The 72,089-nt window shown below is 36.6% G+C and overlaps 1 protein-coding gene across 1 annotated transcript; it reads left to right on the forward strand.

Moving 5' to 3' along the window:
- The first annotated feature begins 2,805 nt into the window (after positions 1 to 2,805).
- ODF2L (outer dense fiber of sperm tails 2 like) lies at positions 2,806 to 32,450 on the forward strand. The gene is made up of 15 exons (XM_052637232.1): positions 2,806 to 2,918; positions 4,816 to 4,948; positions 7,639 to 7,698; positions 7,826 to 7,897; positions 8,433 to 8,549; positions 12,151 to 12,336; positions 14,730 to 14,839; positions 15,581 to 15,716; positions 22,411 to 22,521; positions 23,774 to 23,878; positions 26,047 to 26,205; positions 27,509 to 27,594; positions 27,677 to 27,839; positions 30,040 to 30,165; positions 32,322 to 32,450. The coding sequence occupies exons 1-15, from the start codon at positions 2,806 to 2,808 to the stop codon at positions 32,448 to 32,450; spliced, it is 1,806 nt and encodes a 601-aa protein (XP_052493192.1).
- Positions 32,451 to 72,089: the final 39,639 nt, after the last annotated feature.

Genomic DNA, 72,089 nt, shown 5'->3' on the forward strand with positions numbered 1-72,089 from the left:
TTCTTTAACCATTAAAAATATTTAAATATTGCTATTCTTTAGGGATTTGATCATTAAAAGTGTGTGTGCAGAATATATGTCTTTGTTTCACCACGAGCAAATTGGACAAAAGTTTAATACATTTGTAAATTGGCAGTTTATTCTACATAATTGATAACATTTCCTTGTGAAATATCTGCTCTTTTTCCATGCAAGAATACCTTTGGTGCACCAAAATGATAGCTTTTTCTTTTTTTTTTTATAAAGGCAAGACTTTTTATGTTAAAGAAAATTATTACATTTTTCAGCATACATATGTTTCTGCTTATAGTATCATCACAACACAAAAATAGTGGAGTACCTTGGAACCTCTCAATATTTTGAGAAGTTCCTGTATTCCTATATATTATAAGTGAATAATCCTATATTCGTTTCCCACAAAGCCAAGCAAGAACTCATTTAAAGTACTAATACCAAGCTGAATTTTTTTTTAAAAATATTTCTTTTTCTTTATTTTTTTGCCTGCATTGAGTCTTAATTGCCACATGTAGGGTCTTCGTCACTTTACACAGGATCTTTAATTGAGGCACCTGGGATCTGGTTCCCTGGTGGCTCAGACGGTAAAGCGTCTGCCCGCAATGCGGGAGACCTGGGTTCGATTCCTGGGTTGGGAAGATCCCCTGGAGAAGGAAATGGCAATCCACTCCAGCACTCTTACCTGGAAAATCCCATGGACGGAGGAGCCTGATAGGCTACAGTCCATGGGGTCGCAAAGAGTTGGACATGACTGAGCAACTTCACTTTCTTTCACTTCACTTTCCCTGACCAGAGATTGAACCCAGGCCCCCTGCATTGAAAGTGTGGAATCTCAGCCACTGGACACACGGAAGTTCTCAAACTGAATCTTGCCTCATAAAATGTTTTCAATAAATTGAGGATCCTTATCCTCTTATACTGGTTTGTAAACTTTTGTTTTAGATATATGAACTATTGTTCTTTTAGTGATCCCCTAAAAGATGACTCAGGGGTGAATAGTTATAAAAAGCATCAGTTTTAATTCATCATATTTCTAAATTACGCCAAGCCTTGAGCCCTCTCCTTCAGTTATTGCTTAGCTTTTACAAGGCTTATAGGTGCTGAGGATTCTAGTAAAGAAGAAATTTTTCTTGAGATTCTGTTGTACAGAGAGACAGATATTTAAACAAGTTAATGGACAAATAATAAGTACCAAAACTGAGCAAATGAGTAGGTGATAATTTCCTTGATTGCAGTGACTTATCCAAGCATATTCGTTTTCATCTTTAGGTTTGGTTTTTCATTGATTTTGTATATTCATGAAAGAAAGTGAAAGTGAAGTCTCTAAGTCATGTCTGACTCTTTGCGACTCTGTGGACTGAGGCCCACGAGGCTCCTCTGTCCATGGGATTCTCCAGGCAAGAATACTGGAGTGGGTTGCCATTTTCTTCTTCGGGGGATCTTCCCAACCCAGGGATCGAACTCTGGTCTCCCACATTGTGGGCAGACTCTTTACCCTCTGAGCCACCAGGGAATGCCTGTATATTAATATTAAAAAAATTTTTCCTGGACTGCCAATAGCTCAAAATATTGTTATGCCCTAATAACAGATGTTACATATTTGTAGCAGTCACATAGATCATCTTAGACTATATGTATCTTATTCTGCATTTCCATTTTGACATGAGTTGCTAGTGTTTAAAAAATATGAGCATGCTTTCATTGGCCTATAGCCTAAATATCTCTCTGATACAAAGAACCTTCAGACAAAAAAGAGATACATTTTTTACAGACATTTTAAATGATTTCTGAACTGCTAATTAAATATTGTGAATACTTTTCAACCTTTAATCTCACATCTATCTAAAGATCTGAAAATTCTTGAACATATGTATTTTATGATACAGAAAATTAAAAATAAATTACAAGGAGGTAAAGTATCTCTGCAAAAATGCAGAAGACCTTAAGTAGGATGTTTGATTTTGTATAAACAGAATTAGGGAGACACATGTCCATATATTAGAATTGTGAAAATACAGTCCTAATGATTGCCAGAGCACTAATTCATTACTTAAAATGGAGTAGCTTTGAAGAAATTCATAAATGTCATAAATTTAAAATTCACATTTTAAAATGACATCTCCAAATTTGAGAGAAAACAATTAGAGTATTTAGTAAGACTTAGATGGAATATCATCTGCCCATTCAGTATCACCAAAGAATAACCTAGATTGAACTTTTTTTAAAAACTAGGATTTATTTGTAGAAATAAGTGAATTTAATGTTGAAAAGTCTACTTTTAAAAAAACCTTTATCTTTGCAGCTACTGTTGCCAAATACTTTCAAAAGTATCTTAAATGTTTACTGTTATAGGCATGAATAACATTCATTTCTTATTGACTAGATCTAACAAAATTGAAATTGATAGTTATGCCATGACTTTTATGTCCAGTTTCTAGTCTGTTTGGATCAAGATATTATTTTAATAGTTCAAGAAATAGACTAATAGTAATTTATACATTCTTGTGAGTATGTAGAAAATAGTCTTTTTGGAAACTGACAGTTGGCAATTGTTGAATGATTGTGCTGTGCAATTTTGATACAATTTTAAATTAGTATCACAACAAGTAGCAGCTACAATTTGAGTTTTGTCTGTGAAATATTTTTCTTTTATGCATCTTTAGGATTTTTATCTTATAGGGTAATAACAAAAAAAGAATCTACTGAAATGTTTAATAATGAAAATATTTCCTAGGTTTCAGCTTATGTGGAGAACTTTCTGTGGAAGCCACCTATAAATCCATTTAATTTATGGAGGAGACTGCAAGTGATGGAAATGATTCAGAAGAACTCTTTTCCCGTTTTAAAAGTAGATCAGAGAAAGAACATTTACCAGAGGATGCCAGTGAAAGTCATCTCAGCTGGTATTCTCAACAATAGCAGGGGATAACTTAATTTTCTTGATTTCAGGGTTTCATATTTTGTCCATATTGTAAACTATTTGAATCAAATATAGCATTCTTTCAAGGATATCACCTAACAGTCTAGTAATTAATATTTATTTAATTTGATTACAAAGTACTCATGTAGCAGAATGTGGCTGTTTTGAAATTTTAATGACAGCAATTAAAATTGAAAAAATTACCTATAAAAATTTATAAAGTATATACCTTTTTACCTAAGGTAAATGAAAATATAAATACCATGTAATATTGGAAATATAGTTAATGAATACTAATTCACTGTCATTTGGTATATTGCTATCTAAAAGATACCTGTCATACTTTGCTTCTTTGGTATGGGGATGCACTTGTATTTTGTATGACTCATTGCTCCTCAAAGTGACAGTCTTAAAATACCGTGGTTGTTGCTATGGATGGTATAGTGCAGCTTCTAGTTATAAGTGAAAATAATGTTTGATCATATATAATTATTTTTGACTTTCTGTACATGATTTTTAATGATAATTGTCTTTTGTAGGCAGCATCTTCCTTAGGCCCATCATTTTAAGCCAGTGGTACTTAAGAATACAATGTATTTCTTAGAGACATAGCCTCTAAGATGCTATGTCTAAGCATGCCTCTAAAATGCCTCATTGTTGTTGAGCCATTATATTATGTACCATAGAAGAAAAGTGGTGTCAGTTAAAGACACAGTGCTTTCTTGGAATGCTTGGAATTTTATTTATAAATAGTGTAAAAGCCCCTTCAAAGTTATACTTAGATTTTTGTCCAAATGACTCTGCTCATATAAAGATTAAATGAAATAAATCAGTGAAGGTATTCTCAAAGCTTCTTTATACTCAAAATCCAACTTCTTTGAGTCACTTTTTAACTCAGAGTTCTCTCTGCTATTAGGAGTATTAGTGAAATGGTATTTCTTAAGCATATCTATATCTGAAGTGAAAATTATTGGTGATGGGCTCTTACTTACAGTATACAGAAAGCCTACCTTGGAATCTTGCTTCCAGAATGTTGCTAAACATTCTTACTTCAACAACTCCTTCAAGCCACTCTTTCAAGCCCTCTATGTGACCCTTCTTTGCTAGAGGTTAAAAAAGTGCTGTATCCCATCTCTGGGATATTCTTCATACTATTTGATGCTCATTCTATAAGTTTTGGACATGTACAGGAGAGACAGCACAAGACGGCTTCCAGACTGACAAAGATTATTAAGAAGTGTCCCTATTTCAGGATGTAAAAGTATGAACTCTTGTCTACTCCCAAAAATGTATTTTACAGTGATACACAGTAGTGTAGATAAAACATAACCAAGAAAGCAAATATTACCAGTTTCACTTTAAGTGATAATGTTTTATAAAACCAAATGTGAAGAATTTTTAGGTGTCTGGAGAAGTTTAGTTTTTTGTGTTTGATTTGTTTCGCTTACACATTCTTCTGGAGGAATTTTTTTGTGAAGAACAATAGATTTCAAGAAAGGATTGGGAATAAGGGCCAGAAAGTCAGATCTTTTGTTTTTGGACTAGGGAGAAGGGAGGGAAGAAAAAAAGACACACATTCACATAAATCATTTTACAAACTGGAGAACAGATGTTGAATAATTATCAAATAGTAGAGTGCTATATTGCTGTTGGTAGTCTTCATATCTTAACATTTTAGAAACTGTCTTACCATTTATAGTTAAGTGTAGAAAAAATATGGAAATACAGAAATAATTCATACGTTTTCAGTGACAGTTTAGTGTTAAATTTTGCAGAGCAATTTATGGAACTGTAATACTTTATCAGGCTATGCTTAGTTTGCACAAAAAAGGATAACAAATTTATGTAACAGTTTTAACTTAAATTTTCTTTGTGCATAGCCCAAAGCAGGACATCCAAAATGAGAAGACCGAATTGGAAGCATTGTTTAAGGAAGCCGAGTTAGCAACTTGTTCTGCAGAATTACTTCTGCCATTATTTAAGGACACCATTGAAGAGATTAGTTTTGAAAATGTGAGTACTTGACTAGTGAACATCTAATAAAATGAGGAGCTAGGATAATACTCAGAATGCATTTACTGAGGTCTCATATCTTAGAGTAATTATGTTCACACACTGGTATTTGATATAAAAAATGCAAGTTTATCAGTATTCTTTTTTCCTATGTCATTAATTGCAATTCTTTTCATCAAAGATAATCTCAGGAATGCACTTGATGAGAGGCCAAGCTAGAAACTGTGTACCTTGGTGCTTGACTTACCTGGAGTTGAACTAGAGCCAACTTCTCTCAAGAGTGAATTTAAAATATTCTGAGAGATGAAATATATTTTCTATAGTACTATGTGGAATAAAAACCTCTATTCTAAAATTACAGTGTACTAAAGTTTGAGTTAAGGACAGAAAATAGATTGTATAATATTAGTTTTATTATAATAAATTCCTGAAATACTTTAGGGTTTAAGCCCTTATTTTGATTTCATTTTACTTTAGTGTACCACGTAACAAATACTATTCACTGCTATAAACTTGGCAAATTTTACTACTACTATGTGCAAAAGAGGGCCTCCCTGGAGGCTCAGTGGTAAAGAACCCACCTGCCAATACAGGAGACCTGTGTTTGATCCCTGGGTCAGGAAAATCCCCTGGAGTAGGAAATAGCAACTCACTCCAGTATTCTTGGCTGGAAAATCCCATGGACAGAGGAGCCTGGCGGGCTACAGTCCATGAGGTCGCAAAGAGTTGGATATGACTTAGTGACTAAACAACAGCAACATGTGCAAAAGAATGATTTTTTTTATTGGGAAAAAGTATTCTTTGCTAATAGTAGCATTACATTTTAGAGTGTCTTAATGCAATGTCTTAAAATGTGTTTGTGGCTCTTATATTTTGTCAGGCTAATCTTTTCTGCATCCAATTTGAAAATTTCTAAACAGATGGAAATATTAACAATAGAATTAGATACTTAAGCATGTAAAACAAACTTTAGAACATCTTAGAAAGACAGAATATCAACAAGTAAGAAATTCTAAGCACTATTTCAATAGTGATATTTCTCACTCGAAGGGTATATTGGTTCTTGAACTGTAGAAATTAAAATATTGGTATATTTGAAATGGAAATGATTCTTGAATTTTTGTTTGAAATGACAATCATTAACCCCCACTTTCAGTGTTTCATGAGTAGTTTTACATGAAAGCAGCATATTTTATAGAAAATACATTTTTTTCTTTTCAATTTCAAGAACTTTCATTATTTGTTTTACTTGATTTCAGTTGATTACTATAAAAAACTCTTGGAATTTAAGCTCTTGTATTCATTTTTATTTATGCATTCATATATTCCTTTCTTAATGGTTTTATTTTGATCTAATTCACATACCATACAGTTCACTGGTTCAAAGTGTGCAATTCAGTGATTTTTGGTATATTCACAGAATTGTGTAGTCATCACCATCAGCCTTGGAGCATTTTCGTAACTACAAATAGAAACCCTTAGCCCTTTAGAATTTTGCTTCTCATCCCCATCTACCCTTTCTTTGTCCCTTATCTGCTTTTTCTGTATCTATGGATTTGCTCATTTCACATATTTTTTTTATCAAGTGAGTGAAAGTCGCTCAGTTGTGTCCCACTCTTTGCGACCTCATGGACTATATAGTCCATGGAATTCTCCAGGCCAGAATACTGAAGTTGGTAGCTTTTCCCTTCTCCAGGGGTCTTCCCAACCCAGGGATCAAACCCAGGTCTCCCACATTGCAGGCAGATTCTTTACCAGCTGAGCCACAACGGAAGCCCAAGAATACTGGAGTGGGTAGCCTATCCCTTCTCCAGTGGATCTTCCTGACCCAGGAATAGAACCAGTGTCTCCTGCATTGCAGGCGGATTCTTTACCAACTGAGCTATCAGGGAAGCCCTGATGTTTTATATAAATAGAATAATATGGTATGTGTGACCCTCAAAGTGAATAAACATTCTCTGCATTCTCATTTAAAATATCTACATGGAATTCTTTTATTGATTTGCTATAATTCTTTAAAACATTTCTTTTTGCTGGACTTTAGGCTGCTTAAAATTTTTACCTGTTTACAAACAGCATTGTGAGCCTCCTTTGTATAGAAGGTTCTTGTGATTTTTATGTCATTGGCTTGTACTTTATGAGGCATTATTTAGAAATTAATTTTATAAATTGTGGACAAAAATTGATTTGGAACATTTAAGCAAAAATCTTTCTGGTTTTTAACTTTAAAAAGCTGAACTACGCATAGTAGTTGTCCATATTAATTTCCTTGGAAGGCAGCTGTGGTCACCACTATATGCTGCGCCACATTAGTTTCTTCAGTTCAGTTCAGTTCAGTCGCTCAGTCGTGTCTGACTCTTTGCGACCCCATGAATTGCAGCACGCCAGGCCTCCCTGTCCATCACCAACTCCCGGAGTTCACTCAGACTCACGTCCATGGAGTCAGTGATGCCATCCAGCCATCTTATCCTCTGTCATCCCTTTCTCCTCCTGCCCCCAGTCCCTCCCAGCATCAGAGTCTTCTAGTAAGTCAACTCTTCGCATGAGGTGGCCAAAGTACTGGAGTTTCAGCTTCAGCATCATTCCCTCCAAAGAAATCCTGGGGCTTAAGTGATGCTTAATCCACTTTCTGCTATTGTATAGAGAAATATAGCTTGTGAACACTGATTTATAACTTCTTTTTTCCACAGAGAGGGGAAAGTTTATTTAACTTGTTAGAGAAACTAACTGATAATGAAAGTGAAAACATTGTAAGTCTTTTATGCTTGGAAGTCTAGTTTTCTGAATTTTTTTGTTTATATGCTGGTCAGTTTTATAAAATTAGCCAACATTACCCAAGTTGTGATATTTCTAACTTTTACATTTTATTTATTGAAGAATCTTAAGAACAAGGTACTTGAAAAGGAGACCTATATCCAAGAACTTTCTTCTTTGTTTCAGAATGAAAAGGTAAGCAAATTTTGACCTTAATTCATCATATTTTCTTAATATTGACTCCTTCTTTACCTTCTTTCCATGTTGGCCTCCTATTTATCCTCATAAATAGATACAACGTTTTTTAGGTTATTTGGACACTTCCCCCAGTTTTATATCAAATATAATATCCTAATTTTCTAAAGTTGTTTTTTCTTTTAGATTTTTATGATGCTTCATTCAGGGTACTTGGCGTAAGTCAGGAACCTATGTATAAATATATATTTCAGATTTAGCATAAATTAAGGTATTTCTGTGTTTGTAGGATCATTTTAGACATATCCATGATTTTACTTAGGAGGATAGATAGGAACTTGTAACAAGAGATAATTAGGAGTTATTAAATTAAAAAGGGGAGTAGAAAACATCCCCTTGATTTTATATAAAATCCATTCGTAATGGGAGTGTTGTACTTTGCTCTTTAGCAAATTTTTAGATAATATCCAAGTACTGTAAATTTTAATATTGTAGAGAAATACATCAAATAACACATTTTTGTTTTGTTTTCTAGGCAAATGCTTTGAAAGCAAGACGTTTTTCACAATCAGTGAAAGTAGTACATGAACGACTACAGTCCCAAATTCATAAAAAGGAAGCAGAGAATGATAAATTAAAAGAACACATAAAGGTTATAAATACTCATCCATTTTTATAGTTTTAAGTGCTAAAAGTAATGAATGACAGTATAGTCTTAATTCTGGAATTTCGTGGTTTTGAAAGAATTCAGTTTAAGTGTCGCCATGGGAAATCCATATTTGAGGCAAATCTTAACATTTCTGGTCTTTCTAAAGATTTGGCTCCAGATCCTAATATGAAAATGCTATCTCTCTTTAGTACCGATCTAGGAAGAATTTGTAAAGATTGAATTACTTAAAAAAATCTCTCCTATTATTAGTTAAATTATATTTATTTGGAAAAGCTATTAAATATAAGAGAAAATTAAAAAAACTTAAAAATACTGAAGCTATTAATATTTGGTATACAGTCATCCCTTTTATGTGCCTATAATATACTTAAATACTCTTGCACTTATTGAATGAGACAATAATGTTTACTATATTGCTTTTGTTACTAATGATAATAACATTAAGATCAGGTAACCTAGCAGTGGTGTTTAGATAATCAAGTAACCCATTATACAGCTTTTTTAGCAGGGAAATTAAGAGGAATTCTCTGGTTTAAACTGCATAGTTTAAATATTCTTGTGGAAGCCTCACAGTCACTTTGAGGTGAGAGTTTGAGGTTGCTATGGTATGACACAAGCTAACTGGATCTACTGTCATTTTTGCCAAAGGAAAAGAAGCAGTGTTGCCACTTTTGAAAGAGAAGTGTACAAAGACAAACCCCATTGAGTGTGAGGACTTCTGTGCTGGATTTCTGTTTACTTTTATCTTCCTGAATCATGGCAGATGCCTGTAGCCCAGGCACATGTTTTTCACGATGCATATTGAAGGTTGTTTTTTCCTTTAGTGGCAAAAAGCTTTTGCCCATGAAAGAGACATTAATCAGACTTATGAGAGACATAAATCTTGTCTTTTGTCTGCCTTTAGGTGCTTTTTAGCACTTTCCCCCAGAGATTCCCTGTGTTCTTTGCGTCCGTGTCTTAGGGCACTGGAGGTGAACTAGAGTTGAAATTGTACTGCTCTGTTATGGTAAATATAAGAGAATACATGTAATTTAACATCTCAGATTATCTACTACGATTTGTCTTTTTTTTTTAAAAAAATTATGTCCTTAAATAGCAGTTGGGGAAGTTCTTGAAAATACTTTCTTTAGTTTAAAAATGAAATAGTAAAAATTTTTTAAGGTTAAATTTGACAGTTCCTTTTTATATTCATGATATTTAGGAGAGCAAATCGGAGAAGGCAATGGCACCCCACTCCAGTACTCTTGCTTGGAAAATCCCATGGACAGAGGAGCCTGGTGGGCTGCAGTCCGTGGGGTCGCTGAGAGTTGGACACGACTGAGTGACTTTCGCTTTTCACTTTGATGTGTTGGAGAAGGAAATGGCAACCCACTCCAGTGTTCTTGCTGGGAGAATCCCAGGGACAGCGGAGCCTGATAGGCTGCTGTCTATGGAATCGCACAGAGTCAGATACGACTGAAGCGACTTAGCAGCAGCAGCAGGAGAGCAAATATAAAGCTATAAAATCCTAAAGATTTTGCCATCACATTCACCTGTCTATTACTTTGAGTTTACATTCTTTTACAAAATTCTATTATTTAGAAATAATTAGAAGCTGAATTAGCTCATGGATTTTTTTTTACATTCCTTCTAACACAGTTTTGGAATTTATTTAGGGTTGACAAGTTTTGTTGTTGTGTTTTTTTAACGAATGCATGCACAGTGAACTAACTCAGTTTGTCAACATAAATCTCATTTTTTTTAGTTCTGTTGATGGATGACTCAACAATTTTATTGGGTCTTTTAAATTTTTTAGTTACATTTTAATTCCTTGAGAACTACCTTGAAAATACTTTGAACTCATTTTTCTTTCTAGATCTTTAAAATATGTCAGTTAGAGTTAGAAGATTTTCACATTTTAGAAGAGACAGAATAATTATCTTTATAATATACTGCAAGTATAATTCTTTGGAAAAAGGAAAAGGCAAATAGTTGGTTTAAAATATATATCCATTCATTTGGCAAATGACTGATGGGGTTATTTTGAAACTATAAAAATAATTTGATAGTTTCAGCACACTTCCTAATAGTGGTTGAGCATGGAATTTGATAATCTAGTAAGAAAGTCCTGTGGATCCATGTTCAAAAAAAATCTATTTCACCCTTAGTGATAAGTGTGCCTGTCATTCATGATGTGATGATGACACCGTGTGGTATTTTAGAGAAAGTACAGCGGTTTTTCTTGGGTTGGGGAGGGTTCTTCCTTTCTCTAAAGCTGACTTAACTATTGCAGTTTGTTTTCCCCAACTACTTATTATAATGGGATTTTTTAGTTTATAGAGATTTTTAAAGACTAAGAATGTTTTGCTTCTTCTGTTAGTTTGTGAAGTTACTTTTCAAAGAGATCAAGCCTTTGGATCTTGTTTAAGATGTATCTCTTAAACTCATTTTTACTGAAAGTTAAGTGTAGTTTTTTGTTGATCATAAGGTAGAAAAGCTCCATCATTTACGGTAACTCCTATTTTCTTTTTTTATTAAAATGATTGCCCAGGAAATGGAAGACTAAAACTTAAATTCTTTAATAATTTTGCATTATTTTCAGAAACACACAACTTTTAAGAAAGGTAGAAACATTAAAACCTTAAGTCTTTAAGTTCTTAGTACTCAGATGCTTTAAAATACAAAGTTTTAAGATAATTTGAAATGAAAACATGAGTTATCACACTAAATCATATTCATCATCGACCCAACCTAATATTCTGTGTTTAGTTATATCCCCAAAAGATATGTAAGGAGTTATGTCAATTAACATTATCAGACTCAGTGGATAAAAACATGCCTTACCTTTGGGTAAAAAGATAACCAAACATCTTTTTACCCTTCATGACTCTTACTGATCTGGTAGTCATTTCTCGAACCCTGTGTGGTCTTAGAATAATAGCTTCAATAAATTTACTGCTTACTGGTCAAAGTAGTACTTTTGTTGTTTTGATGTAACTCTTTCAAATGTCAAGACTTCCCCCTTAATTCTAGTAAATTAAAATATAGCAAATAAGTTTTTGTTTATCTCTTCTATACTCTTCATGATCTATAGATTTTGATTATATATCCTTTAAGCATTTATAATTTGAACTAGAGTCCTAATATATTTGGGGAGCTACTGATTCCTTTGAGCTTTATGTACATACTGTTTGAATTGTCTCCGGCTTAATTACTTTTTTTTTTTTGATTTGCAGTAACTAGTGAGTGGTATATATAATATTCTAGATGTGAAATTAAAAAAAAATTCTAGTTAATCAAAAAGGTATTAAGGGAATTAGTGTTTCTGCGATAATCACCAGTATTAGCTTCTTAGTAAGAGTAGTATTAGTTTTATATAGGTTTATACATTTTAAATTTGCACTAAAAAAATAAATAAATTTGCACTGTATAACTGGTTACAAATAAACATTGGTGAAATCACCTTTCTTCACTGTTTTGCTTTTTACTAAACTTATTAGTCTTTTTCATAAATTCTATGTGGAAGGTTACTTACATATTTTAACAATGTTTATGTCAACATTGGCATTCTAAAATAACTTAACTACTGCTGATATTTTTTTAGAGTTTAGAAACCCAAATATCAGAATGGAATTTGCAGTTGAAAAAGAGTAAGTATGAGGCTGTAGCAATGAAAGAATCAAGTAGGCAAAAAACTATCGCATTGAAAAAGGCATCTAAAATTTACAAACAAAGGATTGAACATTTTACTGGAGACATGGAAAACCTTACTTCCCAAATTAGAGAGCAGGTGAGTTATATACATTCTTCCTTAAAGAATTGTTTTATGTACTTAGTTTATGTACTTAACTTCCTAACGCTTAGTATAATTATCTTGTTAGAAAAACTTTACTCATACTAATTTTGCTTTATTCTTTATTTTGAAAGATTACATAAACTGACAAATTTACATTTTGAATTACATCAGCGTTTCCTTGGGACTTTATTTAAAGGATGTAAGTCCCAAAGCATCTGTGATTAACTATGGGTTGTACCACTTCATACATATTCACCCTTGGAAATTTACATGGCATATTAACATTAAATTAAAGTACTTTAACAAAGGCCCTGAGAAGGCCTTCAACGTCAAGGAGGGTATTGAATTCAGAGTTCTCCACCACTTAGTTAGCTGCAGAATTCTTTTATTCACAAAGTAACTCTTGGAACTGACTCTGAGGAATACCAGTTTGGGAAATGCTGCTTTGTATTGTTAGACCATATGACTTTATTCAGTAATTTACTTCACTTAAAATCCATAATGTATTTAAATACATGTGCTGATGTAAACCCACCATGTGAAAGTTACCTTTGGGTTTATTAACAAAGTTGAAAATTGACTTAGTGCTTTGTTTTTGATGAATTATGTTTATTCAATTACCAAATAATAAAATATTTACTCTTTTTAAGTATCATTGGTATCCCATCTCTTAAGAACTTAGATATGAATGAACTGAAAACAGACTTGCATAAATGCTTATATAAGCAAAACAACCTAATGTTTTATAAGCTCAACTGTGAACATTTTAAAACTCTTTAATATTTAACCTACATTCAGAAGAATTTAATTAGATAAAAGACTTGAGGACTAAGTGCAAAATCTGTAAGGCTGAAGGGCTAGTTGAATGCCGGAAAATATTCCTGTGTGTTAAAAACTAATTGAGTCATTAAAATTCTTGGGATTTTCTTTTAACTAGCGCCATGTCACTCATGCCCCAGATCATAGTATAGGAAGACTTTGCCACTTATTAACCTGGTGACTTTGGGTAAGGTACTTAACCTCTCTAAGCTTTAGGTTCTTTATCTATAAAATAGGGGATAATAATACTGCCTGTCTCATATAGGAATACATGAGAAAATGTCAAATCACAGTGTCTGTCCGACTGCATTTTTGCCACATTAACCTTTTTATTCCTCTAATGCGGTTAGTGTGTTTGTTTCACTGTTCTATGCTGTTGCCTCTGACTGTAACGTTCTTCAGGTTCTATAATAGCTGATTGTTTTAAAAATCATTTTGCTATCTTTTTACTTGATATCTCTTCACAGGGGCCTTCCTTGACTACTCCTTTTGAAATAGCCCCACAACAGTTAATCACATCAATGTCTTAAATTTTTTTCTTAGCATTTATTTTATAGGCAAAATTTCTAAATATCTTAACTTATATTCTAGTATAATTGCCCAACATATCCTTCATAATGCATATTAATATTCATTTACATGTAATATAAAAATAATACTAGTCTTTTCTAAATACATTTAAAATATTACTGTAAAAATGTAAAAGAAAATGTCTCACACATAGTAGATGTTGAATAAACACTTGTTCAGTGATAGGAAAGAAGGAAGCACCCAATAAATGTAAACTGCTCATATCACTACTTCTAAGTCTTCTGATTAGTAATTATTGGCACCATTGTCATTCTAGTGAATTTGTCTTTCTTTAGAGAGGGGGTACAATGGCTACAGCTCTTTGGGTGAATTTGTAAAGAGTAGATTCATTTGACAGTTATTTGTTGAGAGTCAGTAGGGTGCTCTATACAGAATAGCTTGGCATAGAACTATCATATGACCCAGCAATTTCATTCCTGTATATCTATCCAAAAAAGCCCAAAAAGCTAATTCAAAAAGATATGCAGCCTAGAGTTCATAACAACATTATTTGTAATAACCAAGATATGAAAACAACCTAAGTATCCATTAACAGATGACTGGATAGAGAAGATGTGGTGTATACACACAGGAATATTACTCAGCCATAAAAATGAGCTTTTGCCATTTGCAACAACATGGATGGACTTGAAGGGTATTCTTCTAAGTGAAAGAAGTGAGAGAAAGACAAGAGTTCAGTAAATATAAAGGAGGGAATTATCGTCAGTAATTATGAAACATTTTTTAAAAATAGCTCCATTAACATCCTTAAAATGTTAAGTTGGGACTGTTATTATATGCATATAAAGTAATAGTATTATAAAGTCATTATTAAAATTTACTTTAAAGTTTTCCTGTGTTCAGATTTGTACACTGAAATTTTCTGTAACAAAAGTTCCATAACATAGGATGAGTGTTTCCTTGTTAATAATGTATTTTTTTTTAGAACAAAACTAGTGTTATTAAATTACAAGATGAGTACTTTATGTATTTTTTAGGAAGCCAAGTTGTCTGAAACAGTTTCAGCTTCCAATGCCTGGAAAAGTCATTATGAGAAAATAGTAATAGAGAAAACTGAGTTGGAAGTTCAGATCGAAACAATGAAAAAGTAAGAAAAAAGAGTCTTTACTATTTATAAGAAATGTTTTCAGTTCTTTCCTCTTTGAGGAGTTTATATATGGTTCCTATGAATTACATATGGTAAAGCTATTGTCTGATTTGCTATGTTTGCTATTTACAATTTATAAACTTTTCTTACTCTACTTTAAAAATACAATTAAAAATTATTACCCATTAAAATGCATTTTTATTCACAAATTATTGATCCTTAAGGTATCTTAAATGCATAACAGAAAATCTGAGTAAAAATATATATGTTTTATATTTTGTTATTCATTATTAATAAGTTAACAATAAAGAACTATACATTTGCTTTTGAATGTTTTACTTTCTGTATATTTTCTTCAATTTTTTAATTGAAAAGTGTATATTATTTGCTTCTAAAGATTATTTATTATCTCACTTGATCCTTTTATTTAACTCTTTCCCAAAATTGTGTGTGTGTGTGTGTGTATGCATGTATGAATGACAGAAAGACAGGCCCACCTGTGGACCATAGTTTAGATGTTTTACTAACTAGCAAAGAGAATATTGTTTTTCATTAGTGTCATCAATGGATAATTATTTCTAATCAGTTACTCAGGTAGAAGTAACCTTATAGATTATGATTTCCTATTTCCTTTGTTCTGAGTGTGATTAACTTTTGAAACTGTACTTTACAAAGTATAACTTCAGAAGCACACTTAAGATACATATTGTTTGAATGAAAATTTCTATGGCTTTTATAAAGGCAAATCATTAATCTTTTGGAAGATCTGAAGAAAATGGAAGAGCATGGAAAAATTTCATGTGAAGAAATTCTTAGAAAACTTCACTCAATTGAATATGAAAATGAAACTCTGAATCTTGAGAATACAAAATTAAAGGTATGTGTTTGTGTATATGTATATCATGTTGTATGAGGACAACTTAGTCCTTTGTAGAAGTAGCTTGAAGTAACAACATGTTTAGAAGTATGCTGTTGTATCATTATCTTTTGTTTCTCAGAGGTTTAGAATATCATTATAATAGCAATTCTAAAACTATATCTTTGTATCTTTACATACATATATATGGACAATACTTATATATTTGAATGTTTACAGTTGTATACACAGATACCTGTAAAAATTGTTTTCAGTAGTACTGAATAAGACTTACGAAGCTGAATAACTGTCTCTTTGTCTCAACCTAAGAGAATTTGTTTATTCTCCAATTTTAGCAGTTTAGGTGAATCTCCAAAATTACATTAACTTTAATGCATAAGATTATTTCTAGGTGTCATGGTTATGATAGGATATAGCCTCAGGCTTGGTCCTTTGAAACCAAAAAGTATATTTTTGGCTGCTTCATAACTGGAAAGAATTTTCCAACTTAATCAAATCTGAGGGACAATTGAGTTTTTATGTACCAGAGAAAAGATGTAGAAGCTTTTATACTTCCTGAGAAAAAGGATATTTGAGTTCCCACTCATAGATATGTGTAACCTGATGAGACCTGACTAAAGAGGATGACATCATTTTCAGTTCTTTAATACTGTTTTTGGAGGACAGTAAATAGAAGACAGAAAAAAATCTGTTTATGGGAAAAAAGGTGAAAATTGGCAGCTCAAAACCAGAGTGGCATCAGAGAACTGAGCTACTTTTTAGCTCTCTACCCTGCCATTCAAATGGGTGATGGGGCACCATCCATTATATATCCAATATTCAAACAACAGGATGGAGGGAAACAAAAGATGAATTATCTCTCCCCTTTTCCCCATTTCCTCCTCTTTATGGAGACTTCCTGAAAGTTCCATACCACTTGATTCTTCTCCTTATTTAGGTATTAATATATGGCTTCCTCTAGTTACAAGGAAGACTAGATAATGGAGCCTTCTAGTGATCCTGCTGCTGCTAAGTCACTTCAGTCATGTCCGACTCTGTGCGACCCCATAGACGGCAGCCTGCCAGGCTCCCGCATCCCTGGGATTCTCCAGGCAACAACACTGGAATGGGTTGCCATTTCCTTCTCCAGTGCATGAAAGTGAAAAGTGAAAGTGAAGTCGCTCAGTCGTGTCCAACTCTTAGTGACCTCATGGACTGCAGCCTACCAGGCTCCTCCGTCCATGGAATTTTCCAGGCAAGAGTACTGGAGTGGGGTGCCATTGCCTTCTCCAACTGATCCTGAGCTCTAGCCAAATATGAATACTCCTTATTTCCTGCAGTTTGTTCATATTTTCCTCTGTCCCTATAGTTTTACTATTTTTACAGTTTGGAATTTTTTTTCTCAAGTATTTAAATCCTACCTTTTCTTTAAAGTTCAGTTTAATGCTCCTTCTTCCCCAAATCTCCTCAATTAGGATAAATCTTTCCTCACAAACTCCCATCCTTTATGCAGAGGATGCCTTGGGGAGGTATGACATATAGTTAGTTCTCATTCAATATTTATTGAACAAATTCTTTTTTTTCCTATTAATTTATTTTGATTGGAAGATAATTACTTTACAATATTGTGATGGATTTTGCCGTACATCAACATGAATCAGCCACAGGTATACATGTGTCCTCCTGTCCAGAATCCCCTTCCCACCTCTCTTCCCACCCCATCCCTCTGGGTTGTCCCAGAACATCAGCTATGGGTGCCCTGCTTCATGCCTTGAACTTGCACTAGTCATCTGTTTTACATATGGTAATGTATGTGCATCTTTCAATGGTATTCTCTCAAATCATCCCACCCTCGCCTTCTCCCACTAAGTCCAAAAGTCTGTTCTTTACATCTGTGTCTTCTTTGCTGCCATTCAGGTAGGATCATTGGTACCATCTTTCTAAATTCCATATACATGTGTTAATATACATATATATGTGTTAGTATAATTTGTCTTTCTCTTTCTGACTTGGTTCACTCTATAATAGGCTCTGGTTCATCCAGGTTCATCATTAGAACTGACTCAAATATGTTTCTTTTTATAGCTGAGTAATATTCCATTGTATATATGTACCACAACTTCCTTATCCATTCATCTACCAGTGGACGTCTAGGTTGCTTCCATGTCCTAGCTATTGTAAATAGTGCTGCAGTGAACACTGGGGTACTGAAATGTGTCTGAAATGTGTCTCTTTCAGTTCTTGTTTCCTGTGGGTATATGCCTAGCAGTGGAATTGCTGGGTTGTATGGCAGTTCTGTTTGCAATTTTTTTTAAGAAATCTCCACACTGTTCTCCATAGTGGCTGTACTAGTTTACATTCCCACCAACAGTGAAAGAGGGTTCGCTTTTCTCTTTACACCCTCTCCAGCATTTATTGTTTGTGGACTTTTTGATGATTCTGTTCTGACCGGCATGAGATGATGCATCATTGTAGTTTTAATTTGCATTTCTCTAATAATGAGTGAAGTTGAGCATCTTTTCTTGTGTTTATTAATCATCTGTATGTCTTCTTTAGAGAAATGTCTATTTAGGTTTTTTGCCCATTTTTTTATTGGGTTGTTCATTTTTCTGGTATTGAGCTGTATGAATTGCTTGTATATTTTAGAGATTAATTCTTTGTCAGCTGTTTTGTTTGCTATTATTTCTCCCATTCTGAGGGCTGTCTTTTCACCTTGCTTATAGTTTCCAAAATCTTTTAAGTTTAATTAGGTCCCATTTGTTCATTTTTGTTTTTATTTCCATTACTCTGGGAGGTGGGTTATAGTGGTTCTTGCTGAGATTTATGTCAGAGAGTGTTGTGCCTATGTTTTCCTCTAAGAGTTTTATAGTCTCTGGTCTTACATTTAGGTCTTTAACCCATTTTGAGTTTATTTTTGTGTACGATATTAGAAAGTGTTCTAGTCTCATTCTTTTGTAGGTAGTTGATCAGTTTTCCGAGCACCACTTGTTGAAGAGACTATATTTTCTCCATTGTACATTTTTGCCTCTTTTGTCAGTGACAAGGCATCTATACATGCATGGATTTATCTCTAGACTTTCTATTTTGTTCCATTGATCCAAATTTCTGTCTTTGTGCCAGAACTATACTGTCTTGATGTCTGTAGCTTTGTAGTATAGTCTGAAGTCAGGAACATTGACTCCTCCAATACCATTCTTCTTTCTGAAGATTGCTTTGGCTATTCAGGGTCTTTTGTGTTTCCATAGAAATTGTGAAATTATTTGTTCTAGTTCTGTGAAAATTACCATTGGTAGTTTGATAGGGATTACATTGAATCTACAGATTGCTTTGGGTAGTATACTCATGTTCACTGTACTGACTCTTCCAATCCAAGAACATGGTATATTTCTCCATCTATTTGTGTCATCTTTGATTTCTTTCATAAGTGTTTTGTAGTTTTCTATACACAGGACTTTTGTTTCTTTTGGCAAATTTATTCCTAAGTATATTATTCTTTTGAATGAATTCTATCCTAGAAGAGGAAGCAGCTTTATTGATTATGTTTATATTTTCTTAATTTCCTTAATACCCTTCAGAGAGGAAATTAGGATATTTCATTAATTATATGTATGGTTTTTAATTACATAAAAAATCATTGAGTTAAAGTTTAAATATTATCATATTCTATTAATAATTCAAAAATATGTATTTTTAACACATTTTTCTCTGAATTTTATTCAAGGAAAAACATCCAGGTATATTTGGCATATGTTATATACAATGTAAAATTTTCTAGGTGTTGTATTTTGTTACTTTCTCTTATTTCAGAATAATTTTAGATTTTAGTTTCAAATGAAGATGATACTAGCTGATACTCTTTCCAAGGCCCAGTGACCTCCTCTATTAAAAACAACAAAAATTATTTGGAGGTTTACAAAGTTCTATTTGTTCATTATAGAAAGTTTGGAAAACAGAAAAGCACAAAGGGATAAATCTAAAAATTACCTATGACCTCACAAATGAAAGAAATGAAATTACTATTTTAGCATATATATAATTTGGGGGGATTTTGGATTACTTTCAGATGTTTTTGCTATTATAAATAAAAATGTGGATGGTTTTAGTTTTTTTGCATATATATACATGTATATATATTTTGAGGATAAATTTCTGGAAGTAGAATTATATGGTCAAATGAAAGACCCATTCTTAATTTTGATATTATATATTTCAAAATCACCCATCATAAATGGGTCCTTATACTTTTGGCAACATTTGACAATTTTAAAACAAATCTCTCCAAATTTGATAAGTGATCTTACCTAATTTTGGGGATTTAGATACCATCTATATCTGAGGGCTCTCAAATCTATATCTCTAGCCTAGACCTTGGCCCTGAATTCCAGATATATTATGTATGTATTCTACTGCTTACTTGAAATCTCCTCTTGGATATTTCATAGATGTCTCAAAGTTATCATGTCCAAAATAGAGCTCCTGTATTCTTCAGTATGGTTCATCCTACAAAGTTTCCCTTGCCTCAGTTAATAGCAGTCATCCTTTCTATTACTTGACTCCTTTCTTTCATACCTACAATCCAGTTTGTCAGCAAATCTACTTCAAATACATCCAGAATTTAACCGCTTCTCTGCAGCTTCACTGTCATTGTCCTGGTTCAGCCCATCATCATCTCTCATTATAGTGACTTCCTACCTCTTCTCTGCTTCTGCCATTGCCCCTGCAGTCAGCATTCAGTGTAGTAGTAGAGTAGTTCCTATAAAAATGTAAGTCGTCTTCAGACCATGCCACTGCTCTTGGTTAATAGAGTAAACATCTACAAGGCATTATACTATCTGACCTCTGACATTACCTCTCTGACCGCATCTTCTTCCACACTTCCCTTTTTCTTGCTTTCTGCTACATTGGCCTTCTTTCTGTTTTCCTCTAACTGACCAGGTTTTCTCCCACTATGGCCTCTTCCCTCAAAGGGCAGCACATCCTTTTGGTGTTTACTCCAGAGTCTCTTTTTCAGGAGGCCTTCCTGGTGGCCCATTCTCAACTTGTCCTTACTATATTGCTATCATGTATGATATATCTTACATCTTGTTCTTGTTTTCTTTGTCTGTATACTTGTTTTTGTCTGTCTATACATGGAGTACATTAAGCTCATGATGGAAGGGTTTTTGCTTTTTATGTTCACTACTAAAAGATTATATCCAGTGCTTAGGGCATTTTGTAATAACTGGTAAGCATATTTTTTCATGTATTTTTCGTCATTTACATTTCTGCCTTTTGGAATTACCTACTAATTATCCTTTACATGTCTTTTTTTTTTCAAAATTATTATATAAAGGTTCTCTCTATATTAAGGGTATTAATCTTTTGTCATAATCCTTTACTTTTTTGCACATTTTGTTAGCCTGATTAATACTCTGAGGGGCTCTGAAATTTTGGAGATACACATGAACCTATGTATGTATAGGTGTATGTGTGTGTATGTGTATAATATATATATATATATATATTTTTTTTTTCGTTTATGGCTTCCTTTGGGAGTCTCACATTTCTGCATATCTTGGGAGCAATGTACTGACTATGATCCAGAAAAAGACTTATCTTTTCAAGGATGTTTGTATAGTGAACATCCTTGGAAGATAGTAATGTTTCCTTCTACCAAAAGGCATGCTTACTGCCTGTTATAAGAGATTTGGGCTCCCTAAATTTGGAGTTGCTTCTCTGTACGTCTCACTATGTGTACAGGTGTCATCAGAACCTCTTGGTATTGCTTTGGGGGAAGTGAGGCTTAGGAAACTAACACAAACACTGATATAAGACTCACCCAGGAGTCTTGTGTCTTCTGCTAGTATCCATGAGACTATGCTAGGCTAACTGGTAATCTTGGAGGGTAAAAATTTCAGACTCTCACAGTTCTTGATATCATCTTTTGATTTTATGCTTAGTTAGGTTTTTACTATTCTAAAATTAAATCACATTTTACCTGAATCTTCTGTGAAAAAAAGTGTAAGCTTAATTTTTTAAAAATATTTAACACATTAAAATAAATGCATAATTGACCAATGTAAAAATCATGTTTGCTGAAGTTGTATTATTGTTAACCTGTTTTTTCCTAATGAATGATTGTCTTATTACCATTATAGTGATCCATATTTTCCCCATTTATTTAAAAATCCAACCTTTGTCATATGATAAATATAATCTTAATGTATTTTTTCTTCTATTCCATAGACCCCTGTCTTATATAGAGAGGGGTCGCGAAGAGTCGGACACGACTTGGCGACTGAACAACAACATACATTTTAGTATCTAAGTACTGAGATTCTCTACTTAGTATCCTTTAAAATTTTTATTAGTCTCTTTTATTTTTCCATATGAATTTTAAATTAAGTTTCTCATATTCTTCTTCCCCTCAACTGTTTTGGTTGTAATTATATTCAAGTTGTATTGATTTGTAAAAAACTGATATGTCAATAATATTGAGTCCCCCTTCCAGGAATGTGGTCTTTCTATTGTTCAAGTCTTTTATGTCAATAAATTTTTAAAGTTTAAAAATATGTTTTTAATAAATTTTTGAAATTCTTAATTTTAATGGTAATTATATGCAGTCAGAAATAAGCTAATTTTATTAGCTTTGTTGATAAATGAGTTAATTTTTAATGCATCAAAGTACAAATGAATTCTAATGATTTATAAAATCTATTTATATATTCCTTAATAGACTACACTTGCTGCTTTGAAGGATGAGATTGCCTCTGTTGAAAATGAACTCTTAGAATTGCAAGAAGTAGAAAAACAACAGAAAACTCTTATTGAAGTTTATAAAACTCAGGTAACCATTGCATTTATTTTAATGTTTGTTAAATTTGGTAGATAATTTAAACACTGTATTTGTTTATGGTTTAAAAAAGCAGAACTGAGGAAAGGTGGAGTTATTGTGATAAAATATGATTTATCTCAAAATATTTCTTAAGGTCCCAAATTCATAAAATGATTCTTTTTATTCCTAATTCATATGCACTGTGTTTATATTGGATATTCCTAAAAGTGATCTAAAATTAATTGTTAGTTAATTTTAGTTACATTTGTCATCTTGTATTTTTAATGGTATTGGTTTAGAATAATGACTCCATTCAAGGGTCATTAAAGCACAATATTTCCTCTTTGCATCTTAAAAAGTATAATTCATATTTATTCTCATGAAAGACCTGGAAGAGAACATATGTATTGAATAGAGCATGTGTTAATTGGTAATTTATAGAAAAGCTTATGATTTAGAAATATAGTATTTAAGAAAAACTTCATTTGAAAGATGAGACAGATGTAGGTCCTTGAATGATGGGTAACAAACTGGTCAACAAGGACCTTATTTTCATGAAAGAGAGTGTTTGAATTGAAGGATAATGAACTAAAGGTTAAAGCTGAAGGAGGGAAATAATGTAGGTAAGTAGGAAGGACTTCATCCCCATGGTTTAGAAGGGAAACTGGAGTTGAGACTAAAATTCAATTAGAATATTCCTGTTATCCCTGCTGGAGGTAAGAGTGGAGGCTGTGATGGACTGTGTGATGCCTCACTGAAAATATCATCTCGGTCTTCCAGCTGGTTGTTCTGATTTAACCCTCCATCAAGAATGCTGTGGATGAGTATATTCTTGGCTCTGGGTCTTGTATAAAGTGCTTAGGTTTTTTGTTTTTTAACAGATTTTGATTTGTAGAGTGAAATAGTTGCTTTGGGAGCTAGTTTGGACCAGAGACCAATTCTTTAAAGTGGCATTGACTTGCTAATGAAGGTCCCTCTCTAATATTCAGAGCTCAGGTGAAGATTCTATTATTATTCTATTATTATTCTATTTCTATTATGGGAAAAGACAGGTAAATCACAAAAGGATTGTGGATTAGAGTAGAGCACTGAGTGATTCTTGTATTTAAAGAAGGAATAACATTAGATAAACATACTGATGGTTCTAATAGGGTAATGATAATGGGTTTAAAATAGAAATTTTAAAATTTAAATTCACATTTTTAGCTTTTTATTTCATATAATGGTCCTAATAAGCAAATATTGTAAAATTTTTTATTTTCAGATACAAAAGGTGCAAGAAGCAGCTGAAATGGTAAAAAGCAGATGCAAAAATTTGCTACAAGAAAATAGCCTAATAACAAAAAACAAAAATAAAAAATTAAAAAAGGTTGGCTTGACATTTTAAATAATAAAATGTTTTATTTATGTTTTGTACTGTATGAATTTTATATGAATTCTTTTATATAAATTTTATATAAATTCTTTCATTTTCTTTAGTTTAGACTTAGGAATTATCTGTTCTCGATTTCTGTGGCAATTTGTTTTCTAAGGAAGTAATGTGTCTTCCAGACCTGAAATGTGTTAATATATTTTTAAAATTTTTCCTAAATATTTAAAAAATAACATAAATGTTTAATTTCTCTGATACAAGAGGAGACTTAAGTAGCATCAAAAAATGGTTGTCACTGAGCTTCATGCAAAGTTGACTATCTTTCATTTTTAATCTCATCTTTTTTATTCTGATACTAAATCTTTTGTGTAGAAAACGAAAATATTCTCTTCTAAATGCTTTTCTGGAAGAAAAGTAACATTAAAAACAAAAAGAACCCAGAATCATTTCCTTTTTTTTTTTTTCACCCTATTGCAAAAGAATGAAGGGAAGGTCAGTGTTGGCAAGTTATGATGTTTTTGTGAATATTTTTAAGTTTTTAAATGAAACCGCATCCTTTTTTGGGTCTTCTCACATTGCTTTTGGTAAGGAAGCAGTGAAACTTGTAGGACGTTGACACCCCTGACTCCTGGCTGGGGAGGTCATGGGATGTTACTGGTTAGTTGAGTGTAATAAGGTGACTGTCTCTGGGTTGTCCCCACATCTTGGAATTGAGAATTCTGAGTAAGACACCAGTGTGAAGAAGAGGTCAGTCAGAGCAGGCATTCTCTGCTGGTTAAAAGAGAGAAAGGTAGCCCATCAGATGTGCAACTTACTACTTTTCACCTATTTTTAGCAGACCAGAGAAGAAATCATTTCATACCTCTTGATTACTTTTTCTCATGAGACATACCAATGCAAATGCCTCCTCTTTTATAGGCAACACTATAAATAAAAGTCTATTTTAGAAAACCTGTTCAAAAAGCTGAAGAGTCTGGAGCCTGTGCAGGGTTTCCAGATACTGTGAGGTCACAGTGTTTTCTTGCTGGTATTAAACCAGATAAGCTGTTTTTTAAAGTGAAATGCTCCCTTTTTCTTGTCCACTGTTTCAAGTCTCTCGTCTTTCTCATGGGCTCTTAGATGTTTGGGGACCCAGAGGCAGGCATTTTTCTAATTTTATCATTCGTGATCCAGACGGCCTGATGTTGCATAGTAGCTCTCGGTATTCCCTGTCTTGGGGGAAAAGTCTAGCTTTTGTTTTTCTTCCCTATGAATATCCTAGGTGCCCTATGTCTTGTTATTTCTTCTTAATTATCAGTTCAAGCAATTTTTATTGTTGCTTCTTGTCACATCTCTACAAAAGTGCCACCGTGAGGAATTGTAGCAGCCCAGAGATAAGTACAATTAGATTTGTTCTTAGTAACATAGTAACATTAATGATCAAATTATAGTCTCCTGAATATTACTGATATTAGGTATTTTGAATTTACATACAGCAAACCTCACTAATTCCGACTGAGTGCAGCAAGCCTGCTTTATTCAAAATATCTGAGTTTCTAGATCAAATTTTGGACGAAAGTCTAAAGTCACTTTGGACTGATGGCTGGACAGCAGCAGACTACTGTACCAACTTTCTTAGTAATGTCTGTGCTTGCATATAAATGACAGGACAGAGTCAAAAGTTTACTTACCTAAGTAATTTAAACATTCACCCTGCAAGCTAATATCACCATATTCATTTACTCAACAAACTTTTTGTACACTAATTGAAGTCCAACCTACTTTTGTGTTCTATATTCTTATTTAGCGGGTGGGCTTCCCTGGCGGCTCAGATGGTAAAGAATTAACTTGTCATGCAGGAGACTCAGGTTCGATCCCTGGGTCGGGACGATCCCCTGGGGAAGGGATTGGCAGAATGTGCCTGGAGAATTCCATGGACAGAGGGGCCTGGCGGCAGTCCATGGGGTCATAAAAAGTCAGATATGACTGAGAAAGTTTCACTTTTCATTCTTATTTAGCACAGTCGAACTTAAAGTTTATTCTTATTTATTTGGTTAAATCTCTTTTTATAAACTCTTATACCTAAAATATTTATTATATTACAGGTATATCTAGTATTTAATATAGTAAAAACATGAATGCTGAATGTGTGATCTTGCACTTATTTCCCTAATGCTACAACTCAGATGAGAGGCCAGATGGAGTCTCATCTGAAGGAGTTAGAATGTGTCCGCGATTCCTTGACGGCGGTGGAACAGAGGCTTCAGGAGTGTCAGGAGAGTCTGCAGCACCACAAGGGAAAGTGTGCAGACCGGGCACACACCGTTAGGGAGCTTCAGGGCCAGGTGTCCAGCCATCATTTTGATTTTCGTTAGACGTGTTGAATGCTTTGGAATAATTTCGCCAGTTGAGGGCACTCCTGTCAGGGGTTGATTATTTTATTCTTATCTAAATAAGTTGATAAAATGTCAGTTTCTTGTGAATACTGTGTTATTTTGTAAGCTATTCTTGTTAGTATTTTATAATGAAAAATGGTAGTTAAAATTGCTAATTTAATTTATTCATACAAATCTATATTTAGACATTTGAGGACAGTAATAGCATGAGAGAAGGAGCAAAGCTATGCCTACAAGTATATTTTTGATGTCAGGATAAGATAAATTATTGTAATTTACCTTATAAAAATTAGAATTTATTTCCATTAGAATTATGTGCAAGTTTATTTGGATTACTCTCAATTATATTTTAAACATATACTTTTTCACTGCATCAGAAGAGAGAGATCGTGGGTTTCCTATAGCCATCTCTTAATTAAATGCCTAACACATAGTAAACACTTAATAAATATTTTTTCATCTTTTTTTCCAAAGAAGCATGTCCAAAGGTGGTGGCACATCTTTTTATTTGCAAAATAATTTTAGGAAGAATTCCTATCTTCCAGATTAATCTGGATTTAATATTGAAAATCATCCTCTTTTTTTTTTTTTAGTATAAATTTATTTATTTTAAAAAGAACCCAAACAATACTTTGCTGAGTTATCTCCTGAGAAGAGATCTTTCTAGGAAAATGTCAAATCACACTAACTGAAATATGAGAAAAATTTTTTTTTCAAAACTGCATTATTTAAACGTAGCTTTTAAAGCAGTGGGAAGAATATTCTGTTTTGGTGTAGGCAAGTGTATCTTTGCTTATCTGTTTTGTTTTGCTTCTCACAAATATGTTTTTTATTCAGTAGTTACAACTTTATAGATATTCTATTATTAATCACTGCCTGTAGGTGAATCAGAAAACTGTAAGAGTAATCCTAAGTATCCAACAATAGGAGGTTACTATTTAAAATCTTCACATTTACTTAACAAAATACATGTTCTTTTTCAATAAAACATTACTCAGAATGTTTTAATTGCCGTCTTTCAGTAAAAATTTTAGTAGATAATTTTCCGTGAGGCAGCAATAGTTTTTTAAAAAAATCCAGGAATTTAAGTATTTGTTTTTTAACATTGTAATATTTCTTGGTGTCTCTCTGTGTAGGGATAATAATATTTATACCATCTTCTTTTTTATATTTGTTCTAGCAAAAAACTATGTAGATTTCTCTGGAAGTCACTTATAAAGAAAATAACCAAGAAAACTTTTTTCTCTTTTAGGTTAATGAAAATCATAATCTTCTGACAAAGCTTTCTCTGGAAGAGGAAAATTATCTTATTCAGTTAAAGTGTGAAAACCTTAAACAGTAAGTATTAAATTGACTTAAAGTTGGTATTACATTTTTTTCTACACACTATAATTTTAAAATATATGTCTTCTGTAAAAAGAAAATTAGAACAGATGGATGCAGAAAATAAAGAGCTTGAAAAGAAGCTGGCAAACCAAGAAGAATGTCTTAAGCACAGCAATCTGAAGTTTAAAGAAAAATCTGCAGAGTATACAGCACTGGCCAGACAGCTGGAAGCTGCCTTAGAAGAAGGAAGACAAAAGGTACAGATGGCCTTTATTTAGAAACGTTTTAATTAGATTACCAAAGAGTCGTCTTTTTAAACAGACGATATCTCATCTGGCCAAACCTACAGTTATTGTTTTTATCCTGATGACAGGGTGAAGGGAGCAATTACATTTTTGTTTTTTATCTACTTTTCCCTTTTGGAGCTAAACAGATAGGTTACTGGTCCGGAGTTGCTTCACTAAATAAATGGTGATGTGGCAGGGTAAAGGGCAAGAATGGAAAACACTTTATAGGAATCGCCCTTTTTTTTTTTTTTAATGAAACCAGAGCAGATATGCAAGTTACTGAACCTTTTGGTTTTGATTGAGATTCAGTGAGCTATAAAGCTCAACTCCTTTTTGGCAAACGTTGTAAAAATAAATATGGACAAGAATTAATTTCCAGTTAAATCCATGTGATTAGCATTTAATAAATATCTCACTGTTGAGAAGCATTCTATTAGTGCTTCTGATACAAAGATGAGTAAGAACTGGCCTCAGCTCTCAGGACACTCACAGTTCAGTAGGGAAACAACATGTGAACAGACAGTATCATCCAGCAAGTAGTTGCTACAATGTAGAGAAGACACAAGGGACACTGCCAGGTGGATTAGTTCAATCTGGAGATGTAGAGAAATGATTCAGGAAGATCTCAAAGAAGAGGTAAATTTATCAAATGATTTGAAAATGTAATCTTAAAAGACACGAGGTGGGCTTTGGAATTCACAAGAGGTGGATTTGAATTCTGGCCCTGACACATTATATCCCAACCCAAGGCAAGCTACTTTCCAAACTTTAGTTTCTTAATTGGTAAAATGGGGATGATGAGTTTCCTCATAGGATTGAATGACACTGGAAAGAGATTGTCTATACCCTGATGACTCTCAGAAGTATATCTCTGCCACAGACTTCTGTCTTTCCTGACATCTAAATTCGTATGCTCTGCTATTTATTTATCTCCTCTTAACATTTTTAGGCAACTCAGACTTAACGTGTCCAACACCAGATTTTGAATGTCTCTCTGAACTCTTCCACCTGTGGTCTTTCACAAGCCTGTTAAAGGCAATTCCACAAGAGTGAGAGAACTTCTGATACCCTTGCACTCTTAAATGTCACATAGATACATTTTAATTTTTTTTTAACCTCTGGGAAAGCTATTTAAGTTGACTTTGAAAGACATATCATTGAATGAAAGCTGAGTAGTAAAATGTACTGCTAGTGATAGAAATGTAATCCAGGTTTCTCAGTCCCAACCTGTGGGAGAAGAAGAAGTGACTTTAGCCTGGGTTCAGACTAAGTGAACCTTGGAAATGCTGGATGCTCTCAGATTCCTTCTCAGAAGTAGTCAGAGCCCTCAGAGGTGTGTCTGCCCTCTCCTTTCCTTCCTGCTGCAGTGAGTGTGGAGCTGCCTGTACTGCCGCAGGAAGCACGCCACTGCCCTGTTGCTGTTGCCCCCACTGCAGGGCCTTGTGAAGGACACAGATACTTGTCCTCGGGGCTCTTTCTCCCAAAGCTTCAAATCCTGTTAGAATTCTTCTCTCACAATCACCCTTGGAATTTGTGTACAAGAAATCTTTGTAAATAACTATAGTAACTTAGAACTTAGTCCGTGGGAGTTAGGTTAGAGGACAATCCTTCCTACTAGCTTCTTGCTCCTGAACTAGTCTCTGCCTCCACTTTCATTCTTGTGGTTCCAACCCACCTTTCCTGCAAATAGGTTCCCATGTATCTGAATCTAAGCTAGACTTTCTGCTGAAATAAACCATCAGAGAAATACGAAAACTCAAATTCAGACCATTTTGGAAGTGAATGAATGAAAAACCAATCTCGTGTGTGTGTGTGTGTGTGTGTGTGTGGTGTGAATATCGTCTATCCTGCCCCCAATTCTCTCCATCCAAGTCTATTCTCAGCAGATTGTGCAAATATAGTATTGGGGAAAACCTGCCTACATCACATCTGTGGAACTTCCACTTCCAGCTACTCTTTCAGATACTTCCATACCAAACAGGAGAATGCATGCTTATGCTATATGTGTTTCTCAAGATAGAACACCTTTAAACGCTTTCTAGTTAAGTTGTCTAATATCCAAATAATATCTAATTGGAAAGAAGAGATACAGTATAATTATGTCAAGACTTTAAATTATATCTTAAAGAAAGCACATTTAGCTCTTTTATTCTTTCAATTATAATTACAGGTTTCTGAAGAAATAGAGAAAATGTCATCTAGAGAAAGGGCTTTACAAGTCAAAATAGTAGATCTGGAAAATGAACTTAGAAAGAAAAATGAAGAACAAAATCAACTTGTTTGCAAAATGAACAGTGTAAGTATTAGTATGGCTTAATGTATTTTCATTAAAAATAAGTTAGCATTTAACATTCTTACCATGGAGTTTTAGTTAAACAGTTAACATACAAAGTGAAGGGAATCAAGGCTATTACTTTACTGATAGTACTAAAAGTAACAAATAATATAAATCATAAAAATAAAAATGTCAGCATTTGGCCAAAGAATTATTATCCTGCATCCTTGGTAGCTTCTATTACATTTCCCCCAAAGTCTCATCAGGCCCTTTCCTTGCATATTATTTTTACATGACAGATGCTTAATGAGAGTTACAGATATCATTTACTTGGTTTCTTTGTATTATGGATTTTTCATTTTTAAGATAAACACTATGATTAGATTTTGATAGTATTAAATAATGAATATTATATTTTAGGAAGTTATAAGTTGATGATTTAGATGTTTAGTTATATCTGCACATGAGGTGGATGCTCGGGTCTACTCAGTCATAAAATGAGAATACCAATATGAAAGCTAGCACGAGTTGTGATTGACTTAGTTGAAAATTATCTACTGAACAGTGACATAGAAAATAATAATACTTTTATTTTTTCCAGGAGCCAGACTCCATAACTATTTTTTCATTCCCAAGCATGTAAACCATTGAAAACCTGAAAGGTTCAAAAGTTAAATATTTTAGCCATCATTATTAGTTTAATTTTATTACCACCAAAAGTTTCATGGCAGTTTAATCAGAACAAAACATTTCTCATCTTTAGTTTAGCACAGACCTTCACTTTATTTCACAATATTTTTTAGTCACTGTCAGAGTTTCTGTTATATTATAAAATGTACGATATTCTGTGTGTAATTGAAACTTCTAAAAAATAAGTATATTAAAATGAGGTATGTGTGTTATAATATTCCTAGTACTTGGTTAAAGCTGCTAAAATAAGTAAAGTTAAGATCTGATGTTTTGTTAATCTTGATGATTTTTACAGTAGTAACAATTTAGAATTCTGACCCTGGATTTAGACATTGCTGAAAAATGGGTTTATTTCTTTCCCTTCCCGGGGGCAGTTCAGTTGGCAGTTTCAGGTATTTGTTGTATGTACACGCCTTAGCTCCATCTGAATTGTAAGCACCCTGGGAGGCTGTCTCATAGTTAATTGTATGCTGCTGTCTTCCATAGTGCCCCTCCCACAGTAGCAGGCCTCTACAGATTTTCTGCCCAGTGCTTCAGAGGGAGAGAGAGGGTGGAGTAGATACACAGACCCAAGGGTGACGCTCAGGGGCCTACTCCAGATCAAGAAGCCTGAAATGTCTTTGGAATATATTATATACTTACATTTTAAAATCTATGTACATTTTGCATTCTACCTTATAATATGTGTATTTGTATTAATATTTTTCCCTCCAAGTTGTTGAGTAAAATCAATGTTTCTCAAAGATCCATTATAGTCATTCTATGACTTTGTAGACTTCAGCCTGGCGAGTTGTTTTATACCACCCACTACGCTTTCCCTGGGGGCATTGCTCAGTTTCAGAAGGTAGCTGGTGTCATTGAACACCTGGTAGGAAGGATATAAAAGCTTTTTCTTCTCACAGTTCCTACATTTTACTTGGAAGCTAGGTGATATTTGTAGCCTGTCTATCTAAAATATTTTCAGTGAACAGATCTATTTGGGAATTTACGCACAACTGAATATTTTAAAAATACATTTTAAATGTTTTCCTCAAAGACCACATATGATATTGAGTTCATTTTGTTTTTAAAAGATTCTAAAAATAAAATGTTCATATTATCAAAACTAGAATTCTGTCAGTTTTTAAGATAGCAAAAGTAGTCAGCCTTTTAGGGAAAGAAAATGACAAAAACTAGTATTAAAATATGCCATGTTAAATGTAATAGAAATTGTGACAGTTTCAAGTAAAATCTATTTAAGTTAATCATATTAAATATATAATAATTTAGGGCTAAGTGAGTGTGTATTACAATAAACTGTCACAGAGAGATCAACCATGTATGTGCTCTGTTTATTCTAGATTTTAAAGAAAAGTGAGCTCTAAGATTTTTTTCTTTTAAAAAATTAAAAACCATGTATTCAATATTGTATATATAAATTTGTATATTATCACTATCTTTGATATTAATGTCATTATTAACTATTTTTATTTCTTTTTTTTATTTAGAAAGCACAGCATCAGGAAGTATGTTTGAAAGAAATACAACATAGTCTTGAAAAGTCAGAGAATCAAAATGAGAGTATTAAGAATTATTTACAGTTTCTTAAAACCTCTTATGTAACAATGTTTGGATAAATTTTTGGCTTTACTTTCTATAAACAATAGATTTTTACTGTGAGTAAAAAGTAATTAGGTAAAAATTAAATAAATATGTTATCTGTTGCTGTACTTTATGATTTATGAGTGGTGCTATTAGGCTTTTATGTAAAGATTTTTGAAACATAATTTATTATCCAATTGAAATTTTAAAATAAGATACATGTTAATATTCCTTTTTTGCTGGATAGTCTTCACTTAACTCTGGATTAATATCTATTTAATTTATTTTGGTTTCTAGAATATTTTATATACAGAAAAGAAGCTAGAATCATTCTTTGTGACTATAGCCACCAATCAAATGAATTTGTAATAAACCTTGGCCACTTATGAGCCAAATACATGATTTTAAATAATGTATGTAATTGTTTTACACTATAGTGCTGTATGTATATATATTAATATAATAAAAGAAAATAGTCTGAATATCATTTTTAATAATGATATAATTACATACTTTTAAAGTTGCCAAATGTCTCAGTGTACTTAATATTGTTTCAAATATATGCTAAAATGCCATTATAATTTCTGTCAGGTTTTAAATATAGAATTTTAAGTCATGGCTTTATTAAATGCCAACTGACAGTGACAGATGAAAACATGCATGCATTGTTTCTTTATAGAGAATAGGTCTTTAGTCTTTCCTGTGAATTTATAATCTCTTTTTGTTCATCTTATGTTAGTGATTGATATTATTAGTGTAGACATTCTGAAACCCCTGAGTTAACTGAGAGATTAAAGAGGAGTGATTTTTCCTACCCCTTCCCATGGCCAACTCACATGGGATGATCAAAATAAACACTCTTAATACCAGGAAGCTTTAGAGTGAGATCTTTGTTATTGGGATGGAGTAGAAGAGACACCAAGAACATGTTCTCTGTAATCTCTTACCCTATGTGTCGAGTCAGGATACTCTACAAGGGAACAGATATAATTGACAAAGAATCAAGTAATAGTGACTCCTCTCAGAGAATGACTTGAGAGGTGTTTATTCAAAGGACACTCAGGTCTCAAAAGATCATTCAAAGCAGCAAGTTGTGTACTACAAAGTCCAGCCTATGAACTGAGCTCAGTCCCTCCAAGATGTTTTATCTACTTCTCTGACCAGAAATGAGGGCCTGCTTTTCTCTGATCCCCTCACTCTCCTAAGATTGCCGTATCATCCGCAGGGGCTTACTTCCCAGTGACCCAATTGCTTCATAGTATTTTTCAAAAATACAGTAATTTCAGAAACTGGCCACATTTTTTGCCTAACAAGTGCTAATAATATTAGTGTTGCCTTTTAATTTTAAATCATAGTACATGTGTTACATCCTTGACCCTTGTGATTCTTTCTTCATCTCCTTAAGCAAAGGCAGCCTTTCTTCTCAAGAAAGAAAACTAAGGTTCTTGAGCATTTTCCACTAGACTTTGAACTCTTTAAGAACAGAACTGTATCTTGTTGACATTTCTATTTCAGCTGCAACACAAGACCTGGTATGTAGACACTTAGTTGATGTTTGTGGATAGGTAGGTGGATGTTAAAAGAGGGAGGTATTCATATTCCTGTTTTAAATATGAAGAGTATAAGAGGAATTAACTCCTGTGGCTATGGTATAAAACTCGTTGAGTTTTAAAGTTGGTGTTTGAACTTGAGTCTTCTGACTCCAGAATCTCTGTACAATACTTTTTTCCTGTTGTAAGCAGTGACAGCAGCATTAGCCCAGTGGCAGCATTGCTAGTATTTATTGAGCACTAGTCTATGCCAATGGCAGCCCACTCCAGTGTTCTTGCCTGGAGAATCCCAGGGACGGCGGAGCCTGGTGGGCTGCCGTCTATGGGGTCACACAGAGTTGGACACGACTGAAGTGACTCAGCAGCAGCAGCAGCAGTCTATGCCAAAGTTCTGACTCTGATACTTGTATTAATTCATTTACCCTTTGTCTAATGAGATAGGTGCTATTAATTACATTTACTCTTCAGGAAACCAAAACACAGAAAAGTAACTCACTCAAGGTCACACAGCTAGTAAGTAGCAGGTGTCCAGAATCTCTTCTCTTAGCTATGACCATACTATCTTCATGTATATTTTATAAATAAAGGTAATGGTTTCTTGTAACAATCATGCATTACTTCATCTATGAATAGTTTCTCTTAAACATTTTTAATTTTATCAAAGAAATTTGTGCATATGGTATTTAAAAGTTGGTCCCCACCATATTTTGGCTAGACTATGGAAGGAAAAGACCCTAAGGTTGGCACTTGGATGTAGTGACACAGAATAACAAAGGAAATTTACCAGAACTAGAACTTTAGCAATCTCCCTGCTTAACGTTTCCATGTGAAGCATTAAGCACAGTCATTGGGTTTTTCTGGCATGTGAACCAAACTCAGTGTCAGGGAGGCTCACAGTCAGTCCCTGGGAATCCCCAAGTGGTGTCTGCTTCCAGCTTCCCATCATCCCAGATGGGGAAAGAAGGCCCTTGTTCCCACAGTACTAATGGGCTGGCAGGATTTTCTGTTTATCCTTGATATTCAGGGTCTCATGACTCTTAAGTTCTAAATGTTTCCTTCTATTATTTATGTGATTATTACCTCTCTACATATTCCTCCCCTCTTCCTTATTTTGTATGCTGGATCTGACCTCCACACCACTTGCCTTTTCCCTCAGGGTATCTGTTACAGGACTTCTTGTGAGGCATTTCTTCCATCTGATGTTTCTAACCACTTATATGGTTCTCAGGGGCAGTCATTCTCTTTTTCTGTTGGATACTGAATTTCTAAATAAGAAGTATTGAATTTTAGTTCCTACAAATGTTGGAGTTTTTTTTTTTGTATTTTGCACTGTAATTCCATTCTATTTTCATTAAAATTCTCGTTTCTTCCATTGGTTCTACTGCAGTAGGCATCTCCTGTTTCTGTTCTGTTGGCCGTCTTTCAGAGCGCTGTGAGTTTTAATTTTCCTTGCCTACTCGTGGTTGTGGTTCCCGCCATACTTGCCAGCAGCCTGCCTTGCATATTTCTGGGGCAGCAGGAAAGTAAGTGGTGAAAGGAACCATGGCTTCAGTGCTCATGGCCTGCAGTGCAGTGCTGTGAGAAACCCTCCTGCTCCCAGACTTTTCCAGTCACAAGCGTCAGTGCTTTCCCAGCTACCAGTATTGGAAGCACATTGCTCCACTGAAGAGTGCTTCAAGGTTTTCTGGGATCAGCAAGTTTGTTGCAGAAACAATGAGTGAAGTTCCCTTTGGAGGAGAACCATGGGCAGCGTCTCTACCAGGAACAATGTGCAGCACTTTAAAGAAGGAATTCGGCCTGTATCTGAGATTTGTTCATGATTTTTATTTTTAGGGTAAAATAACTCTCGGAGTTTTGTGTTGGGTATGATTAACTTTTCATAATCAAGCATTTATATACACAAATGTATATACATTTATAAGTAAGTAAGTTCACATATGTTGGTATGAGCATGGAGGAAGGTATAGAAAAGCCTACATGCCTTGGTAGGGTTGGAGGAAATAGTAATAACTTTTCACTTTTTCTGATGAGGTTATATTTCAATTGTTTTTTTCTAATCAGATTTTAAAAAATCCAAACATTAGAGGACAGGCTTGATAGGTATAAAGTGGAAGAAAAGTAGGCTTTATAAGAGGATATGGTCTGACATCGAATCCTGGAATTTGATTTTCAGAGGTGGACTAATCTGGGACAAAGAGAAAGTAGAGAGAAGCCTGATTGAGGAGGAGCTGGAGGGTCACTGGAGTCCAGGGTGTTGAGCTGAGAGGTCTTGGGTGTGAAGCTATCTGGGATATGGAGAGCTTTGGAATAGAGCTGAAGGATAAGCAACTAACCTAGTTAAATTTGAGCAGATGTGTAATTACTCTGGTAAGGAGTGAAGTTTCTGGTTGCATTTAGAATAAAATCCAAAATCCTCAACGTGACTTTTGAGACCCGGTCCCCCTCCTCAACCCCTCAGACCACTCTCCTCACCCATTTGCCCACTTGTGCTTGGTTTCCTTGAAAGCTGAGTTGTTTTCTTCTCATCCTTAAATGCTCTTTGTCACTCTTGGCCTGACCAAATCCTACTGATTCTCTCATATACCTTCTTATTCTTTTCTTTCATAATTGGCAATTACTTGCATAATTATATGTTTCATATTTCTCTTACTAGATTTTAAACTTCATGAGGATTTACTGTTCTATAGTCTACAGCTAACAAGGTGCCTGGCACGTGGCAGGCACTAAGTACATATTTGTTGGATGGATAGATAGATTATGGGGTAGTGATATTGCTCCTAGTTCTGAGCTTCAAAGTAGGGACAGAGGATTTGGCTACTAAAGGGAAATTGTATGGAGTCTGGGAGAATGAGTAGCTTTCACTTCTGCGAGCTGCTAGGGAAGCAATTTCCCAGATGATGGGTCAAGTTATCTTTCAGGCAGAGGTAGAGACAGAAGAGACTTAGGATGTAGAGACCTTGTTTATAATCTGATATGTGTGTGTCCCAGAGGCCACAGTGGAAAATGGGAGGGAGCAGGTACTAGAAGTCAGAAAGATAGAATGGGTTCTACTTAAACAGCTGTTTGCTTCAGATAGTTTAACAGGAATTTCTTTTTTTCTTGTCTAAGAAGGCTGAACGCTAAAGAATTGATGCTTTTGAACTGTGATGTTGGAGAAGACTCTTGAGAGTCCCTTGGACTGCAAGGAGATCCAACCAGTCCATTCTGAAGGAGATCAACCCTGGGATTTCTTTGGAAGAAATGATGCTAAAGCTGAAACTCCAGTACTTTGGCCACCTTATGCGAAGAGTTGACTCATTGGAAAAGACTGTGATGCTGGGAGGGATTGGGGGCAGGAGGAGAAGGGGATGATGGAGGATGAGATGGCTGGATGGCATCACCAACTCAATGGACATGAGTTTAGGTGAACTCCGGGAGTTGGTGATGGACAGGGAGGCCTGGCATGCTGCAATTCGTGGGGTCGCAAAGAGTCTGACACGACTGAGCGACTGAGCTGAACTGAAGAATTAATAAAAATCCCATACATTGTCTTCTTTTCTTTTGATGCTACTGAACTGGGAAGTTGGTTAAATCCTAAGTGTATCTTAGTGGTTTTGATTTATTTAACATTATAACCAGTTGCAGTACTTTCAGATAACACATACACACACGTGCACACACGTGCACAAATATTTAAATAACATTTTCCTTAAAATTTAAGATTTCTTTAAAATCACCAAGTTTAGTCTTATTTTTAAAAATAACTTTAGTATCTTGCTTCTTATATAGGTTTAGTTTGGAGTGGGCACTAGAGGTAAGAACAACTGTTAGGTATCCCCTATATCTAGTTTGTTATTAGATAAAGTTAACATTGACAGTTGTTTATGGCCAAAGCTAAAAAAATTAAACCTGTAATTAACTGTCATACATTACTGAAACATTTTAATTATATACTGTGAATGCTTTTGGCAGGCTTAAAGTTTATTTTTTGCAGCTTTTTTGTAAAATAGATATCTTCCCCTATCATTCAAAACAATGAACTTAATTAAAAAAAAGAATTAACTACAGAGGGCACGTAAAGCCAGGGCAGTAAGACATGGTCCTTAAAGAAAATAATGATTTCATTTTAATAATTAAATTTCTTGAGTAATAACAAAACCTCTTGACTGTTACCTGACTGTAGTATTGCCTAAACCTATTCTTATTTTTAAAAGGTTTGTTTTCACCTCTACAGATAAAATACTTAATTACCTTAAAATTTCATAAATTTTCATTTCTACATTTCTATGGTAGAAGTTTAACTTTTACTATTTTGAACTTAATTGAAAAAAAACTATTTTTTCACTTTATCAATAGTACCCATGAGCTTCAACACTATCAGAAGTTAAAGCATTTCAAGAAATAATTTTAATTTCAAATGAGGTGATTTATGCTAAAACTCTAAGCATAACACTTGAGGGTAAAATAGACAAAAGATTTTTATGCTTTCTTTTATCTGCCCAACATTTAAAGAGCTGTTACAAATTAATATAAAGTCCTGTCAGATAAAATAGCCACAGGGAAAAAAAAACAACTCAGAAGAATAACTAATGACTGATAAACATTTTTATAGGATGTTCGGATTTTATTAGTAATTAAATATAAAAGAAAATTAATCTTATTCCCCTCAGTTCAGTTCAGTCGCTCAGTCATGTCTGACTCTTTGCGACCCCATGAATCACAGCATGCCAAACCTCCCTATCCATCACCAACTCGCGGAGTTCACTCAGACTCATGGCCATCTAGTCGGTGATGCCATCAGCCACTTCATCCTCTGTTGTCCCCTTCTCCTCCTGCCCCCAATCCCTCCCAGCATCAGGGTCTTCTCCAGTGAGTCAACTCTTCGCATAAGGTGGGCCAAGTATTGGAGTTTCAGCTTCAGCATCAGTCCTTCCAATGAACACCCAGGACTGATCTCCTTTAGGATGGACTGGTTGGATCTCCTTGCTGATGAAGGGACTCTCAAGAGTCTTCTCCAACACCACAGTTCAAAAGCATCAATTCTTGGGCGCTCAGCTTTCTTCACAGCCCAACTCTTACATCCATATATGACCAGTGGAAAAACCATAGCCTTGATTAGACGGACCTTTGTTGGCAAAGTAATGTCTGCTTTTGAATATGCTATCTACGTTGGTCATAACTTTGCTTCCAAGGAGTAAGTGTCTTAATTTTGTGGCTGCAATCATCATCTGCAGTGATTTTGGAGCCCCACAAAATAAAATCTGACACTGTTTCCGCTGTTTACCCATCTATTTCCCATGAAGTGATAGGACCAGATGCCATGATCTTAAGATTTTTGAATGTTGAGTTAGGCCAACTTTTTCACTCTCCTCTTTCACTTTCATAAAGAGGCTCTTTAGTTTCTCTTCACTTTCTTCCATAAGGATGCTGTCATCTCCATATCTGAGGTTGTTGATATTTCTCCAATATCAATATTGGAGAAATCTGGCAATCTGGATTCCAGCTTGTGCTTCTTCTAGCTCAGTGTTTCTCATGATGTACTCTGCATATAAGTTAAATAAGCAGGGTGACAATATACAGCCTTGACGTACTCCTTTTCCTATTTGGAACCAGTCTGTTGTTCCATGTCCAGTTCTAGCTGTTGCTTCCTGACCTGCATATAGGTTTCTCAAGAGGCAAGTCAGGTGGTCTGGTATTCCCATCTCTCAGAATTCTCCACAGTTTATTGTGATCCACACAGTCAAAGGCTTTGACATAGTCAATAAAGCAGAAATAGATGTTTTTCTAGAACTCTCTTGCTTTTTTGATGATCCAGCGGATGTTGGCAATTTGATCTCTGGTTCCTCTGCCTTTTCTAAAACCAGCTTGAACATCTGGAAGTTCATAGTTCATGTATTGCTGAAGCCTGGCTTGGAGAATTCTGAGCATTACTTTACTAGCGTGTGAGATGAGTGCAATTGTGCGGTAGTTTGGGCATTCTTTGGCATTGCCTTTCTTTGGAATTGGAATGAAAACTGACCTTTTCCAGTCCTGTGGCCACTGCTGAGCTTTCCAAATTTGCTGGCATATTGAGTGCAGCACTTTCACAGCATCATCTTCCAGGATTTGAAATGGTTCAACTGGAATTCCATCACCTCCACTAGCTTTGTTCGTGATGATGCTTTCTAAGGCCCACTTGACTTCACATTCCACGATATCTGGCTCTAGGTGAGCGATCACACCATCGTGATTATCTGGGTCATGAAGATCATTTTTGTACAGTTCTTCTGTGTATTCTTGCCACCTCTTCTTAATATTTTCTGCTTCTGTTAGGTCCATACCATTTCTGTCCTTTATCGAGCCCATCTTTGCATGAAATATTCCCTTGGTATCTCTAATTTTCTTGAAGAGATCTCTAGTCTTTCCCATTCTGTTTTAGTATTTTACAGATGATAAATGCAGATTCTTTATACAGTTCTCAGAAAACCTCTTGCTTTATTAAAAATGTAAACTTTTATCTAGTCACAAATGTTTTATTTAACCTATAAATAATTAATCCAATAGTAAATTGAGAGTTTACTGTCATAGCTGGCAATGTAAAAGACTATTAGAATGTATTTACACATTAGAGTTTAATTGATTCAATGTGATGTCCTTTTATGGGATGATAAATATGTAAGGAAAGCAGTAGCCTATGATTATGGAATTAATTCCTCCAAGAAGTTGATTATAATTAGATAGAATAATCACTGTTATACTCAGCTGGGGGTAACTGGAATGGCTGGGAAAATAAAATTCTCTAGGCTAATTTACAGTCATCAGGTTGGTACTGATGGTGGGAATGTTATAAATGATGGGCTGCTGTGTGTGTGTTAGTGAGCATCAGCCAAGAAGGACTGTGTATACTATAAGAAATGGTAAAGGCTGTGCCGCCATGATAAAGCTTTATGAGGCTGCAATAACTTTCTAATCCTAAATGATTCAGAAGTAAATTAACAAAATCATTAAATGCAAAAGGATCCAGTTATGTGATCCCTTGTTCAACTGCCAATAATGAGGCAGTTCTGTAACCATATACTTCAGTTTCTGATTTTGTATTCCCAAGTAAAGGGAGACATTTTTACTAAAAGAAAGAAATTAAAGTTACCTATCACATGTTATTGGATTGATTAAGAGTAAAGAGTGAGGTGTATTGTAAGATGGAGTGCATTTAATGTTTAACTATTATTAAGGTAATGGGAGACAGTATAAAATAGTTTCTTAACTCTCAGTTCAGTTCAGTTCAATAACTTAGTCATGTCCAACTTTTTGCAACCCCATGAACTGCAGCATGCCAGGCTCCCCTGTCCATCACCAACTCCCAGAGCTTGATCAAACTCATGTCCATTGACTCAGTGATGCCATCAAACCATCTCATCCTCTGTCATCCCTTTCTCCTCCTGCCTTCAGTCTTTCCCAGCATCAGGGTCTTTTCCAATGAGTCAGTTCTTTGCATCAGGTGGCCTACGTATTGGAGCTCCAGCTTTAGCATCAGTCCTTCCAATGAATATTCAGGGCTGATTTCCTTTAGGATTGACTGATTTGATCTCCTTGCAGTCCAAGGGACTCTCAAGAGTCTTCTCCAACACCACAGTTCAAAAGCATCAATTTTTTAGTGCTCAGCTTTCTTAATAGTCCAACTCTCGTTCTTAACCCTAGTTCCCAATTAATTTAAGTATTTATATCTGTCTATATAAGTTTTGTTTTCTTCAGACTGCTTATACATATTTCTTTATAAAATTATTTCTAAGTATTTTGGAGTTTTTGTGTAGAATCAGAATTGTTAGCTTCTAACTACTACTAATATATATGAATACTATCATTTTTATCTTGTTTTCAGTTATATTACTAATTAATTCTGTTTTCCAGTGGATACTCTGGCCTTTTCTAGATAGACAGTAAAACATTATAATTAGCAGTATTAGTTAACACTGTACTTTAGTTAAGTATCACTTGTGTTTAAAATGTCTTTTTACAAATGATTTATTTATAGCAGGATACAAACAAAATCCACACATTGCATTGGTGGACATGTCTCCTGAGTCTTTAACAGTTTCTGTTCCTTAATTTTTCATTTATTTATGGAACATTTACATTTATTTATGGAATACGTGGATCATTTACCCTAGAGAATTTCTTACAGTCTGTACTTGGCTGATTATATTCTCATGACATTATTTAATAGTTTCTTCATCTCCTGTCTTTCCCATAAACCAGTAATTTGGTCCAAAATCTTGGCTGCATTCAGTTTTAAATCTTTCTGGCAAAAATAACTTTGTTGGTGGTGCTGTATGCTTTCAACTGCATCACATTAGGAGCAATGCAATGTCTGGGTGTCCTACTATTATTAACATTAAAATGAACTGGTGGATTCAGATGATGTCAGACTAAGTCATTCAAGGAATTACATCAACTTTTTACCAAATGCTTTTAAGCAGCCATTGATGATCGTTGCCAAGTCTGTTATTTTATTAAGAAATTTTAATATGGTGATTTTCAAATTCTAGTATTCTTCTGTATCTATTCATTACTCATTTTCTATTAAAAAAATCTTTACCTCCTCAACTGTTTAATTATCCTGAAGGAAAGCTGAAATGCTTGATTCAATTTTTAGAGTAATGAATGAGTGCCTGGTAGCCTCAAAAAGTGACAAATAAGGTTTTGGGTTTTTTAGTATATTCTTACCAATTTTATGTATAAATACACACACACACATACACACACACACACATATATATATATATACATGCATGCTAAGTTGTTTCAGTTATGTCTGACTCTTTGCAACTTTATGGACCATAGCCTACCAGGCTCCTCTGTCCAGGGGATTCTCCAGGCAAGAATACTGGAGTGGATGCCATACCCTCCTCCAGGGGATCTTTCTAACTCAGGGATTGAACCCCATATCTTTTATGTATCCTGCATTGGCAGGAGGAATTTTTAACACTAGTGCCACTTGGGAAGCCCATCTATATATATATATATATATGTGTGTGTATGTGTGTCTATATATATATGTTCATATATATGTATGTTTATATGTCTATATGTATACATATGTATAGATATAATATGTCAATGTATATCTCTCTATGTATCCCTCTCTCTCTCTCTCTCTCTCTCTCTCTCTCTCTATATATATATATATATATATATATATATATATAGACACTGAGCCACCAGGGGTTTCCACCAGGGAAACCCCTGGTGGCTCAGTGGTAATGAATCCACCTGCCAACACAGGAGATGTGGGTTTGATCCTTGGATCAGGAAGATCCTCTGGAGAAGCAACTGGCAACCCACTCTAGTATTCTTGCCTTGGAAATCCCATGGACAGAGGAGCCTGGTGGGCTACAGTCCATGGGGTCACAAAAGTGTCAGATACAATTTAGCAACTAAACTACAATGTCTATTTTAACCCATCACAGTAACTTATTTTTATTTTGTTTAAAAAAAACTCTTTTTCCTATAATAGTGAGTGAGGTCTGGGTAGGTATGTGTGTGCCTGGTTTGCATTTTTTAGTCTGTATTTTTCTTATTTCACATATGTGTTCCTAAAATATTTTCTTTCTTTCATTTTTATATATAATAAAAATGTTATTTCTGATTTTGTGATTTCTGATATTGAGAATTTATTATCCTTTTTAAACTTCATTATTAATTTTTCCTAATCTTCCTTATTTTGTCCATTTTATCTGTCATGGAGTAATTCTGATATATATTAAAGTCTCTCACTCCATGTGTGTTGCTGTCCATTTTTCCTTCTACAGGAAATACTTTTTTCTACATAATTTAATGTTGTTATTATTTAATGTTATCCCTTTTCCTTCATAGGTATCAAATTGTGCCTATTTCATTGTTTTTTTTTGTTTCAATGACTCTTCATGGAAACAAGGTATTTACTTCTTTTTCCATCCTCTCCCTTTCTCAGTCTTTGATAATTTAGTCTGAGGTTGTAATTTCCATCATTTACTGGTTTTTAATAGAGTAATATAAAATTACTTTAAAAATAAAAATTAATGTTATAAAATAGTCATTTGAATTTATATTTTTATCTGTAACTGATTTCATAGAAAAGCACACCTAGCCTGGAAACCCTGAGGCTGGCAATAAAACCATGTTCAAGAGACTTTTAAATTGCTATGAAAAAGATGAGGAAAATGCTCTCTCCTTTTGTTAACAAGTAAACTGACATTCAATAAGGAATTTGAGGCTTCTTGATTTTTAAGATAGATTAAAAAAAATAACTCAGAATAACATGCAATCATTTCAGTTTTTGTTTGTTTTTAAGACATTAATTCTAGATCTACTTTGGGCCTTACTCTTTTGAGACTTGTTCTTATCATATATGAGGCTACTTTTCAAGTTTCAGTCAGGGTAATTCTTTTTCAGTTTCTTCAATGATTGTTGATCTCATACATTTTTAAACTTAATTTTATCATTAATAATTTAATTATGAAGATAACAAATCTCTAATTAAAAATAGAGGGTACTGAAGAATGTGATAAAGTGTTACCTCAGCTGATTCTCATCCCAAATTCCACTCCCCAAAGCAGCCACTGATAACAGTTGCCTAATCATACCATTTAACCTTCAAAAGATGGCCTAATTCTCAAGTAGTTTAGTCTAAGAAAGAAATATAATCTGGTTCTTTTACAAATAGCAAGAATTAATTTTCAATATTTTAAAATTTTAGTAACCCACAAAGCTAGAGATTACTGAATAATATTTAACATGTTTGTTAATGCTGATGTGACTAAGTAAAAATTTTTCTGCAATTTATTTTCCTTTATCTCTTCTGAGTAAGAGCATAAGCTACCCTTTCAAAAAAGATGTTTTTCAATATTTCTAATATATATAGAAAGTTTTACTTGCTATTACTATCCACATAAAATCACTGTAAAATTGTAGTAACTTAAGTTCTATTTTAAAAAATGAAAGTATAATTTAGCAGTGGCCTTTTGTATGTTTTTCACTTAATGCAGTCCTTTTAAGGCCATACATTCCAGTGTCCAAGTTTTAAAGTAGTTTGTATACACCCAAGAGGCAAAGCCATGACTTTAATCATTTCCTCACCAGAACTTCAATTATGCCAAGCACTTTTTAATTATCCTGCAGCCCACAGTCTATTCTTAGTCAAAAGCCTGACTTCTACACAGGCAATATTCCTCTGTGGCAAGATTTAACTCACCACTTTGCAACCCCACCCATGAAAAAGCTCTGCGAATTAAAAGCTACTAAATTAAGTGTATTTTTAACAGCCTCAATTTTAAAGTCAATTTTGGCATGACAGTAGAAGATATTTTTTGAAGTAAAAAAATGCTATGTTGGCATTTCATGGTATTTTCAGAATGCAGCTTATTTTTCAGGTTGTCTATTTAGAAAGTTAGTTTCTTCTAACATTTTTTTTCCTAAAGGAAATATATATGGTCATCTTGTCCCATCAGTTTTATTTTTGCATTGTTTAAGAAAGAAGATTCTGAACACAAAAGAACAATTATAGAAAAGGGACTTCTGTGTGAGGACAGGGGTGTAGGGTAACAGGAAAGATCTGGAGCCCCAGGGGGCTTCAGGGGAAGCGCAGAGCTGACATGTAGCTGGACTTAGCATTTCATGCACAGATCAAAGCCTGAAATAAGTCCAAAATTAAGAGAAAAGTAAACTACATAGAATTATTGTGATTTTTTTCACTCCTTAGTAATGGAAAATCTATTTTTCCCAGTGAATGTAAGTAGAACACAAAGTCATTTCAGGACAAGCTTGTATAATGTTTATATAACATAATCATTTAAAAAATAGTTAATGAGGATCTGTTCCATGTAAGATTCTGTGCTGCTTTTGTCATAAAGTAGCTTCAATAATTTACTGCTTCTATATCCCCCAAAGTCAGGAACAAGAGAAGGGTGCCTACTTTCACCAGTACTATTCAACATTGTTCTGGAAGTTTTGGCCACAGCAATCAGAGCAGAAAATGAAATAAAAGGAATCCAAATTGGAAAAGAAGAAGTAAAACTCTCACTGTTTGCAGACGGCATAATCCTCTAAGTAGAAAACCCTAAAGACTCCACCAGAAAATTACTAGAGCTAATCAATGAATATAGTAAAGTTTCAGGATATAAAATCAACACATAGAAATCCCTTGCATTCCTATAGACTAATAATGAGAAAATAGAGAAGGAAACAATTCCATTCACGATTGCAATGAAAAGAATAAAATACTTAGGAATATATCTACCGAAAGAAACAAAAGACCTATATATAGAAAACTATAAAACACTGGTGAGAGAAATCAAAGAGGACGCTAATAGATGGAGAAATGTACCGTTTTCATGGATTGGAAGAATCAGTATAGTGAAAATGAGGATACTACCCAAAGCAATCTATAGATTCAACGCAATCCCTATCAAGCTACCAACGGTATTTTTCACGGAGCTAGAACAAATAATTTCACAATTTGTATGGAAATACCAAAATATCTCGAATAGCCAAAGCAATCTTGAGATAGAAGAATGGAATTGGAGGAATCAAGCTGCCTGATTCAGGCTCTACTACAAAGCCACAGTCATCAAGACAGTATGGTACTGGCACAAAGACAGAAATATAGATCAATGCAACAAAACAGAAAGCCCAGAGATAAATCCACACACCTATGGACACCTTATCTTTGACAAAGGAGGCAAGAATATACAATGGATTAAAGACACTCTCTTTAACAAGTGGTGCTGGGAAAACTGGTCAACCACTTGTAAAAGAATGAAACTAGAACACTTTCTAACACCATACACAAAAATAAACTCAAAATGGATTAAAGATCTAAATGTAAGACCAGAAACTATAAAACTCCTAGAGGAGAACATAGGCAAAACACTTTTCAACATAAATCACAGCAGGATCCTCAATGACGAACCTCCCAGAATATTGGAAATAAAAGCAAAAATAAACAAATGGGACCTAATTAAAATTAAAAGCTTCTGCACAACAAAGGAAACTATAAGCAAGGTGAAAAGACAGCCTTCTGAATGGGAGAAAATAATAGCAAATGAAGCAACAGACAAAGAACTAGTCTCAAAAATATACAAGCAACTCCTGCAGCTAAATTCCAGAAAAGTAAACGACCCAATCAAAAAATGAGCCAAAGAACTAAACAGACGTTTCTCCAAAGAAGATATACAGATGGCTAACAAACACATGAAAAGATACTCAACATCACTCATTATCAGAGAAATGCAAATCAAAATCACAGTGAGGTACCATTTCACGCCAGTCAGAATGGCTGCGATCCAAAAGTCTACAAGCAATAAATGCTGGAGAGGGTGTGGAGAAAAGGGAACCCTCTTACACTGTTGGTGGGAATGCAAACTAGCACAGCCACTATGGAGAACAGCGTGGAGATTCCTTAAAAAACTGGAAACAGAACTGCCATACGACCCAGCAATCCTGCTGCTAGGCATACACACCGAGGAAACCAAAACTGAAAGAGACACATGTACCCCAATGTTCATCGCAGCACTATTTATAATAGCCAGGACATGGAAGCAACCTAGATGTCCCTCAGCAGATGAATGGATAAGAAAGCTGTGGTACATATACACAATGGAGTATCACTCAGCCATTAAAAAGAATACATTTGAATCAGTTCTAATGAAGTGGATGAAACTGGAGCTTATTATACAGAGTGAAGTAAGCCAGAAAGAAAAACACCAATACAGTATACTAACACATATATATGGAATTTAGAAAGATGGTAACGATAACCCTGTATGCGAGACAGCAAAAGAGACACAGATGTATTGAGCAGTCTTTTGGACTCTGTGGAGAGGGAGAGGGTGGGATGATTTGGGAGAATGGCATTGAAACATGTATGATATCATATGTGAAACGAATCCCCAGTCCAGGTTTGATGCAGGATACAGGACACTTGGGGCTGGTGCACTGGGATGACCCAGAGGGATGGTATGGGGAGGGAGGTGGGAGGGGGGTTCAGGATGAGGAACATGTATACACCCGTGGAGGATTCAGGTTGATGTATGGCAAAACCAATACAATATTGTAAAGTAATTAGCCTCCAATTAAAATAAATAAATTTATATTTTAAAAAAAGAAGTGCCTTTAAGCACTTCTCCATTATTTCTATTTTTTAAAAAAAAAATAATGATCTAAAGAAAATGCAGTGTTCAAAATCTCTACTTGAGAAACATACCAGAAACTTGTGGGCTCCATAAACATAGTCTTCCTTGTTTTTTCTTGCCTTCATCCACCATAAAGGCAGGAATATCTAAAAACTCAATTACCTAGCCTTCATTTCAGCTAGAAGCTGCATCATGGGATTCTGGCCACTGCAGTGTAAAGGGAAAGCTGTTGGTGCCACATGGTTTCTTTCTGCCAAAGGGCTCTGGAAATGCTACCGTCATCACTACGGGCAACAGAACTGAAAGCCAGGAGGCTGGGTCCTTAGAGGTATCCTGGGCCACTATACTAGCTATGGACTGCCTGCTCTGGGACTTCTTGTGATGTGACATGAAGGAAGCTCAGTTCAGTTCAGTCGCTCAGTCATGTCCGACTCTTTGCGACCCCATGAACTGCAGCACGCCAGGCCTCCCTGTCCATCACCAGCTCCTGGAGTTTACTCAAACTCACGTCCATCGAGTCTTTGATGCCATCCAGCCATCTCATCCTCTGTTGTCCCCTTCTCCTCCTGCCTCCAATCCCTCCCAGCATCAGAGTCTTTTCCAATGAGTCAACTCTTCGCATGAGGTGGCCAAAGTACTGGAGCTTCAGCTTTAGTTAGCATCATTCCTTCCAAAGAACACCCAGGGCTGATCTTCTTCAGAATGGACTGGTTGGATCTGCTTGCAGTCCAAGGGACTCTCAAGAGTCTTCACCAACACCACAGTTCAAAAGCATCAATTCTTCGGTGCTCAGCTTTCTTCACAGTCCAACTTTCACATCCATACATGACCACTGGAAAAACCATAACCTTGACTAGACAGACCTTAGTCAGCAAAGTAATGTCTCTGCTTTTGAATATGCTATCTAGGTTGGTCATAACTTTTCTTCCAAGGAGTAAGCGTCTTTTAATTTCATGGCTGCTATCACCATCTGCAGTGATTTTGGAGCCCAAAAAATAAAGTCTGACACTATTTCTGCTGAAGCCCATCCTAATTTAAATCACCATTGGTTGGGGTACCTATTACTCTTAGCTATATGCATACTCTTGAAAGTGAAAGTGAATTCTCTCAGTCGTGTTCAACTCTTTGCGACCCTGTGGACTATAGCCCACCAGGCTCCTCCATCCATGGTATTCTCCAGGCAAGAATACTAGAATGGGTTACCATTTCCTTCTCCAGGGTATCTTCCTGACCCAGGGATCGAACCCAGGTCTCCCGCACTGCAGGCAGATGCTTTAACCTCTGAGCCACCAGGGTTAGCTCTATGCATTACTAAATAACTCAAGAATAATTTGGCAATAAGCATGACAATGGGCTTCCCCGGTGGTGCTAGTGGTAAAGAATCTGCCTGCCAGTGCAGGCGAGATGAGATGTGTGCTCAATCCCTGAGTCAGGAAGATTCCCTGGAGGGGGGCATGGCAAACAACTCCAATATTCTTGCCTGGAGAATCCCATGGACAGAGAAGTCTGGCAGACTACAGTCCATAGAGCAAACAGTTGGACACAACTGAAGCGGCTTAGGACGTAAGCATGACAGTGGTATTCATATTCCTAATTGCAGTGGTCAGACTCCAAGATGGCCCACAGTGATCCCAGCCTTCCTTCACACCCTTGTGCAGTGCCCTGCCACACTCTGTCAGGGTCACTGCTACGGTAAAAATTATAAATTTAGCAATAACTTTAAGATCATTTATATTTACTTTTTATAGAATGTCACATTTTTCTTGTTACATATGACATGTGTTCTGGTCAGTTACAATACATATCCTTTATTAAAATTGGAAAATAAAGAAAAAATAAGTTCTAAAAACTACTTACATAATACTATATGCCAGGCTCTCTTCTATATTCTTCAACTTCATTAACTCACCTTTTTTCTTCAAATAATTTTTTGAGATATTATATAACACTCTTTGTATTTGGAGAAACTGATGAGGTAAAAATCCTGCCCAAGTCTACACACCTCAGAAGTGGTAGGGCTGAGATTTGAACCTATAGATAGGCTGGTTCTAGTTTTGTGATCCTCTCACCATGTAAATGGAGAAGGTGATGGCACCCTACTCCAGTACTCTTGCCTGGAAAATACCATGGACTGGAGCCTGGTAGGCTGCAGTCCATGGGGTCGCTAAGAGTTGGACACTACTGAGCGACTTCACTTTCACTTTTCACTTTCATGCACTGGAACAGGAAATGGCGACCCACTCCAGTGTTCTTGCATGGAGAATCCCAGGGATGGAGGAGCCTGGTGGGCTGCCGACTATGGAGTCACACAGAGTCGGACACGACTGAAGTGACTTAGCAGCAGCAGCACCACATAAAAGTCACCTGCAATCCTGCTAGCCAGACGAAACTGGCCTCTTTTCTATAGATCTGCTTAAATAGGTGCAATGTGTTAGTTGCTTACTTCTTTAGTATAACAGGTCAGTTCCTGCTGGCATTCTTAGTTCCTTAAGCATCTTTGCTCCTCCAGTTTTTCACACTTATGTCAATGCTGAATGTCATCTGTATTCTGCTGGTGATGCCGTCTCTGTTAGTCACTGTTCACACAGGCAATGAGGGCCACTAGAGGGGATACAGTGCAGAAAAATGGTTGGAAAGATTGGAGGAGCAAAAAAGAGAGGTGTTCATTTTACCTAAAGAAGAGTTTGGCAGCCACTAACATGCTGAGACAAGGAGAAGCAGGATGGAAGATGCTGCTACCCAGACCCAGCCACAATCATGTACCCTTGAGGCTGCAGGAAGCAGGGAGTTGTGCAGCATTAGAAATGAAGCTAAGCAGACTCTAGTACAATATGCCAGCAAATTTGGAAAACTTAGCAGTGGCCACAGGACTGGAAAAGGTCAGTTTTCATTCCAATCCCAAAGAAAAGCAATGCCAAAGACTGCTCAAACTACTGCACAGTTGCACTCATCTCACACGCTAGCAAAGTAATGCTCAAAATTCTCCAAGCCAGGTTTCAACAGTATGTGAACCGTCAACTTCCAGATATTCAAGCTGCTTTTAGAAAAGGCAGAGGAACCAGAGATCAAATTGCCAACATCTGTTGGATCATCGAAAAAGCAATAGAATTCCAGAAAAAACATCTGCTTTACTGACTATGCCAAAGCCTTTAACTGTGTCAATCACAACAAACTATGGAAAATTCTTAAAGCGATAGGAATACCAGAACACCTGACCTGCCTCCTGAGAAATCTGTGTGCAGGTCAGGAAGCGACAGTTAGAACTGGACATAGAACAGCAGACTGGTTCCAAAGCAGGAAAGAAGTATGTCAAGGCTGTATATTGTCACCCAGCTTATTTAACTTATATGCAGAGTACATCATGAGAAATGCTGGGTTGGATGAAGCTCATGCTGGAATCAAGATTGCTGGGAGAAATATCAATAACCTCAGATATGCAGATGACACCACCCTTATGGCAGAAAGTGATGAAGAACTAAAGAGCCTCAAAAAGTTGGCGTAAAACTCAACATACAGAAAACTAAGATCACAGCATCTGGTCCCATCACTTAATGGCAAATGGATGGGGAATCAGTGACAGACTTTATTTATTTGGGCTCCAAAATCACTGCAGATGGTGACTGCAGCCATGAAATTAAAAGACGCTTACTCCTTGGGAGAAAAGTTATGACCAATCTAGACAACATATTAAAAAGCAGAGATTATTTTGCCATCTAATCAAAGGTTCGCCTAGTCAAAACTATGGTTTTTCCAGTAGTCATATATGGATGTGAGAATTGGACTATAAAGAAAGCTGAGTGCCAAAGAATTGATGCTTTTGAACTGTGGTGTTGGAGAAGACTCTTGAGAGTCCCTTGGACTGCAAGGAGATCCAACCAGTCCATCCTGAAGGAAATCAGTCCTGAATATTCATTGGAAGTACTGATGCTGAAGGTGAAACTCCAATACTTTGGCCACCCATTGTAAAGAACTAATTCATTGGAAAAGACCCTGATGCTGGGAAAGATTGAAGGCAGGAGGAGAAGGGGACAACAGAGGATGAGATGGTTCAATGTCATCACCGACTCAATGGACGTGAGTTTGAGTAAAATATGGGAGTTGGTGATCAACAAGGAGGCCTGGCATGCTGCAGGCCATGGGGTAGCAAAGGGTCGTACACAACTGAGTGACTGAACTGAACTGAACTGAGACTCTATTACATCCTACAGTGGGAAGCATTTCATTATGCTTGTGCAAGCCATCAGGGCTATGTTTCAGTCACAATGACTGATAGGCTAACTTCAAAACAATGGCATCAGGAACCTTTCTAGTCTTCCTTTGCTATGTGTTTAGGATAGGAACTTTTCTAAATTGTCCCTTGACCTGGATGAAAATAAAATGTAGTTAAAAATCAAAAATGAAAAATAAAACATCCTGAAGATGTTACAGGAGTCTGGGAACCCTCCTTTTCAAACCATGTTGCTTGTCAAGGGCTAAGGCTTACCTGCTGCTGCTGCTGTTTGTGGGCACTACCTCCAGGAGAAGGGAAAGCCTTCTTTCCACTCTGCCAGGGAGGATGGAAGATGAATACGCAGACTTCTGCCTCCCTACAATGCCAAGAGGCATAGAAATGTGGAAATGCAACCATGGGGAATGGCCAACAAGCAGACCAGTCTTTAAAACATTTTTCTTCCCTTAACATGTTTTTTATGTTGTTAAATATTCTTCCCAATTAATGGCTGTGTCATGTTCTTTGTTAATTACTAATGCTCTAGTTGTTAAGTTTATTGCTGTCGTTTTTAGTGTTAATTTTTCTTATTTTCTTTGGAATTTTAGTTTGAGAGTTTATCTTATGTGAGTGGTTCACCCTCCTCCCCTCCAAGCTTCCATTTTATCAATTTCTCAGTCACCTGCACCCTCCTTTCCCCCACATCTCTAGCCCCAGGCTTGGTCTCAGTTGTGGCTTGAGCTCTTGTCCCTTGGTGACTGGACATATCAGAGACGTAGTCATCAAGCTGTCCTTGCCTCCAGCTTTAGAAAGGATGCCTTGCTCTGTCACCCCACACAAGTCCAACTTTGTGCTGCCTGAAGCTTTGGCTCCTGCATATTGCCACAGATTCTCTCATCCTGCGTTTGAATACTTTCTTTCTATTAAAAACTATCATTGCTGTTTCCAGCAGAGGGAGGAATGTATAGCACAAATGCATAGTGTCACAGCAATGGTAAATCTGTCAGTACATTTTGCTGATTTACCTGGATTTTCTAGGTAATCATATTACACAAGAATAACAAGAACTGGAGTCACCATTGAATCAGTACTTACTACACTCTGCCATGCACTTTATCTACATGTCAGGACTTGGAAGTGGGCAAAGAGGATTACTGGTGTCTTTTAGTGGAGGGCTGGCCATTGGCCAGGTGACCCTCAGGACATTTTCTGATTCCAGGAATGTGCACTTTCAATTGACTTTCTTTTGACTAGATTATTTTACAACTCCAAAGCAGTAGCTGTTAAATGATGAAAAAAAATAGCCATGCAATGTGTGTTCATAACACGGTAAATGTATTTTGACTGGTAAATTATAAAGCTTAAGTCAAATGCTTATTTGAAATCAGGTCTTACCATCTTATTGGTTCCCTGAAAAATTGAAGAGTTGAATAAAATCTTTGATATATGTCCATTTTATACTTATATGTCATAATTTTATTGTTTTGAAAATTGTGCTTTAGCATATGTATCTTCTAATAGGCACAACCTGAGAAAAAGGTATTATTCACATTTAATAGATGAGAAAACTGAGACTCAGATCAAATGGCTTACCTGCTTAGTGTCGATTTAACTAGTAAGTGGCAAAACTGGAATTTAAGTACCACATTTGCTGTCTTCAAGATCTATGCTCTTATATATTATTGCCTGCCTTGGAAAAACTCCATTTGATGACAAATGATTTAAAAAAAATATATTAACATCAATAAAACAATATCTAAGTGTTTGCCATGTGCCATGCATTGAATTACGTGTTTATGTGGATGAACTAATTTAATCAAGATGGGAAAACTGAACCTACAGAGGTTCAATAATTTGCTCAAGATTTTCCATGCTATTTCTGTTTTTATCTCTTCTTTTTCCTAATGCAGTAGTACTCAGCATTAGTTTGAGTGTCTAAAATTGTTCAGGGTTTAAATAGAGGAATTTGAAAAATAGAGCTCAGCTGAAGGTCAAATCATAATAGGAGTTTAGCGTATTGAGAAACCATCCCAGCAGTAAGTAAATGACTTTTGCATAGACTCACTAAATCAGTAAGATCTGCCTGGTACTGCCAAACAGTAATGTTTATAAAAGTCAGTATTTGCTAAGGAAATGTTCTCTTTCTATGATTTAGAATATTTGGATGACCTAGTAATATTTTTTTAGTAAACTTCCTCATCCCTTTGCCCACAGAGGCAGACAAGGTGGCTTAAAACTCATACACAGTCTTTCAGTCTTGCTTTCATCTATACAGTGTCTTGAAAACTAAAATACCTTTCTAACAATCTTTCCACTACTGATGACCCAATTCTAGCCAATAATGTATAAGTCATTGGGTTAAACTTGGAAACTGCATTTAAAAGGAATAAACTAAGCTTCTCTGGTTCAGAAGGGAGAGGAACCATGAGGTGGGCTAGCAACCATCTCTTAAGCATTTGGAGAAAAGCCACCTGCCAAGAAAGGTGGAGCAGAAAGATAAGAGGTCTGACCGTGGGTTCTTGATGGAATCAGGGAGTTCATGTACCAGCCCTCTACAGCCTTACGTGAGAGATCTTATTACATAAAAAATTAGCCCCTTAACTATTCAATCATTTTCAGTTGGTTTTCATTGCTGTTATTATTGTTTCATTGTTGTTATTATTATTACTTGCAGCAGAAAGAGGAAAAAAAAATTAGCAATGGGAGGAAATATATATACAAATCATTTTCCTTTTTTCAGTTTTATTGAGGTATACTTGACAAAGCTATAAGATATTTAAAATGCTCATCACAATGATTTAATATGTTTATACACTGTGAAAGGATTCCTCCCTAGTTAATTCTTCCTGTCCATCACCTCACATATATATCTCCTTTTTTCTGGTAAGAATATTTAGGTTCTACTGTTAGCAAATTTCAATTGTACTATACAGTGTTAACAACTATAATCACCGTGCTACATGTTAGGTCCTCAGCCCTTATCATCATTTAGCTGAAAATTTTCTTATATGATTGTTTTAAGTCTACAATTTTAGCCTTTTCATAGGAGGAGAGATTTACTTCTCAAAAGTGAGTAAATTGTATATAAAAACTCATTTTGATTGATGCAAGTAACTCATCCTTTTCTATATGGATTGTCCTTATCATCTTGTTTATTAATGGAGAGAAACACAACCATTGTCATTTTCTCAAAAGGAGATGGGTAAGTTGTGGGCAGCTGGTTTTGAATGAACATGTCATTTCATCATACAAGCTTTATTGAATATGCTCATTAAGGTCTTGCACCAGTGGAATTTTATATCTGTCAGAATCCATGATCCCATTCAGTCTACATGAAATATAGGTTGACAGTATTAATGCTGCCAGAGGAGAGTCTTCAGAGGACTGCATTTCACCCTGTACAGAAATGTTTTCCTTGATACTGGAGCTACGACATTCCTTTGGCATCATCTCATGGTATGAGGTTTGCCTATGTAGTAAGCCATTTGTTATAAAGTTCCTTAATAAAGACATCAACTATCATGTATTATTTTTAATTTTTGAGTATTTATTACTGGCATTTTAAGAGTTTAGCTACACTCATTGTTTAGTCATTTGGTCATGTCTGACTTTTTGTGACCCCGTCATCTGTAGCCCACCAGGCTCCTCTGTCCACAGGGGTTTCCAGGCGGGGTGGGTTGCCATTTTTTCTCCAGGAGATATTCCCGGCCTAGGGATCAAACCCACGTCTGCTGCTTGGCAGGCGGATTCTTTACCACTAGCCACCTGGGAAGCTCTTTAGGTATTAGTAGGTCTCAGGAAGACAAGTACAAAGCATTACATTGTACTGAACACCTCTTGATCAACAGAGAAGGAACTAGGAGCAGTGACCCACATAAAGAACCTGACTTGGGAGTGGCAAGCAAGCCTAGGATGAGGGCCAGGAGGAGTAAGAGTCTCAGCCCTAATTGCATATGAGTATTCACTAGGTGAGTGGGACACAGTGTTTGCGGAAAATGCTTCACAGAACAGAAGAAAGAGAAGACCTCCCCAGCTTTCTTCCACTCCACCCATGAGCTCACGTGTGTCCTGCTTCTCCTTCCTTGCATCACTCCCATCATACTGGAATCACTCTGCCTTCCCCTGTCTGAACCTAGTCCCCCCACCATGCCCTGAACCCTAGCCCTTTGGTGCGTGCTCTGACCTTGCTCAGTACATCATCCCTCCTCTTTCCTCTGTCCTCACTTCATTCCCTATAGCATTTATATGTATCTAAGTTTTGTCAATTGCACACCTTGCTTCTCATCACCATCCTCTCTCTCCTTTCTAAAGCTAGTGTTCTTTATGCATTTTTGAATGTCTATCTCCACTTCTGTACCTCCCACTCTCTCCTTGCTAAGCCTGCCTTCTGCCACCATGGCTTCCCTGCAAATGTTCCAGCCACCCTGGCTTCACCAGCCATCTCGTCATGCACTTGCCAGCTGATGTGATCCAGCCCTTGTTGCCTCTCAGCCTCAGCTCCTGTACTCTGCCCCCTTACTCCTGCTCATCCAGCCCCACCAGCCTCCTTTTCATAATTCAACCTGCACAAATCCTTGTCCATTTCCAGGCTGGGTACTTCTTCCTCCCACAGTCCCAGATTCTCTCCCCATGCTCTCACACAGCTGATTCATTCTCATCGCTTGGGTCTTGGCTCAGATATTCACTCTCAGAGAGGCCTTTCCTGAACCATACATGGTGTGTGACCTTGGTATCATCACTCAGTGAGCTGGGTTCGTGGGAGCTCTGCTAAGAGGAGGGAATGATGGGTGGAGCTGCTCATCATACTGCTCACATATATTCCCTCATCAACTGAAGAGGGAAACCTCGGGCTGAGCTTACAAGTGGGGAGTAAAGGCCTTAGGTTTGCTCTTAAACTCTAGATCAATTCATCATTTATCAGACACCCAAAGTGCCCAACTGAGTTAGGTGTTAGGTTAAAAATATAAACAATGTATATATCAAATGTATGTATGTATAAACAAACATAGTCATTTACTAAGCAGGGGTACACACGAGTTGGCAGTGGGGGACAATCAGCTGTCTGGGGGTGCTGGGAAATTCAAAGAAGAGTAAAAATGTGAAATAGGCCTAAGACTTATCACATCAAACGGGGAAAGCAATCCCAAGTTGGGGAAATAGCACATGAGAAATACAGGGAGATTTCTCATGAATATTCAATACGGTGGATAGAGGTGATGTGAAGACCCACCTCCACGTTCCTCTCCCTGACAACACAGAAATACTTAGCATCCCTGTGACTGTTACAAAGTTGGCGCAAACTTTTGAGGAGAAAATGTTATATGGATTTTGAACTAACTTTATTTTGGAGTAAATAATTTATGGCTTGCTGTGATAGATGGCTACTAGGATAACTTAACACTTCTGAATATTAAATTTCAACTCACATAACAGTTCCAGTCTTAGAAGAGAGAAAGATTAGGGGTGAATGGGTAGATTGACTGGACTGGAAAATGGACAGGTGGGAGATAGGAGGTAGATGCCAAGGAATCTGGTAGAGAACTGGGGTAGTGTTTCTTTAAACAAAGTTTTGGTTGGATGATGTATCCAGGTGCAGGGGTGACCTGGGAAAGCCACCCTCATGTCTCTATATGAAATTTTGATTTTATTACAATAACAGTAATTACTGAAAATGTACTATGAATTAGACATTATTCCCTGTTTTTCTTCTTTTTATATATTATCTTTATCCTGGAATTGATACTTTTGAACGGTGGTGTTGGAGAAGACTCTTGAGAGTCTCTTGGACTGTAAGGAGATCAAACCAGTCAATCCTAAAGGAATTCAGTTCTGAATATTCATTGGAAGGACTGATGCTGAAGCTCTAATACTTTGGCCACCTGATGTGAAGAGCTGACTCATTGAAAAGACCCTGATGCTGGGAAAGATTGAAGGCAGGGGGAGAAGAGGACAACAGAGGATGAGATGGTTGGATGGCATCACCGACTCAATGGACATGGGTTTGAACAAGCTCCAGGAGTTGGTGATGGGCAGAGAAGCCTGGCATGCTGCTGTTCATGGGGGTGCAAAAAGTCAGACTTGACTGCATGACTGAATTGAACTTACCCTGCAAGGAAAGTATGAGAAACCTGAGATTTGGAGAAGTTAATTTACTTACTCAAGATAATACAGTGAGTAAATCTATGTTGTCAAGATCTACAGCAAGTAGATTTTTTTCATGCTTTCCTACCATATAAGGGGGACAACACCTACTTCTTTCTTAGCAGACTCAGTTTACTTCGAGTCCCACTTTCAAATCTAATCACAGCTCTGCTTCAACAATCCTCTCCAACTCTTGTGATGCAAAGGACACTGAAGAATTACACAGCTATTCTATTTTATTAATGCTTCTGCTTTAGTATAACTGATTTTTCTTCTAGCGTAGATTGAACTTCTGCAAATATGAAGTGCTTTCTTTGCACCTGAACACTGTCCACCCACCACAGTCAATTTATTCCTGGAGTCTATTTCATGCCTCTCCAGAGAGAATTTACTACTGTATCTATCTTGGTTTCTGTTGTTCTCAACTGAACACTCCTAGCTGGGCTAAGGGAATGGAATTATTGCCAGCTATTAGATGATTTATAAAATTATTGGAAGGGCTATAAGAAGAGGCTCTAGGCTGAGAAACCTAGGATCTAGGTTTCTAGAAACAACTCCCAATATCCAAAATCACACAGCATCTGCACGGCCAGAAACTTCACAATTTCTTCTTGACATTTACAGAAGACTACTGACAGGAGAACCTTAATGTCTTTGCCCATCCACAGGCACAGAATGAAAGCCCCCCACCCTTTCTCTCCACTCAGGACCAGCTTCATGAGCAAGCAACCCATGCAGCCAGTTAAGGTTCAACACGTAGAAGGGCATCACTTTAGAAGTTTAATGCTCTGAGGTTGCCATCTTGAAATTCTTGATTTAAAATTTATATTTTGAGAAGTCCTTTAGGGTAGTGGATTATGCGCCGGGAGCTTGGATCTTCCTCCTGCTGCCTGCCTGGGACAAGTTCTCTGCCAGCCCATCCGCTACACTCTAGCGCCCTAGGCCTCCCTTTCCCTGCTACTGCCCAGTGACCACCGCCTTCCAGCCCTAGATGGAGACCTGGCCCCAGGTGCCAGGAACATTGGGATCGATTCCCGTCAGGCGCATGCGTCGCTTCACCCGGTGCTGGGCAGCTCAGCACCGTCAGCCTCCCTGCCTGGCAGGTAGCTGCACACACAGTTAGTGGCAGGGATGAGCCTCTTAACTGCCTTTATCTGGGCGCCTGGGGCCTTTGGGTGTGGAGGTGGCAGTACTTTCAAGGGTCACTCATCCTCCGTGGGTTAGAGTGCCAGTAGAAAAGAGGGATCTCTGAATTGACTTCTGGAAGCTTCTGTTGGTCCAGCAACCTGTGGGAAAAGAAACCGAGCAGGCAGTGAGCACGTAGTCAGGAACAGGGACCCTGGGACGGTGAGTATCTTAGGGTCCTCAGTTTCCGGGATTGCACATTAAATAGCAAACAGAGGGGTTTAAAAAAAAACAAACACGAAACCACCTTGATAAGTTGTGGAAAAGACCACAAAAGGAAGATAAAAGTCCTCCCCCCCCCCACTTTTTTTTCTACAGGGGCCTCGTGTTTTCATTTTATATTGGGCCCCACAAATTCTGCACCAGCCCAGTCTCCAATTAATTTAGCCTTAATCCAGGGTTTTGATAAGTGCACCTTATTAGTGGAATCCTAATTACATCCTAAACTCTGTTTATAAGGAAGTCTGGAAAGCTCAGTTTCTAGCTGTCTAACCTGAGTAGTAAGTGAAAGCTCTGGAGTACAGGGAGGAGATTGGAATTCCTGTTGAGTAAGACAGCCCGTGCTGTCTGGCAGTGCCACTGCATCAGCAGTCTGGCAGGAGTGCTACCTCCTTGGCACACTAGACTCCATGGCACAGGGGCAGAATCTGGTTCATTCACTCCTTTAAACCCAGTTCAAAATATAGGGCCTGTCACATTGTATGATCCCAGGATTTATAGAATCGAATTTCTCATCATCGATTTTTGTATGTTCTAGTCATTAACCTATACATCTAATGGTATATTCTTTCTTGCTGTAGTTCATATTAACTTGAGATCTTCATTACTGGTGACAAATTCATACTCAAATACAGTAGGTTAGTAAAAATAAAAATAAGCATATGGATTATACTTAGTGATTTATTTTCATGTACTGAGCATAGCTAATTACAAACATAATACTGTATGTTTACTCTGCTTTGTGAATTAAATTACCATGCCACTATGAAAACATTAATAATGTTTACCCAGCCATAGAAATCACCAGTATGAAGTTACATTCCCTCTGTTCTTCACTTTTTGAAATTCACAAACTGGAATTACTTTCAAAAAGAAAGTGTCTGGCCGAAGAGTATTAAAAGAGTGGGTAGTTTACAAAATATTCTATGGAAAAATTAGTTTGATTTAAAACAGGAATACTCTGCACAGAATCAAAACTTTTCATCTACTTCTCACCATCTCCAAAATGGAAAGTTTACCACCAAAAGGTTTTAATTAAAAAGGTTTTAGCATGTGTGTGTATAAAAATGTCTCTTAATTACAAAGATTAAAGTTAAAGCCTATACCGGAGATTTAATTTTCAGTCTGAAGGTGTATAGATCGATGGCAGTGAGGACAGTTGGAAATATGCAGGATAATCAGACCATCCAGAGCAATTAGGGAAGCAAGCTACACTTCCCAGAACTTATCTCTCTATCCAGGAAGTGTGGGACAGAGGGCTTATTCCAAAATTTAGTTAAATATCATAGGTTAAAACAGTTACTTGGGATCTCCATCCTTAAATGTTCTTTTCAGGAGCTGCATCATGAAAATCTGGCCTAACAGTCTGACAGGTCATGAATTATTATTAGATTAATTTATAACTCAGAGCAAATGAGTTACTTAAGGAGAGTCAGTGAGGCAATTGTGTGAGTAACTGAGTGTGATTGCCTGAAGCTTTGAGCCAAATCAGGGAATAAATGGAATTCTGGTTCATTCAGGAGAGATAGACCAAAGAGTGTTGACTTTTATTATCCAGGTAATTTTGTCTTTCACATCAATTTGAAGGCAGGATTTATCCTAATCCATTGTGCCTCTAAATTAAACAGTTACCCTGACAAAGTGGTACTATGGTACAACTATAAATTATAGCAACAATAAGGGTTATGCAGCCAGATAATCCAGGGTAATCTTCCCATCCCAAAATCCTTAATTATATATGCAAAGTCTGTCTTGGCCATATAAAGGCAATATTCATAGGTTCTAGGGATAAGGGCATGCTGACTTTGGGGGGAAGGGATGTTATTCAGCCTAACATACCCCTTGTCTAAAAATTTGCTAAAACTGAAATCTATTTACTACTACCTCTAAACAGACCATCAAAGGATGGAGATTCCAAGACCTACTTTCGTTATGACTAGCAACTATAAACCTAGGTTTCTAAAGAAGTTTATTTTAAAAGAGAGCTGTTTGGGGGAACATCTGACAACATAATTCCTGTTTTTAGACTAATAGATATAGTCTTCAAAAATCCTAAGTTTCAGATTTGAATTAAATTTTATCGTATTCATTTTGTACGTTATTGAATTTCTAGGTTATCATGTGCTCCTGCATTCTTTTGAATTAATTTATTTTTGTTTGCACTAGGTCCTCATTGCTGCGAGCCAGCTTTCTCTGGTTGCAGTGAGTGGGGGCTACTGTCTAGTTTCAGCACTTCTCATTGCTGTGGCTTCTCTTGTTGTGGAGCACAGGCTTTAGGGTGCCCAGGCTTCAGTAGTTACATGCTTGGGCTCAGCAGTTGTGGTGCACAGGCTTAGTTGCCACATGGCAGGTAGGATCCTAGTTCCCAGACCAGGGATTAAACACTTGTCCTCTGCATTGCAAGGTGAATTCTTAACCACTGGACCAGCAGCGAAGCCCCTTCTGCATGTTTTTGATCAGCCATGTGCAAACTGTAAGACCTTGGATCTGGAATGATTCAACATTATTCATTTTTTATCACCCTAGGGCTGATAGGTTACACTTTGAACTAGATTTTGGGTGAATTAATACATTTTTGACATGAATTTGCACTCAGCATATCATTTAGCATATCATGACTTTGAGCATAGCTATTGAATTTTTGTTGCTTAAGTTTGAGTGAAATGACAAGTACCCTATTTCAGAACTCTAAATACAGGGCTATCCCATCTTTACTGTGTATTTCACTAAACCATTTTGTTCGTCTTTTTTTGTTAAATATTTTGGTGAATTAGAAAATGTAGCCTTTAATAACCTCTCTTCAACTGGACCTGTTTTCTACTGTGGTTTTCGGTGGTAGTTACAATGTTTCTGGCTGTACTTGGGACTCATAGCTCTAGTTCTTTTAGTTCTGAAGTGCCTGTGATATGCTTAGCACTTCTGTTGAGCACAGACACGATACCAAACACAATGCCAAGGGACAAGTGAATATAAAGAAGTCTAAGACTTGTTCTGCCTTTCCTCTGTACTGAGACCTGGACTTATTTCATCTTAATCTCCAGCATTTGTTCAACTCTCTGGCACAGAGTTCAGAATTACTGTCTGTGTTGTTTTGTTTAAAAGAATTATTGAGACACAGTTGACCTTTTATTAGCTTGTATGCCTGTCAACATAAAGATTGGATATGTACATATTGCTAAATGATCACTGTAGGGTAAGGGAGTTAGAGAAGGTGAGGTTCAGAAAAAGAATGAGACTGGCACTTTACAGGAACAGATCACCTTTAATGAGGCAAAAAGGGGCAGCAGTCAGATTAGTGAGCTGCTGCACTAACCCAAGAAAAGAGTAAGTATATAGAGGCATATATATGGAAAGCTACTGTCTTAAGGGGGCCTGTTCTTCTCCAAGGTTGTTCGGAGTAGTTATCTCTTAAAGGGCTGGGGCAAGGAATTCTGGAAATCCAGAGGCTGGACTGGCTGGGAGCTGGGCGTAATCAACCTTAATGTCCATTTTTTTTTCTTCTGGTGATAGAGTTCTTTGTTTGGCAAAGAATGGTGGGGAGGCCCTGGAGGGGAGTTTTAACTCCAGGCTATTTTGAGCCGTGTAACTTTGCTTCAATCACCATAATAAGTCTAGTTAGCATCAGTCACCATGCTGCTGCTGCTGCTGCTAAGTCACTTTAGTCTGACTCTGTGCAACCCCATAGACAGCAGCACACCAGGCTCCCCCGTCCCTGGAATTCTCCAGGCAAGAACACTGGAGTGGGTTGCCATTTCCTTCTGCAATGCAGGAAAGTGAAAAGTGAAAAGTGAAAGTGAAGTCGCTCAGTCGTGTCTGACTCTTAGTGACCCCATGGACTGCAGCCTACCAGGCTCCTCCGTCCATGGTATTTTCCAGGCAAGAGTACTGGAGTGGGGTGCCATACATAGTTATAAAAGATTTTTTTCTTGTGATGAGATCTTTTAAGATCTATTCTTTTAGCAACTTTCAAGTATGCAATATAGTATTATTAAAAATAGCCACTACACTGTACATTACATCCCCATGATTTGCTTATTTTATAAGGAGGAGTTTACAACTTTTTATTCCCTTCACCCATTTTGTCACTCCTCTGTAAATATCTGTTTAATGAAAAATTTTTCCTTAAGAAGTAGTTGTTGAATGAGCTACTTATAACTGAGATGACTGAGATAGAATGCTTCTATCTTCAGATCACTTCTAAGGGGTATGATGGAGGTGTGAACAGGGTGTAAAGAGACCCACCACTTCATCAAAGAGAGTCAGAGAAGGCTTTGTAGAAGAGCAGTCATGTGAGTAAGGTCTGGGAGAAAAAAAGTTTGCAGAATAACCACTTCTGTTAATTTACTTGTTTCTTTTCACTGCTTAGTGTTGATGGGGTAGTCTTCATTTTGCCTCCGTAATAGTGTTTGGAGGAATGTTGGGTTTGTCTCTGTGTCAGCTCCACTGGAAGGAGCAGGAATGGAGTGACTTCTTGTAAAGTTACAGGGAGCAGAGCCAGATGCAGCTCGGCCCTCCCAGGGAGGAAGGAGACCACAGAGATGAGAAGAAACGCGGCCAAATGTATGAAGAAACAAAGGAGGAACCTGGAAGCAACTTCTTAGTTAAGAATGTGTTTATAAAATGTCACTGTATTTGAGAATGTATTCTTTGTGAATGTATGGTCCATAAATATATCCTTTTTCTTTTCACCACATCTTGTGGTGGCACAGACTGTAAAGAATCTGCCTGCAACGTGGGAGACAGGGTTCAGTCCCTGGGTTGGGAAGATCCCTTAGAAAAGGAAATGGCAACCCATTTCAGTATTCTTGCCGGGAGAATCCCATGGATTCTGGAGGCTGGAAGGCTATAGGCCACAGGGTCGCAAAGAGCTGGACAAGACTGAGAAACTAACCCTTCCACTTTGTCTCTCTCTTAGGAAGCAGTATATACTGACCCTCATCTTCATCTTGCTCCTAGTAAAAGTCCCCTTTCTCTGTCCCTGCTTTTTCCAAGTGCAGCAGCAGGAAATCCGGTTAGAGATAAATTAAACATTCCTTAAAATGCTGTTATGAAAACAAAATGAAACTGGTGAACTAAAGGTTTACATAATTTTTAAAAAGCTCTTAAAGCTATCTCATCCAACATGAATTGTTGTAAACTTTATAAATAGTTCAAAGGAACAAGAAATTTTGGCAAATTGACCTCGTGGAAAGTCTTGGCTTTCTGCAGCTGACTTTTGGCAAATTAACCTAGAGCCAGTGTTGAAGAATTAACACACATTTACCTAGCAAAAATGGGAAATGGCATTCTAGGTACAGAGACAAGAGCAGAAGAAATGTTTGGCAGGCACAGGTATGTTTGCTATTCACTAAATATTTTAGAGCACAAAACCTGCCCTTGTGAACAATTGTACCCTCATAAAGCTTATGTTGTCTCTTTTGTATAAATGTCTGCCAAATTATTGATTTTAACTCTCTCTCTCTCTCCAGAGAGAAGCTTTTTGATATTGGATATTAATTGTAACAGGAAAACAGTAGAGATAGAAGGTAGAATGATTGTAACTGAAGTGATACAAACTATGCTTTTGTCTGAAGAAAAAAGATCCCAGAAATTGAACAAATTTGCAATAGAAAGATAAAAAGCAGAAATGGAATATGAAAGCAATGAGGCAAACAAAAAATAATGAGTAATGTTAAGAGGCAGTTTTTATAAAAGTCCACTAAAATAGATAAGTGTTCGGTGAGTTCTGACCAAGAAAAGGAAAGAAAGAAAACACAAATGCAGAGGGAGGCTCAAGAGGGAGGAAATAGATATATAGTTATGACTGATTCACAGTGTTGAATGGCAGAAACTAATACAGTATTTTAAAGCAATTTTACTCCAATTAAAAATTTTTAAAAAGATGACTAAGGTATTCCCATGAGGTATTATTAAACAAGAAAATCAAGTCAGAGAAATGTATATGATTTTTTTTTTAAGGATAAATTTAAAAGGCTAAATCTCCCTTTTAAACCTGCCATCATCATCATCATTATCGTCATCCCCATCATCAGTCTGTGCCTGTCTGTATATGTGCATGTGATCAATGAGCATAGAGAAAGGTTGTTAACACTGATGACCAGGGCTGAAGACTGGGTAACAGTGGACAGAGCTGGAATAAGAAGGCAACCTCCTCTCTTTGAAGAGGTAGCAATAGAAATAGCATGTGTGATAAGATCTCATGAAACTTACATATTTATAAGATCATTAATATGTAATTGATGGATATCTCAGGGTAGAATTTCAGGTGAGTTTTTTTCCTGTATCTTTATATATCGTTTAACATTTTACAATAAACATTTTTACTTAAATAAATGGAAGAGAGACCAATGAGCTTTTTCATCGTACAAAAAATAAAAAGCTTCCTGAATGATTCTGTCGATTAGCCAAGCTTCATCATTAGGATTTGACTTAGGAAGCTCAAAAAAAAAAAAAAAAAAAGGAATTTCAATCACCAGAAAGCAGAATGTTAAGAAAGCACTTCTGAAAAAGCGATCCTTGCTGGGACCCCAGAAACCACTCATCCTGGATCATTTCCTACTTGTAGCATGCTAAGACTGCTCTGAGGGAAAATGATGATCAGATAGGATGCGAGGTATCTGGGGAATATGTGGATTGACTCCTGGTAAACATTAGTGTGTGGTTCAGGTGCTGGCTTCTGATATCTGAATGTTCTGGTTTGGGTACAGGGCAGCTAGTGGAGAGGTGGGTGGCAGGAAAGCAGTGATGCCCAGGAGTGGGGCAAAGGCCTTGTTGCCAAGCAGACTGGAGTTTGAAGCTGGGTCCTGCCACTCACTAGACACATGACCTTGGACTCATTACTCCACCTACCTGGGCCTGAGTTTTCTTGTTAGGAAAGTGAGGATAATCAGGCCTCCATGGCAGGCTTGTTGTGAGGAAGGGAGACTATGTTGATACTGAAGGTGGCTCAGCCAGTGTAGTATATGTATAAGCTTGTAGGAAAGCTCAAGGCCATGGTCCTGGGAGAGCCCATTGCTCAGCTTAGTGGGTAATATAGGGAGAGGAGCATCAACAAGGCTTGAAGAAATGCAGGCCCTGGAAAGGGAGAGAGGCTCAGGCAAGCCTAGCTAAGGCTTCTGCCCCTCTTGCCCTCCATATTCAGTTTCCTATACTTTCTCTCCTGCATCACTTTAGTAAATTATTATGGATTGGAATTAGGTGACTGAGATGGACTGAAATTTTTTTAACTTTTAGATGTTTTATTTAAAAAATTTGGGGGTAGCAATAAAAACAAAAATACAACTGCAGATATTACAAGTGATGAAGGATATGTAATCATCAGTCATGACTGACCATGGTCTCATGGACTGTAGCCTGCTAGGCTCCGCTGCCCATAGCATTTCCCAGGTAAGAATACTGGAGTGTGATACCATTTTCTACTCCAGGGATCTTCCTGACCTAGGGATCGAACCTCTCTTGTGTCTCCTGCGTTGGCAGGCAGGTTCTTTACCACTAGTGCCACCGGGGAAGCCCCTAGACAGAGATTAAAAATGTAGTGAAATTGACCACATACAACTTTGCCATTGAAAATGAGTCTAGATAGAATGGATTGTTTAAGCTAACCAATGTTTTAGCACTCTAACCCAAATTTAAAGTGTCTTCTTAGTTTAAAACTTTTTTCTCTTTACTCATTATCAGTTGTTGGTAAAGTGGTAACAAATAAGTTTCTACTTGTGAGTCAACACAATCTAGTGGCCATAACCCATCCATCAGAATAGGCACCTGGGGAGAGGAAGAATGTATTGTCCAGTGCTATTCAGTCATTTCCCTTATTAACATTGTTTGCTACAGGTGAAAAAGGAATTCTGTGTTGGTTAGAATCAAAAGACATACTTCCAAATGATGTAAGAAAAATAGTGAATTAGAATAGCTAACTTTTGACTAAAAAGTTTTGATTAATGATATAATTTTTAAAAAATGTCCTGAATCGTATATTGATTCATGTTGATGTTTGACAGGAACCAATGCAATACTGTAAAGCAATTATCCTTCAATTAAAAATAAACAAACTTAAAACAAATAAAAAGCATACATTACCAGTATAACATTAAAGCTGTAAGTTCAGTTCAGTTCAGTCCAGTCACTCAGTCGTATCTGACTTTTTGCAACCCCATGGACTGCAGCCCGCCAGGCCTCCCTGTCCACCACCAACTCCCAGAACCTGCTCAAATTCAAGTCCATTGAGTCGGTGATGCCATCCAACCATCTCATCCCCTGTTGTCCTCTTCTCCTCCTGCCTTCAATCTTCCCCAACGTCAGGGTCTTTTCCAATGAGTCAGTTCTTCACATCAGATGGCCAAAGTATTGGAGTTTCAGCTTCAGCATCAGTCCTTCCAGTGAATATTCAGGACTGATTTCCTTAAAGATGGACTGGTTGGATCTCCTTGCAGTCCAAGGGACTCTCAAGAGTCTTCTCCAACACCACCGTTCAAAAAAATCAATTCTTTGGTGCTCAGCTTTCTTTATAGTCCAATTCTCACATCCATACATGACTACTGGAAAAACCATAGCTTTGACTGGATGGACCTTTGTCGGCAAAGTAATGTCTCTGCTTTTTAATATGCTGTCTGGGTTGGTCCTAGCTTTTCTTCCGAGGAGGAAACATCTTAATTTCATGGCTGCAGTCACCATCTGCAGTGAGTGATTCTGGAGCCCCCCAAAATAAAGTCTCTCACTGTTTCCATTGTTTCCCCATCTATTTGCCATGAAATGATGGGAGTGGATGCCATGATCTTAGATTTCTGAATATTGAGTTTTAAGCCAACTTTTTCACTCTTCTCTTTCACTTTCATCAAGAGGCATTTTAGTTCTTCGCTTTCTGCCATAAGGATGGTGTCGTCTGCATATCTGAGGTTATTGATATTTCTCCCAGCAATCTTGATTCCAGCTTGTGCTCCATCCAGTCTGGCATTTCGCATGATGTACTCTGCTACTGCTGCTGCTGCTAAGTCGCTGCTTCTGTTGTGTCTGACTCCATGTGACCCCATAGATGGCAGCCCACCAGGCTCCTCTGTCCCTGGGATTCTCCAGGCAAGAATACAGGAGTGGGTTGCCATTTCCTTCTCCAATGCATGCATAAATGCTAAGTCGCCTCAGTTGTATCTGACTCTGCGACCCTATGGACAGCAGCCCACCAGGCTCCTCTATCCACAGGATTCTCCAGGCAAGAATACTGGAGTGCGCTGCCATTTCCTTCTCCAATGTACTCTACATATAAGTTAAATAAGCAGGGTGACCATATACGGCCTTGACATACTCCTTTCCCAATTTGGAAGCAGTCTGGTGTTCCATGTCCAGTTCTAACTGTTGCTTCCTGACCTGCATACAGATTTCTCAAGAGGCAGGTCAGATAGTCTGGTATTCCCATCTCTTTAAAAAATTTCCATAGTTTGTTGTGATCCACACAGTTAAAGGCTTTAGTGTAGTCAATAAAGCAAGAGATGCTGTTCTGGAACTCTTGCTTCTTCAGTGATCCAACGGATGTTGACAATATGATCTCTGGTTCCTCTGTCTTTTCTAAAGCCAGCTTGAACATCTGGAAGTTCACTGTTCATGTGCTGTTGAAGCCTAGCTTTGAGAATTTATGAGCATTACTTTACTAGTGTGTGAAATGAGAGCAATTGTACGGTAGTTTGAACATTCTTCAGTATTACCTTTCTTTGGGATTGGAATGAAAACTGACCTGTTCCAGTCCTGTGGCCACTGCTGAGTTTTCCAAATTTGCTGGCATACTGAGTGCAGCACTTTCACAGCATCATCTTTTAGGATTTGAAGTAGCTCAACTGGAATTCTATCACCTCCAGTAACTTTGTTCATAGTGATGCTTCCTAAGGCCCACTTGACTTCCCATTCCAGGATGTCTGGCTCTAGGTGAGTGATCACATCATCATGGTCATCTGCGTCATGATGATCTTTTAAGAATACACATAGTTCTGTGTATTCTTGCCACCTCTTCTTAATATCTTCTGCTTCTGTTAGGTCCATATCATCTCTGTTCTTTATTGTGTCCATCTTTGCATGAAATGTTCTCTTGGTATCTCTAATTCTTGAAGAGATCTCTAGTCTTTCCCATTCTATTGTTTTCCTCTATTTCTTTGCATTGATCAATGAGGAAGGCTTTCTTATCTCTCCTTGCTATTCTTTGGAATTCTGCATTCAAATGGGTATATCTTTTCTTTTCTCCTTTGCCTTTAGCTTCTTTTCTCAGCTATTTGTAAGTCCTCCTGAGACAATCATTTTGCCTTTTTGCACTTCTTTTTCTTGGGGATGGTCTTGATCACTTGATCCTGTACAGTGCCATGAACCTCTGTCCATAGTTCTTCAGGTGCTCTGTCTATCATATCTAATCCCTGGAATCGGTTTCTCACTTCCACTGTATAATCATAAGGGATTTGATTTAGGCCATACCTGAATGGTCTAGTGGTTTTTCCCTACTTCCTTCAATTTAAGTCTGAATTTTGCAATAAGGAGTTCATGATATGAGCCACAGTCTGCTCCCGGTCTTGTGTTTGCTAACTGGATACAATGGTCAAAAAAGCTAGTGGGAACATCTACTTCTGATTTAGATGAAGTGATGGGAAATAGTGACTTCCCTGGTGGATCAGATGGTAAAGCGTCTGTCTACAATGTGGGAGACCTGGGTTTGATCCCTGGGTTGGGAAGTTCCCTGGAGAAGGAAATGGCAACCCACTCCAGTATTCTTGCCTAGAAAATCCCATGGGCGGAAGAGCCTGGTGTCCATGGGGTATGGGGAAACAGTGGAAACAGTGTCAGACTTTATTTTTTTGGGCTCCAAAATCACTGCAGATGGTGACTGCAGCCATGAAATTATAAGACGCTTACTCCTTGAAAGGAAAGTTGTGACCAACCTAGATAGCATATTGAAAAGTGGAGATATTACTTTGCCGACTAAGGTCCATCTAGTCAAGGCTATGGTTTTTCCAGTCGTCATGTATGGATGTGAGAGTTGGACTGTGAAGAAGGCTGAGCGCTGAAGAATTGATGCGTTTGAACTGTGGTGTTGGAGAAGACTCTTGAGAGTCCCTTGGACTGCAAGGAGATCCAACCAGTCCATTCTGAAGGAGATCAGCCCTGGGATTTCTTTGGAAGGAATGATGCTAAAGCTGAAACTCCAGTACTTTGGCCACCTCATGCGAAGAGTTGACTCATTGGAAAAGACTCTGATGCTGGGAGGGATTGCGGGCAGGAAGAGAAGGGGACGACAGAGGATGAGATGGCTGGATGGCATCACGGACTCGATGGGCGTGAGTCTGAGTGAACTCTGGGAGTTGGTGATGGACAGGGAGGCCTGGCGTGCTGCGATTCATGGGGTCGCAAAGAGTTGGACGCGACTGAGTGACTGAACTGAGCTGAATGTAGACTATACTGTCCTACTTACTAGAAACAGCCAACCAAAGCAAGGGGACCAAATATAGGATACAGTGGTTTTCAAGACACTGGGCATCAGGCAGCGAAGAATTGTGATCCCTGAGAGACAGGAAACAAGAATAAGATGAGCCCTGTAATTACCCTGCTCACCACTTCAGAGGGTTTTCAGGCCACAGTCCTGGGAAGGGGAGCTCAGGAGAGTACAGTGGACTCTGAACTGGGGAGATAAAGCTGAGAGTCAGAGGACTAAGATGTCTGGAGTTCACAGGAAGGGTTCTGGACAGGAGAGAGCTGCACATAGAGAGGACTTGAGAGATCTGCAGAGAGTTCCCTTCAGGTTTTCAGCTGAGTAATGACTAGCCTTTGCCTGTGAGGAGAGTATCTGGGGCTGGAGAAAGAAACATCTAAACATATTTGAGGTAACAGTGCCTGGTGCTCACACAGGGCAGAAAAGAATTATGACTTCCATTAGCCAGACTGCATAACCTCAGAATTCACAGGACACTGGGTACAGGACAGAAAAGTCTTGCCTCAGTGGTAAGGAGTAAGCTGCTCTAGACTAATCATTGCTCTGAACTAGTCTAGCAAGATGTGAAAACAGTGAAGCTCTTTCCAAGCACTGTAAATGACATCCCAGAACAAAGCTCTAGAATATTTAAAGGAACACAAAAATATATACCACCCAACAAGATAAAGTTTAGAATATCTGCTAGTTAAAAACTTACTGTGCAAAGAAACAGGAAGATATGAACCACAGTGGGAAAACAAATCAGCGAATTGAAACTGACTCTAAAAGTTTAATGTAATCTGTCATAACCC

Source organism: Budorcas taxicolor, chromosome 3 (genome assembly GCF_023091745.1).
Source record: "Budorcas taxicolor isolate Tak-1 chromosome 3, Takin1.1, whole genome shotgun sequence".
Lineage (NCBI taxonomy): Eukaryota > Metazoa > Chordata > Mammalia > Artiodactyla > Bovidae > Budorcas > Budorcas taxicolor.

Excerpts from the sequence above, each read along its gene's own strand:
- ODF2L (XM_052637232.1), top strand. The coding sequence starts at position 2,806 with ATGGAGGAGACTGCAAGTGATGGAAATGATTCAGAAGAACTCTTTTCC. Across the intron at positions 2,919-4,815 it reads AGTGAAAGTCATCTCAGCTG|CCCAAAGCAGGACATCCAAA; the intron begins GTATTCTCAACA and ends CTTTGTGCATAG. Across the intron at positions 27,595-27,676 it reads AAGTGTGAAAACCTTAAACA|AAAATTAGAACAGATGGATG; the intron begins GTAAGTATTAAA and ends TTCTGTAAAAAG.